At 40.0% G+C, this 70,684-nt stretch overlaps 4 protein-coding genes and 1 long non-coding RNA gene across 10 annotated transcripts in view; 3 read left to right on the forward strand and 2 right to left on the reverse strand.

Annotated features, from left to right (window-relative positions):
- Positions 1–6,708: 6,708 nt before the first annotated feature.
- On the reverse strand, positions 6,709–21,150 carry trim24 (tripartite motif containing 24). Of its 3 annotated transcripts, none has more exons than XM_086269002.1 (19): positions 20,418–21,150; positions 18,440–18,558; positions 18,166–18,313; positions 17,919–18,051; positions 17,611–17,727; positions 16,908–17,022; positions 16,665–16,811; positions 16,386–16,500; positions 14,214–14,353; positions 13,850–14,065; positions 13,570–13,692; positions 13,316–13,463; positions 13,136–13,193; positions 12,862–12,988; positions 10,948–11,240; positions 10,079–10,190; positions 8,390–8,464; positions 7,874–8,035; positions 6,709–7,767 (listed from the first exon to the last, which is right to left on the reverse strand). In XM_086269002.1, exons 1-19 carry the CDS (start codon positions 20,680–20,682, stop codon positions 7,219–7,221), a joined length of 3,162 nt encoding a protein of 1,053 aa, XP_086125128.1. In that variant the 5' UTR covers positions 20,683–21,150; the 3' UTR covers positions 6,709–7,218. The 3 variants fall into 3 exon arrangements, with proteins under 3 accessions (XP_086125128.1, XP_086125127.1, XP_086125126.1); XM_086269001.1 differs by having other exon boundaries at positions 12,871–12,988; positions 13,850–14,086; XM_086269000.1 differs by having other exon boundaries at positions 13,850–14,086.
- Positions 21,151–29,712: 8,562 nt separating this feature from the next.
- Positions 29,713–36,549, forward strand: LOC147310500 (aldo-keto reductase family 1 member D1-like). 2 transcript variants are annotated; one of them, XM_086269393.1, is made up of 9 exons: positions 29,713–29,863; positions 30,089–30,256; positions 31,709–31,825; positions 31,944–32,021; positions 32,287–32,409; positions 34,005–34,114; positions 34,198–34,363; positions 34,458–34,540; positions 34,622–36,547. In XM_086269393.1, the coding sequence occupies exons 1-9, from the start codon at positions 29,771–29,773 to the stop codon at positions 34,662–34,664; spliced, it is 981 nt and encodes a 326-aa protein (XP_086125519.1). In that variant the 5' UTR covers positions 29,713–29,770; the 3' UTR covers positions 34,665–36,547. The 2 variants fall into 2 exon arrangements, with proteins under 2 accessions (XP_086125519.1, XP_086125520.1); XM_086269394.1 differs by lacking the exon at positions 32,287–32,409 and having other exon boundaries at positions 34,622–36,549.
- A 6,683-nt stretch (positions 36,550–43,232) lies between these two features.
- Positions 43,233–46,729, forward strand: LOC147310501 (uncharacterized). Of its 2 annotated transcripts, XR_015125587.1 has the most exons (5): positions 43,233–43,450; positions 44,129–45,038; positions 45,307–45,403; positions 45,777–45,887; positions 46,405–46,729. It is a non-coding gene; the product is annotated as an uncharacterized LOC147310501 (long non-coding RNA). The 2 variants fall into 2 exon arrangements; XR_015125586.1 differs by lacking the exon at positions 46,405–46,729 and having other exon boundaries at positions 45,777–46,325.
- A 7,315-nt stretch (positions 46,730–54,044) lies between these two features.
- LOC147310502 (uncharacterized) lies at positions 54,045–59,128 on the reverse strand. The gene is made up of 12 exons (XM_086268191.1): positions 58,604–59,128; positions 58,423–58,455; positions 58,237–58,326; positions 57,754–57,825; positions 56,714–56,802; positions 56,499–56,601; positions 56,145–56,247; positions 56,013–56,065; positions 55,826–55,904; positions 55,132–55,604; positions 54,739–54,932; positions 54,045–54,630 (listed from the first exon to the last, which is right to left on the reverse strand). Exons 1-12 carry the CDS (start codon positions 58,814–58,816, stop codon positions 54,486–54,488), a joined length of 1,647 nt encoding a protein of 548 aa, XP_086124317.1. The 5' UTR covers positions 58,817–59,128; the 3' UTR covers positions 54,045–54,485.
- Positions 59,129–66,153: 7,025 nt separating this feature from the next.
- The window catches only part of LOC147310503 (aldo-keto reductase family 1 member D1-like), a 6,897-nt gene continuing 2,366 nt past the window's right edge, over positions 66,154–70,684 (forward strand). Inside the window, exons 1-6 of one of the 2 annotated variants that reach the window (XM_086269389.1) lie at positions 66,154–66,358; positions 66,582–66,749; positions 68,202–68,318; positions 68,437–68,514; positions 68,780–68,902; positions 70,503–70,612. In XM_086269389.1, coding sequence (XP_086125515.1) covers positions 66,266–66,358; positions 66,582–66,749; positions 68,202–68,318; positions 68,437–68,514; positions 68,780–68,902; positions 70,503–70,612 — 689 coding nt within the window. In that variant the 5' untranslated portion in view covers positions 66,154–66,265. The remainder of the gene's footprint in view (positions 66,359–66,581; positions 66,750–68,201; positions 68,319–68,436; positions 68,515–68,779; positions 68,903–70,502; positions 70,613–70,684) is intronic. The other variant, XM_086269390.1, reaches the window with a different exon arrangement.

Genomic DNA, 70,684 nt, shown 5'->3' on the forward strand with positions numbered 1-70,684 from the left:
TTTCACTGTAATGATTTGATTAAGCACTTAGCACTGAGAAAGACAGAAGTAAAAATAGAACTGATGAGAGCCATCAAGCTTCTGGAGACCAAGGTTATTTTAGTTAACTAAAAAAAGGTACAAACTAAAAATACATATGAAATAACATTTTAGTTGACTAAAATAAAACAAATAAAACATAGACTTAAATGTAAAACTAACTGCAATTATTTTGTTTTCTTGGAAAACTAACTAAATTTGTTTGTTTTTTTTAAATAGAGAGACCAAACTCTATTTACACTAGTCTAATTTTGTACCCATTATAACCTCCCTAAAATTGCTATAGGATGCAGCTGCATTCACATCTCAAATCCATTCACCAAAACCAACATTTGAAAAGTTCAAATGTCAATCCATTCAACCCAGATAGTTTATAGAACAGCTACTGCAACTGCAGCTGCAAAGCCGCAAAACAAGCCTTTGTGATTTCCATGTAGAGTGGCAAATTTTAGATTACAGATCCATTATGGTTCTCCCTTGTATTTCCACTGGCCTGGAACAGCACAGCAGTGGTGAAAAGCAGCTCGCTGCTGAGAAGAGTTGATTACGGATGGTAGGAAGCATCCACCTCAAGCAATTTGTCAGCCTTAAAATGAGGCAATGAAAGAAGCAAACATTCCCTTTATAGAATTCCCATTATTCATTTTTCAAGTGGAATAACTGGAAATATCCTCACAAACTGGAAATGCTGTGGCATGATCGGGGAATCTGAAGAGTTGAGTTACAGGAAAAACAGGACATCCTATCAGGGTTCAGCCATTCTAGAAACCTCAGTAATGTTAACTAGACAGCGGCTGGTTTAGTCTGCTGTGGCAGACGATCTAGCTCTCTCGGAAAAAGAAAAAACAAAAACATCAAGACAATCAACCACACACACAGTTTTTATTATTCACAGATGGTCGGGCATTTTTCCTGTACAAAACACAATCAGCGTTGTTAAATGAAACACTTTAATACCAAGTGAATCATGTCGTATTTGGTCTTCCAAGACAGAGAAAAATGCAAGGAGAAATGAAATGGCTCCTTGTGTCGAGCAGCAGTTTGTCACAGCGGCACTCACGACAGCAAACTGAGCTGAACCTAAACACAGCGCACAGTGGTTAAGGAAATTATGAATGTTTATTTGCACCCTGATGGTCTAATACCAGAGCCTGTTTCATTCCACTCTTGTAAAATCCATGTTTCAACACATCTGGCATAGCGCTAACAAAGGAGAAATTCATTTGTGGTGCGAACATTTTCAGCCATGCGTGAAGTGTGGCTCTGTGAAGACGTGCTTCAATTCAGACATTCGTGGACTCAACATTATGTAACCTTCTAATTTTCATCCCCCCGAGTGCTCTAATTTGTGGTTTTGAGTGAAAGGCTGCGGTTGAATAGTTATTTGCTGCTCTGAATGAATGAAAATCTCTGTTATGTGACATACATGAAAAAAAAGTAAAAGTATTTAGGATACTGTAGTGTTAACACAACACAAAATAGTTTCCTTAAGGCACTTGATATTGTAAGGTAAAGACAGCTACAGTAATACAGAGAGAAACCCCTCAGGTGACCCCCTATGAAAAAGCACTTGGCAGCAATGGGAAGGAAAAACTCCCTTTTAACCAGAAGCAGTCTCCAGCAGAACCAGGCTGTAGATGGAGCATGCCCATTCACGTTCTGTTAGACATCACCTCTGCTGACTGGGGTCACTCAAGTGGACTTCTCTAGCACATTTGTGGTGGTGGAGCCTTTTTTTAAAATCAGCTTCTGTAAAATTATATTGATTTCTGTGCAGTTTATTGTGTAAACACCTAATCCAAGAGGTACTTAGCATCTCTGGGTATCCTGTTATGAAATGATGATGTATAAAACCCTGCTTCTGGGTTCAAACTACACTGTGTTCATTAAGGCTGTTGTCTTTTTAATGTGTTTTAATGCTTTATATTCTTGAATTCAAGAATTGGTCAAAATCCGCCTGTACCGTACACTGGGATTCCCCATTCTTATCTATGGGTCGTAGACCTGGGTCATCCTCAAACACGACCTCAACAAACTTGAGGTCTTCCAAACGCACTGTTTGCATCAGATTCTCCGTGTGTCCCTCCGTGATAGTCTAAGCAATGCGTGATACGTAGTCAATGTCACCAGCAGGCCTCAATGGAAGAGCTGATTAGGAAGCGACGACTGCAATGGTTTGGCCACATCTGCCGCATGAGCAACCATCGCCTGCCATACCGCCTTTTGATGCAGCAGCATCAGAGTGAGAGTGATGAGAGACCTCCAAGAAGACTTGGATCAAGCAAATTGAAGATGATCTTAAACAACAACGTCTAACCCTCAAGCAAGCAAAGGTGAAGGCAAGAGACCACAAGACCTGTAAGTGCATCGTTGATCAAGATGGAAACCCTACGACACCCACAGCGACGTATTGGCTTCGTGGACAACCTCCCTGCCAACCGCCAGCTAGGGACAAAAGAAGAGGAAGAAGAAGACGAAAGAATGCTTTATATCTTATTCGATTTAATCTGAACAAGCCCCCTGTGGCTTGCTAACTAAGCTTGCTAGCATTAGCTGACAACATACTCCACCCTCTGCTCTAAGGACCCACTGCACACCTCATAATAACTCATGTTCAGAGACTGTAAAGTGTTAATTCAGTATGTTCTCAAGCCATTTGTAAGTATTTTCGAGGTTCAGTGGACCACATTTTCCTGTTGGGGAATGTTTTTGCAATGGAGGTGAATGCTTGGTACGCAACAGTGTTTAGGTGGTATGTGTCAAAAATGCCAGAACCCATTGCTTTAGTAAATTGCTAGCGCTTTTAATGTTGTGGTCAATGGCTTTATTTATTTATTTATTTATTTATTTATCTCAGCTCAGAAGCAGAATTCAGAGACGAAGGCATGGATGGTTTCAGAGTCACCTTCAACACAAAGTTCTTGGGACCAGTTATAAGATTCTGCTGGATTTCACCTGAGTGATTAGTGACAGATTTGAATTAGTAAGTTTTCAGTTTATATAGTATCTAAATGTAAAAATAGACCATAAATGCACAGTTGATTGAAAAAAAAAAAACCCCTATATATTATAGAGAACTGACTGCCATTTGTAACCATAACTGTCTTTCCTATACAATCGTGCTTGTTTGAAGTACTTCACCACATCGAAAGAGAAGTGGTCATCTGCTTCCAGGTTCTCAAAGAAACACCACTGGCACCTTGGTAAAGGTTAACCTCTAAAGCTGTCCTGAGTACAACTATTTGTAATGCAAAAAGAAGGTTTAAGGTTTTTAATAGACTAAAAAAGCAAACCACAATGTGCATTCAGTGTTTTACACACATTTTTACATTATGATATAGAAACTGTTCTGCAGATTGAGACAAATGTTATCTTTAGCAGAGTCATGATGCTTGCAAATAATTTCCTGGATTAAAGTTCCTACTTCTTTAATAATATGATACCAGACACCAGAGACACACACGGTTTCACACATAGATGAAATGTATTTTTGCTCTACTTTTCTTTACCCTCCAGTTCAGCACAGTCTCTGAAGGTTGGCAGAGAGATGAGGTTAAAAACACAGTTGGTGTCACATGGCTGGCAGGCCTTAGCACATCACAGCGACTGAGTGGCTGTGATACTGTCGGACCTAAGTGTGACAGAGAGGAGCCATCAGTAAGAGACAATATCCAAGGAAAAAGTGGGATCTGTAATGCAATCTGAGGGACATGTGTGACTGATACAGAATTCAAAAGTCATCATATAAAAAGACTTTAACTAAAGCCCCACAGCCGCCTTGAGCAAGAAGAACCTGGCAAAACCTGAATAGTCCCATAGACCTCTATGGTAAGCCGAGCAATGGGCGCCTTAAAAAGAGGCCAAACCCTGATTCCAAACCCTAGAATCAAGTGGGTGAGGGTTCCCCTAACGTGAAGACAGTGGTGCTTTTACAACACGACCTCAAAAACTGTAGAGGGAGCTGAGCCATGTAATTACAAGCAAGCAGGTGAGTCCAAGTTGTTCGCTCCGAAACGGGGCCAAGCCACAGAAATGATTGTGTGGTATTCCACACCACTGCAGTGCCACCAAGGAAAAACAGGCAGAGAAAAATTTAGAAGAGGGTATGTAAGAATGAATGTCATTTGTTGTGATCCAATGGCACATTCGCATTTCTGAGGAAGAAAAGGAAACCGACTCAAAATCAGCAACTGAATCAGCATTAAGGAATTAAGGCCACCACAAGCAGGTAATATTACTTTTTCCATGCAGAAAACTATATTTTCCATTTGTTTCCATTTTTGGAAATTGTTATATAATCCAAAGATATTGCAGAATTACACTGACATATATTTCATACCTTGGCACTTTCAATCAGCTTCACATGCACCAAACCTCGAAAACCAGCAGGAGGAAAGTGGAAGAGGGGAAAATTTGTCTGGTTGCATTTATTCAGCTGACCAATGCAGCTACTGGGCTTTTGGTATCAATTACAGCAAATTAAGTGATAGCCACCCAACACCAACACTAAAAGGATCATCCATCAAATGAGTTAAAATGCTGCTCTACCACTAATTGAGCCCACCATTTTGGCTGGGCCCCAGGTGCCTATAAATAAGAGCCACGCTTATTTTTCTTGCATTCCTCTAAGGCGAGGCCTCTTTGATCTTTTGGCCACTTGGAAGTGATCATCGGAAAAATTGGTTTCAGGGTTCAAAATGACCACAGCCGAGGAAGAATGAGTACTGAGAGGAATTAAAGCCAATGTGTATCTGTGTGCTTTAAATGTTGGAGAGCAAAAAGCGACTTTAATCTCGTAGCTTTAATTTCAAACACAAAGAGTCGGGTGTATAAATGTATTAAAAGGAAACTTTGTGTATGTGAGATGCCATCACTACTTTATGAATATACAAACAGTATTCACATGGTGAAGGGCAACTTAAAAGCCCCATCTAGTGGTCTATGGGGTCTCCTAATATTCTAAAAGACATGTAACAAGAAATCTCAGAACAAATATCAAGATTACAAATAATTTAAAAATCTGCTTTGCTTTCTCACTAAGAGTAGGGGGAAAATGGATATAATTCCAGTGTGTCCAAACTGTAACAAATACGCTTGCAATCCTCATAGATTTTTCAGTTAAATAACAAATTGTTGACTTATGGAGGGTTTATGTGACCGTTAGTTTTGGTCCTGTGTCTTTCTGGGGTTTTTTATGTTACAATTACCATGTTTTCTTTTGGTGCTTGCTTTTCTTTTGTCGGTTCGTTCTACTACCCGTCTTTCTACTTTTTTTGGGTGACTATCTGCCATGTTTTCCAAAGTAAACCACGAACGGGTGTATAGATAGCCCATCCTTTGTATAGACGGTCCAACCGAGTCTTAGTCTGTCCTATATACCAGCCTGTGCTATTTTGTGGAGCAACCTGAAGGACTGAAAAATTAAGCTAATCTGGAAGGGTCAAAAACTTTTCCTCGAATGGCCACTTAATGCTACAGTCGGGAAAATAGTGGTTGAAGATTGCACCATGACCAAAACTATTGACCCAGTGTATAATGAACTTACAATCTGGCTATGCCTTTGAAATGGTTACTTCGATGACTGTGACCAGATCTGCAACCACTCGTCAGTTGCTACTTTCAGAGCGACTTTGATGTAATAAGATGGGAATAACACAGAGTCAGTCTGCTTTTACTTTGTGATTGAATGGGTCAAGTTTGAAAATTACATACAAAGTTTCTGTTAAAGACTGGACGATCCTCTTCTTGCTTATAAATTCAGATAAAATTGACCCCACTGTACTCGGCCCTAAAAATCTTAGAAACATGGTGTCTAATCAGATGGACATGGGCAGCAACAACACTCAGGTAGGCTGTGTTTAAATGACAGAATGATTAACGGGGGATCCAAAATGTGCCAAGAAAATAATAATAATAAAAAATAACACACCATTAAACCACCATCACCAATCTAAACCAGTGATACAACAATTTTCTTAGCATGGAGATGGTGGTTTATAAAAGATTCGATTACAATCTACAACACGCGCATTTCAGAGTTGCACCCAGCATGGTCTTCTGCTGCTGCAGCCCATTTGTCCCTTTTGTAGATTTAGAGATGCTTTTCTGCATGTACTGCAGTAGACAAATGGCTCGTCGGTTCATAGCTCCAAAACATGAACTCTAAAATGACAACCAACAGATTATCACAGAGGGACGCAAGCACAAGCCAGATGTTCATGTAGCCCTGTTTATTACAAATACTGTAAATTCAGGTATTTTTATGCTCAACATTGTTAAGTTATTTACAGTATGCTTGATTAGTAATAAAGTAACAATATAGGCGAGAATATTAACGCTAATGATGTTGTGTCAGTTTTTGAGCCATTCTCATCTTGTAGAGCACAATTTGTAAAACATGACAATGACGACAGATTCTGACGTCTGAAATCTGAAGCATTTTTTTCTTGATACCAACAACAGAATACTGCTCTGTGGAAAGTGGAAACACAAGAGATGGTTTGACTGCAATCAATGTGGGACTTCCTTCTGTACAGAAACTACAGTACTTATTTGTTGCATACGTAGCGTTAATACCATACTAAAACAAAGCCTTTGCATTTTAACATTATTTGATCATGAAGGTAAAAGCCTAAACAGAAATGTTAGCATTAACACATTCTACATGCATTACCAATTTAAACTTTTATTTTTGGCTGCTTTCAAAATACATCATTATTTTGTACAGGTGACGAGCAACGTGACGACTGATAACCTGTACATATTGAACAAAGAATGTCATTTATGTGCTTTTCAGTGGCATCATCACTGAATATAATCTTTTACAAGATATCAAATGTCCATTCAGAGAAGAACACAGAGCTTTTTAGATCTTTGCTGTGGATCTAAAGCATAACTGCTACTAAAGCCCATTTAGTACAGCAGTTCTTTTCCTATTAAAATCCCAACTATAAATAATAGCTGAGCAATCTCTATAAACTATGCTAATCCGCACCATTCCCATCAAATAAAACATAAATAAAAATACAATCGTAAAAACAACATTCATACTACAAAACACAAACAAACAAAGGCATGATTGCAGCAAATGTAGGTCCCCACTGGGGCCCCTTCTGTGGAAGACTGGACTCATCCATCGTCATTATCAACAGTTCCTCTTCCTATCTGCTGTACATCCATCTATCGCTTCTCCTTGGCTGTGTCCACAGAAGCAGACGTCTCCTGCGGAGCTTCAGGTGGCTCTGTTGTTGTGTCCGTAGTAATCCGAGGTTTTACCTCTTTTGTGGAGCTGGAAGCTACTCCGTCTTTTGTGTCGCTCTGAGTTGCTGGAGAGCTTTCCGCCTGTTTTACAGCAGCAACATTTTCCTGCTTTACTTCGTCTGCAGGAGGTGCGTCTCCCTCTGTGGCAGCTATCGCTTTGCCCGTCATCTTCTCGCTCGTTTCAGCGTCCGACTTTTCCTTTGCTGCTGGTGTTGTTCTGTCTTCTAGAGGAGATGTGTCTTCCTCTACTGGGGGGATCCCCTTTTCTGCAGGGCTTTGTGGCTTATCTTTAACGTCAGCCGCACCGTCCTCCATCATCTCCTCTTCCTCGTCTATCTCGTCCTCTAAAGGGGGGATCATCTGTTCTTCCCTCCCACCGGGGAAGACCCTGTCTGGGTAAATGAGCTTCAGCTGCTCCTCGAAATAGTCCTCCAGGTACAAACCCGCACTGCCGACCTCTGAGGTTGGCTGGTAAAAAACAAAATTTCAGTTAAAGCAAAATAAAGGAAATATCAATTAAATAAAGCATGACTGGCATTTACAAAATAAAAAAAAATACATAAATCAGACCAACCTTGTAATACTTAGCACAGTTGAAAAATATGAGCCTGACATCTGCAACAAAGCCCTCAGGACTGACATAACTTTCACCGTCTTTTGCCTTTGACTCCAGCTTCCTCTTTACTATTGACAAATCCATCGGGGTCTTTATAAGTTCTTTGTACCGTCTCGTCTCCTACGTTTAGAAGAAGAACAATAAAAGTTGAGCACCTAATCCAAGTGTTGTGTGAAACTCTCTCAAAAGTTATGAATCACTTTCATATGAGAAGATAGTTACAACAGAATTTATATAAAGTTACTGAGAGTGGAATGAGTAAAATTAAAAAGTACACGAGAAAAAAGTAACACATTGGCAAAAGTGGGAATAAAAACCCCACTTATTATAGTAAATAAAAATTTATAGATTTTTTTTTGCCTCATTTTACTTGAAATAATAGCACCGTAAAATAACATATCTAAAATAAAATAACATAAATAACATATCAGAATGCTCTACAGAAGTTTTGACTGAACATTGAATGCATCTTACTGAAGGAGAAGCTGGCTGCTGGAAGTCGGTGCTGAAGTCGTTGCAGAAAAGACGAAGAAGCAGCCTCTCACATTTCTAGATTTAAAAAAATGTAAAACTTTGTGTAAAGTTTAAAAAACAAAACGGTGAAAATGTGTAAAAATGTAAATCTTACAATTTAATTGAAAAATGTACAAAGTACAAAGACAACACATCAAATATTGATTAAAGAAAAATTCTGCATCACATCACAGTTTAAATAAGGCTAAGTTCACACTGCAGGTCTTAATGCTCAATTCTGATTTTTTGTCTGCTTGTTCACACTACAAATAAAATGCGACAGCAAACGTGCTCTAGTGCATGCGCAAAAGAAGACGTCACACAAGAAGTCTCTCTGTTTAGAACCAGACCAAACAATATTGTTTGACTGATGGCCTTAATATAAAGACTTCGGACTTTACGTTTCCCAATTTTTGCTTTAAGTTATTTTTTTATTTACATAACAATGTAAATAACCTAATAATGATCCTTATTGCTGCTTTAGAGAGGAGCGGTGCTTCAAAGGATAGTTGCAGATTTCTGTCAGAATCTGCAGATTATACAGTACAAATAAAATGTTCACGTTTCTCCAACGTTGTCTTCCCAACAGTTTCACTAACATCTACGCTGGATGGCCAGGATGGATGGCTTTTTATTTTATGTTCACACTTTGGTCAGTGCTAGATGTTTTTTTAAGGCAATGTTGACAGTGATACCCATTTAGGTTGGCTGTGTTTGGAGATGTTTGCCTGATAAAGTTGTTCAGCTTTCACGTCTGTGATTTTAACCTGAGCCATTAGCACTAATATACCACAAAACCATTGCAGATATTAGCTGCTGCACCAACAGTGCACTGGCCTGTCCCCTCTCCTCTTTAGCCTCTATGGAATGCAGTTTCATTGATTTTAAATGATAGTGACCAGAGAGATCTTACATAACTTTGGGTTTAGAAGCAACATTGTTGCTGTCCCTATGAACAGCAACAATGTTGCTTCAGGGACATGAGAACATTATGAAATGCTATTCTGAAGTCATTTAACCATTTTCCCCCCACAGAGCAGGAAATCTATCTCCAATGAGACTTTTAACAGGCTCAGACTTCTTTGATGCTCTTTTTAAATCCAACCTGACCTGCTGCTGTTAAATAACCAAATTATAGTTGTAAGACAGCGGTCCCCAACCCCCGGGTCACGGACTGGTACCGGTCCGTGCGTCGTTCGGTACTGGGCCGCAAGAATTTAGGCTTGGGTGTGAAATTTATGGTTTTCAGGGTTTTAATCTTTATTTTTTTTAATAATTTTTATCATTAACTCAATTTCCCTGGGTCTTTTCCCGTGTGTTATGAATTCATCTTCTGTTTTTTTGGTACCGGTACTGGTTTTATTTCATTTTATTTATCCGCGACACCTTAAAGGCTGGTCCGTGAAAATATTGTCGGACATAAACCAGTCCGTGGTGCAAAAAAGGTTGGAGACCGCTGTTGTAAGACATGTTTTTCATGGCAAGTCAGACCTTTCGTTTTTCCATTATGTACTAAAAAGAAAAGAAACTATGATACAATGCACTAGAAACTCAAACTAAAATCTTTTCAGTTGTAAAACAGAGGGTGCAGGCTGAAGGACTGAAACTAATTCGTGGACATAAATGTAAATGGCAGCTTGATTAGCATACCCTTCTGTCAACAGGTGGAAACTTTTCAGAGATGGGGGCATCCTTGCTGTCACAGTCGTACTCCATCTCGGGAGAGACAAGGTCTCGGCAGAATGAACAGAACCACTCGCCGCTGAGGAAAGATGTACGGTGAAGAAAAGCAGTTAGGAAACGCCCAATGATTGGACACCTGTTGCTGAATAAGATTAACATTTTATCTGCATAGAGCAGCCTGCACAGACTAACAAGCTAACTATGGGCAAGAATAATAACCATGCGCTCAACAGAGAGATTTTAGACTTCATCAATGCCAAACGGAGAAGGGATTTAAGACCAATTTCTACATTTATTCTATAAAGATAAAAAGGTGGAAGGTACAGAATTTTTTTTTTATTTCAGAATGGTTGAAGAAAAAAAATCTGTATTTTATTATGATGTTGATGGTCCAATATGCTTTATATACAACAACTATTACAGGCAATAACCATTTCAACTACACATGGCCTGTGGCCATCTCCCTGTACAACGCATCCACTTAACACACTGTTTGCTGCTACAACTACACATGTTTCTTTTCCAACTATTTATTTATGAGTGACTTATGTATGTATGTATGTATATATATATATGTATATATTGTACTATTCTTAGTTAGTGTATTGTCTGTCTTGTCTTAATGTTGGTTTAAAATGGAGCACTGTAACAAAAAATAATTTCCCCCAGGGATCAATAAAGTATTCTGATTCTGATTCTGATTCTGACAATGTTCAGACCAGCTAAAATAGTCTAACAGAGGTTTTAGGGATGAAATGCACTCCTCCTCATGCACCCTGTCCACCTCTTGTTTATTCATGTGTGTCTATGCATGATCCCAAAAAGGCATCTCTCACCTGGGGGATTCATTCAGAGTGGGAATGTGACAGGCCAGATGAAAAACTTTGGGACACTTGTCGCAGCAGAGCAGTTCTCCTCCGTTCTGACAGACAGCGCACCAGTCCTCATTAGGATCTTCTTCGGGCTCGGCTCTCTTTTCAGACTCTGGCTGCGATTGGGGCTGAGGACGCCTGTCTTTGGAGTCTGATCCAGGGGGTGGTGCTGGTGGGGAGACCTTCTGCAGCTGCCGGGGCTTAGACTGTGCTCCAGTGCTGCTATCTGGCAGGCTAGAGCCGACGCTGGACTGCACCTGTAGGTGGGAGAGAGTAAAAAGGAGCAATGATTTTGAGGCTGAACTAATGTAAAATAGCAGCGGAAGCCAGTGGTATCCCTCAGCCTCCTAGCAGATGCAATAATCCTATGTCGCCTTTTTCTCAAGTTCTGGCATTCACAAACTTGGATGCTCAGTCTTTTACAGATAAGGGTTAAAAATGAAAACATTTTAAATTTGATGCAAGCAACATGCTGCCAAAATCACCACTACTACTGTACTAATACTGCATCCCTGCTCCTTTGTGTTTGGGAAGTGAGACCACCAGCTGTGTTTTTGAGAGCAGTAATGTTTTCTCATAGTTATTTGATAAATGCTCAATAAGTTCAGGCCACTTTTGCCAAAGATTTTCCAATGGATGATAGGTCTGGACTGCTGATAGGCCAGTTTAACGCCTCCAACGTTTACTTTGGAGCCATGCTGTTGTAATATGAGCAGAATGTGTTTTAGGATTGTCTTGCTAAAATTAGGAAGTCCTAAAAAAAAAAAAAAAAAAAAAACACATTGGTGCATTCACATGTCTGAGCATTATGCTTCTCTATACTGTCACACATTCTGGAATTTGAACTTTTCTCCAATGGTGAGCTGAATGCTTTCTCTATTCAGGACAGAAGACTCCTGGAAATGAATTTCAATTCTTGATCTTTTAAAACATGACAAGTTTCCCAGCAGGGATGTGTGCATAAACTGGTAGCTTAAACGCTGCTGCTGTATATCAGTTTTGTCAGAATAAGCTGGCATCAAGGAGATCGAGGTTACTGCTCAGTTGAGTTGGGTGTTGCACATACCAAAGTAACAAGTTATTGTAATCACTTTACATTTTCAGTAATGCAATAATGTACTAGATTCAGTAATTATGCAAAATTTACAATTATTTTCTTACTGGCATTGCAAAAGGTTCTCCAGTTATCTGCACTCTAGGCAAATAAAAAGCTTTTTCCTTCCTGCCCATTTGCGCTAAAGTCAGATGAAGTGCAACGGTCTACAGCGGATATATGGGCATTACTTTTATTTTTACTGTATGAAAGGTGAAATGCAAGCTGCATGCAGAACAGATACAACTGTTTAATACTGCTAACAAAACTCAGTCTCTACAAGCAGCTCCACAAATGGCATGCTAACACAAAGCTTTGTTAAATCTGATTATATGCTGAACCCAGCCCGGCAGCCAGAGCCTGAACTTCAAAAGGTAAAAGCAGTGTTGAGCAGTTAGGCTTGAGTTATTATAGCCTGACTGCTATATTATTTACTTACATTTTCTTTGCATGCAAGACTTACCCTTTGCATTGTCTGGATACCAACAATAGTTTTCAGTGAGTTGTCAATCAGATGCAGTGATTTTCACCACAGATTTTCCTGTTTGTATACTGTATAACTATACACTGTATTTATAATACTGTGTAGTCACAAGCATTCTGTGTTGATTCTCAACTTTGTCTCTTATCCACAGACGGTTTATATTTCAAAAAGAATAACCACCTTTTTTGAAAATGGGCCGGTAATATGTCAAAGATCGATTTTTAATACGTTTTAGGAATGATACATTTGGATCAAAATGGCAAATCTGTAAATATCCTAAGTTTATAAATGCCACTCTTACGAAACGGACTTCGTCGTCGTCCTCAGGTTCGTCCTTTATGACAATAACAGGACCCGGAGAGGTTCTCCTTCGTCGCTTTAATGCAGGAGCTGATGGTGTCTCGGCAGTCTGCTTCCAAGAAGTCGTCCTTCAATACAGATTCCCACAGAGCAGTGTTTGATTTTTTTTTTTAAAGAAAAAAAAAGTCTGCTATACATTCACAGTTAATCCATGATCACAATAATAAACTACAGGATTAAGTAGCACTGTGACAGATGCTCTGCTCACTTCTTACCCTGTGCTTCTGTCTGAAGATGATGGTTTTGCCATGGGGGAATTCTGCCTCCCTCGACCTTTAAAAGGAGGAAATTTTTTTATTTATTTGAAAACCAATCCCAAAATGGAGCTTTTAACTCAACTTCAGACCTTAAAAGCCATTTTTTGTAAATGAAAAGATCAATGTACAGATAATGACCTGCCATGTGATTAAGCATGGCTGTTTTGTCAGCAGTTGCTGAAGCTAGAATAGGAGGGAAATTGGGTTTGGGTACAGAGACAGTGATGGAGGGGACCGATCCACCAGGTTCACTCCTCTTGAGGAAAGATGACTCTGGTAGGCATCTCTAAAGGAAACAACGCCAAACAAAGTTCAGTTATCAGCAAATGCTTTCACTTTCTGGACTTATGTTGTGTCAGACTGAAAATCTTTATGATAACGGTCCTACAAACCTGGTGCAGTGACATCTGTGTAGCTGCTCCAGACATGAGAGGCTGTGGAAAGCGGGAAACACCCTGTGACCCATCTGTAGGTTTAGGGGGGAAGCTGGAGGTATGGATCAGATCTCTCAAAGACTATATGTAGAAAAGACAAGTTCAAAGAACACTTAAAAGACTTAAAGATTTAAAAAAGAAAGAAAAAATGCATCAATTTGTCCCACTGTTTCATTTAGTAAAGGAAAAACAAACACTGATGTACTTAAATTTAACAAAACCTCACAACCTGACGTACCTGAGCAGCTGGGAAGCTCATGTTGTTAAGCAGAGATGATGTGGGGCTTCGAGGGTTGGGGTGGGAACTTCCATACCTGCGTCCTTGCTGTACCATGTTGGGGACACCTTGAGAGGGAGAGGAACCTCCATGGATAGGTCTGGTTGGTGGTGGGGGGCCAGGTAGCCTGACGTTTTGGTGCCATGACCACGAGTTAGGAGGGGGCCCCCTGGGGTGCTGTTGGGAAAGCTTGTCAACCTTGATCAAAGGAGTATTCGGCAAGATTAAAAGGCTACAGTATGTAGAAAAGTCCACGATATTTAAGAATATCTATGACTACATTTCATTCTTAGGCAGCCAAGGACAGCTTGAAAGATCCCTTTACCTGCATCTGGAGCTGTGCGAGTGTGCTCTGTCGCTGCTGAGCTGAAAGTGAAAGAGCTCCAGTGGGTGCTTCTGCTCTGGGACCTGTCTGGTGGTTGGTGATCGGTGGCCTACTGGGGCCTCTTTCTACTACCAGGGAACCTGCCCCAAAAAAGACAAACTACTACATAAACCGAAGACGCAGAACTATTTTTTTTTCTTCATGCAGTTTATGCCACCATCCCCAATATATGGAACCTAAATAACCCAAAGAAGTCCACGAATATTAATCAGTAGGATACCAAATGACTCAATATGACAACAGTCTGAACATCAGACTAATGTCACCATTTCTCTGATTGGATGATGGAGTGACTGAGGCAGCTCTTATGTGCTGATGGTCAGGTAAACTGAAAACAGTGAAATAACTTTAACATTGCCATGGACTGAGAGGGTGATGACCAAGAAAGAAACCTCTCCTCCAAAATCGACACCTTCAGGCTCAACTGAAACTTGCAGCTGTCCATGTGGACAACTTGGACGCTTTCTGGGGAGAAGTTTTATGGTCAGACGAGACAAAGTTTTATCTAATTGGCCTCAAAAACAAGGCGTATGTTTGGACTAGTAAAGATAAGGCTTTCATAGCAATGAACACTGCAGCACTTGTCAAGCACGGTGGCTGCAGCATGATGTTCTGGGACTGTTTTGCTGTCAGTGTTACTGGTTTATTGTACAGATTGGTTAGAATACCAAAGGAGTAGGACTTTCCTACAAATTCATCAACTTCAACTCTGATCATCAGCTGGGTGCTCCAACAGGACAATCATCCCAAACAAGCCATTCCAAATCTGAAATGGATAAAGCAGGCTAGCCTTAAGCTTCCCAAAGCCTCAACTATACTGAAAATTTGTGTACTATGCTTAAAGGCCGGGCCCTGTGCCATGAAATGAACCAATTTAAACGACATATAACAATTTTGCCAAAAACAGTTGTCAAATATCCAGCCAGAATTACGCCAGAAACTTGTTCAAGCTTCTGGTTGAGGTGCAACTTCTTAAGGGACATTTAACCAGATGTTAGTGGGGGGTGTTTATATGTATTTAAGTCTGTATCTATGCCCAGTGTAGATTAGAGAAAATCCGGAATAAATTCAAACTTGTGCGCCCAGTTCTTTTTTTCCCTAAATCGTTAAAGACGGATGCTGTACGAATCATTGCATCCTGCAAAAAGAACAGTTCAAAGAAATCATCAAAACCAAAAATTACCAGTACAGTCATGCCCATAGTGAGTCATCATTAATCATCAATCATGTAAACTTCTGACTACAACTGATGTAGGTTCATGCACGTGCATCAGCAAGATAACAAATGACTCAATACAACAATGTTAATCTTATGCAACATTTACCCAACCTAAAAATTCTCCAGTTTTGAGTGTGGGGGTTGCAGGTTTGTGTTTTTGTCCTTATATGCTTAAGCTGTGCAGAGACTTTTATAAAATATATTTACAGCCACATCTCCACATTTATTTTTTAACCAGTTGTCTTGATGTATGCTCAATCATCCAGGTAAGTAAATCCTAAAATGTTGAATCTGTACACTAGTTGCTCTGTTGTTGTCAGGCAGCTGACAGTAATTAAATACGACATACTATAACTATCTTAATTTATTTGGCACGTTATCTGGATTTTAAAGAAAGGGAGCAAACGATTGTCAAGAATTAGGACCATTCATTCATGATCATCATCATCAAATATGAAAATAAATGTGAGATGAAGGCTCTATGACTACCATGTTTTAAACCATTTTAGACCATAGCTGTAAATGCATAAAATTTACAACAATCACTTTCAGCACTGATAAGCATAATTGAATTTGAACTTTTAAAAACATACAAAAAAAACATCAGTAAATTTGTTGAATAAATAACACTAATGAGCAAAGGTACACATAAAATTTGGAGTTATTTCTGTTATCAAATGCTTGACCATAGAACAACCCAGTCATAACCTTTCTACTGTAGGGTCTTTGCCTCATGTTATAAAGTGTGGAAATCGGGCACTATAAAAATGGATTTGAATTTTTAGGGCCCACATGATCCTTTCAAATGTGCTGTTCTGCAGCCAGTTAGCTTTTGTTCTTGCTACCATCAGTATACATTGCCTCTTATACATGAGAGCAGCTGACAGCCTTACCGAGGTCTACATTTGTAGCCCAGAAACCGGAGCGACACTGGAATCGAACTGAGCTCTGAGGGACGATGGAGGGACTGCAGTGTGCTCTCATCAGGTAATGGATCTGGTAAAGGAGCTAGGAGGAGGAGAAAAAGACAGGGACATTTTAAGGTCACTGAGATTACCAAGTTTTGCAGATAATATTACATATTAGAAAAATGACAAAAACAAGTAATAGCTACAATGTACTTTATAGTGTACAGTAATCCACATTGCTGTTTGATGCTAAAAGTTACACACCAGTCTCTTGCAGTAGAGCAGAGCTGTCCCGCTGTGGCTAGCTGTGGCCCATTTGGTGAAGCTAATGACGTGGTCTAGGTGCCTGCCTAGAGAGTTGACTTCTTCCTGCTGCTTTTTCAAACCCAACTCATGGTCCTTAGTTAAAGCCTGGGGGGAAATGTGTAAGTTTATTTAAAAAAATTAAAATTAAAATTAAAAGAAACCCAGACATCACTACACCTAAAGAAATCAGGTCACACGTACCTCAAGCTGGTTAACCAGAATCTTTCCCTTCCTGTTGATCTCCATTATCAAGTTACAGATGGACTTCTTTATTTCATTAGTTACAGCTTTCCGATTTTCCTCAACTTGCTGCAGTCTGTGAAGTGAAATTCATATAATGCTCACTTTAATCTGGATTTTATTTCAGTCTAATTTTTAAGGGACTTTATTATGCTTTTTCTTTTCCACATGTTAATTTTAAACGATCAGGTCATCGTGTATGCCAGAATTCCCTGTAGCCATAAGCTCCAGATTTAAACAGTGTTTTCTACTCTTGACTCTACGCAGGTGGATGTTGTTAATATGGCCATCTCAAGCACACAGAGCTGGCTGTGAGCACAGCGGCCCCACCCAACTGCTGTTTACAAAGCGCAGCCAATCAAAGGAAGGATGGTTTAAAGGGGAACTGCTAATTTTAGAAAGCGGATCAACTGAGAGTCCGCATTGAGGCCCAGGAAAAGTTAAATAAAGATGACTTGAAACAGCAAGTCACGTAAAGCTACTGGAGTGGAATCCAAGAATATAAATCAAGTGGAAATCCCTTTTAATTTAATTAAAACCAAAATCCTAAATTCATACAGCTCAATTTTCCACTTCAATATTTTTTATGGCAAAACGCTTTATATCTGCAGTGGAGCTAAAACAGGTTCTCTGATCAAGCTCCAGCTGTGCAGAGTAAATTTACCCGCCGTTGATGCAGTTGGATACTTCCTCGATGGCTTTTCTTTTCTCTTGCAGCTGCTGCGTCATGGTCTCGAGACACTGCCTGTGGTTTCTGTATGCATCCTCTAAAAACTGGTAGCTAAACACAAAGATGTTTAAGCATGAATAATCAGGTACAAATAGACACCTGTTATCAAACAACACAACATGGAAAAATTGTGTGTTTAAAAGCTGTGGCAGGCTTAACCACAATGCACTTAATTGTGCTGCAACACCATTGTCTTAAACAGCTATAAACCTACTGTGAATAGAGAAATACATTCTCCATACTTGTGATCTTTGTGCTTAAGGAGCTGACAGTCTCGGCAGGTAAGTCGGTCACAAGTCTCACAAAACAGCTTCAGCGGTTCCTGCTTGTGGATGTCACAAAAGACGGGTCTCTGTGTGGATAGGCTGACAGCATCTGGTGTATAAACAAGGAGGGAAGCGTAACGTCACAGATCAGGAATGTCACGGAGAAGAATCACCATGTTAACAATTACAGGAAAAACAGGTGGCTTTCCTGGAAAGAAAATACCTGGAGACATCTCCTCCTTCTGGCGTATGGTGTGGTCCCTGGTAAACTTAACCCTCTGGTGTGCCTCAATGCACGTGACACACAGAAACTCCACGCACTCCACACAGTAACCTGTTGCCTCTGTGTTGTCATCACAGCTCATGCACACCTTTAAAGACAAAAATCAATGGAAGGGTAAAAATAAAATCAGTTGTGTAGTTACAGGAATGTGGTATCACAATAAAATCAAAGCTCAGGGAAAGGAACAGCTCAGGTTATAAGCTCAACGACTAACCTGCGTGGTTTTCTCCACAGTGCTGCTTGGCACCTCAGCAGAATCCTTTACAAAGAAATTGTCCAGCACATCCATCTCCCAGCACTCTTGTCTGCATACTGGACATCGAATGCCCACCACTGGAGTGAACACAGACATTACTAAAGACATTAGCTCAAAAAACACCATACGAAACACGGCCGCTTAAAACAAAGCTCATCCCTCAGACTGCTCTAAACACTCCATTTCAGACAGTCTGGTTCTACTCTTGATTTTCTCCCTTTAAGGACTTTATTTACAGGATAATGCAGAACTGCATGAGATCTATATGATGTCTAAATAATACTGTAATGAAGACTCTTTTAAATCAACTGATTGTAAAGGTCGTATTATCAGCGCTAATTAAGCCTGTTTCAAAAACAGAAAGAACAGTTTGAAACTGCTGCAGAGAAATTGAGATGACACAGTGGACTTCTAAGGAGTCAGAAATAAATCAAGCATAACTAAAACGAATTTTTCTGCTCAGGAACGTAAGCAAATAGCTGTGATTTGGGATCTAAATCAAAAAATAATAATGCCTGTTTTTTGTAAAATTTTAAAATTCATCCATAACAAGAAAAATTATATTTCAGCAATAACAATATAATTTTGAGTAAAGAGCGTACGCATTCTGGTGGATTAACCATTACAGAAAGATAAAAAAATGATTTTGGTAATTATCACTACTGTTAATTTACGGCAGCTGTTACATAAACTTTACATTGGGTGATGGGCTAATAAATGAGTTAAGCACTCTCTCTCTCTCTCTCTCTCATATATATATATATATATATATATATATATATATATATATATATATATAAATTCGTTTTAGTTATGCTTGATTTATTTCTGACTCCTTAGAAGTCCACTGTGTCATCTCAATTTCTCTGCAGCAGTTTCAAACTGTTCTTTCTGTTTTTGAAACAGGCTTAATTAGCGCTGATAATACGACCTTTACAATCAGTTGATTTAAAAGAGTCTTCATTACAGTATTATTTAGACATCATATAGATCTCATGCAGTTCTGCATTATCCTGTAAATAAAGTCCTTAAAGGGAGAAAATCAAGAGTAGAACCAGACTGTCTGAAATGGAGTGTTTAGAGCATGTATGTGTGTGTTAAAAATTTAATAGTAATGATTGCATTTTTATCTTTTAAGGCTTGTAGAAAGAGCCATTTCAAATATAGGGGGCTGAATTTTAAAAATCAGATATGTTAAAACACATGAGGTGTATTTAAACCATGAAGTTTATTGTGATACTTCAAAAAAATAACAATTTCAATTAGACTTTTCTAAATAGACTTTGTCTCTAGTAGTAACATTTCAAAAAAATTGTGATAATGTTCTTCCCTACTTTCCTAAAATTAATTTTTAAAAATTCATATTTTTATATCACTTGTTTATTGTGTTTATTTATTAAAACTTGGAACTTTTTTGTTGCAATTTTCAAACTCTCATATCTTTAAGACATATTAAAGTGTGCAGCATAATGCTGGAGATTATCTATCAATCTGTAGTAGCTGTTATCCATTTCAGTGTATGTGTGTGTGCGCATGTTTGGGGGAGCGGGGACAGTTGTCAGTCCTAGAGATGACAGCAGGACCAACAAACCTTTCAACATCATTGGCCAAAGTCTAGAGGCTGGAGTGGAGAGACAGCAGGAGTTGAGTCAAAAACTCCTGCCGTGAGTCAATAAGGGACAAAAGGTCATAGAAAACTGCTCTCCTTTATGGACATGGACTGTTCCACTCCATACTGATGCCCGATTTAGACTAGACCCCTTTTAACTCCACGCAGTAACCTTCCACCTAACCCACTGTGCGCCTCCCGATAAATCTAACATTACATGACTACACAGTAATTTGGGGGAATTGATGTGGAATAGCCCACACATAATCAAAACGTCATGGTTTGCTTATCACAGACAAACTTTATCTGTGAGCCAATTTTCCTCACATGACTTGCTGTTGTCAACTTGGCCTTGGGTGTCGCGTCTTGGTTCGGCACTCATGAAGGGGGCAGGTAGGCACCTCTTGCAGAAGGAGTGGAGACACGGCAGGAGTTTGGGCTCCCTGTTGTGAAAGCTCAACTTGCAGACAGGACACGTATCCATGAGCCCGAATGTGGCTTGCTGTTTCAGTCTCTCTTCTTCCGCTGGTAAACTTTCTGCCTCGTTTTCCACGATGATGACAATGTCGTCGTTTTCAGCAGTTTCGTCCATTGTCTCAGTCGCTACAGCTACCCGAGCTTTTCAATCAGTTAATCAACACACTTAGCGTTACAGTCGAAAACAAAGAACAGCTTTTATTCCTCTGACTTAAAGAAGATAAATATTAAACGATTACTGCATTAAAACCAAGGTTCATTCATGCTTCACGCAGTATTGCTTAACTGTACAGCAGCTTTAGTTAACTAAAGTGCATTTCTGTCCTTTAGGGAAGCTACGTTAGCATCGTAGCCTAGTTTTACTGTGCATATGCTAAACGCGTAAAAAAACACTCCATGGTCTGTGGCGGGTCTTATCAAAACAACAGAAAGATAACCGCACACAGTAAATTATTGATTTAAACAAGGCTACACATACTGTGTTCTAAAGCTCACATATTAGCAGGGATTGTCGACTGTCTGTGTATTCGCAGCTAAAAACACATACCATATAATACCCACACGGCACCGCGTTATTTTAACGCGTTTACGGTGTCCTGGTGAGGACAAACTACACATGGAACGACTTGATATTTTGACGAGATATTATAAGATAAGATAAGATAACCTTTATTAGTCCCACACGTGGGAAATTTGTTTTGTCACAGCAGGAAGTGGACAGTGCAAAAGTTATGAGGCAAAAATTAGAATACAATAAGAATAAATACAGTACACAACTGTACAGAATAGAATAAAATAAAATACTATATACAGTAGAATAAAATAAAATAAATATACAATAAGATAAAAATAGAATACAAATACAAATACTATATACAACTGAGTAAAAATACAACGATGACAGAAAGGATTATTGCACTTAGTATTATTGCACATGTATGGATGTGTGTGCTTGATCAGTTAAAGTCTTTATTATGGAGTCTAACAGCAGTGGGGAGGAAAGACCTGCGAAATCTCTCCGTCCCACACCGTGGGTGCCGCAGTCTCCCACTGAAGGAGCTGCTCAGTGCTGTCACAGTCTGCTGCATGGGGTGGGAGATGTTGTCCATCAGGGATGACAGCTTAGCCGCCGTTCTCCTGTCACTCACCACCTCCACTGGGTCCAGAGGGCATCCTAGAACAGAGCTGGCCCTTCGGATCACCCTGTTCAGTCTCTTCCTGTCCCCAGCAGAGATGCTGCCGCCCCAGCAGACCACGCCATAAAAGATAGCAGAAGCCACAACAGAGTCATAGAATTTCTTCAGGAGTGGGCCCTCCACTCCAAACGACCTGAGTCTCCGCAGCAGGTACAGCCTGCTCTGCCCTTTCCTGTAGAGGGCGTCTGAGCTATGAGTCCAGTCCAGTCTATTGTTCAGATGAACACCAAGGTACCTGTAGCTGTCCACAGCCTCAATGTCCATACCTTGGATGTTCAGTGGTTGCAGTGGAGAATGCTTGTGCCTGCGGAAGTCTACCACCAGTTCCTTGGTTTTACTGGCGTTGATCTGGAGGTAGTTCAGCTGGCACCAGTCCACAAAGTCTTGGGTCAGACCTCTGTACTCCTTGTCGTCCCCATCAGTGATGAGGCCGACTATTGCAGAGTCATCAGAGAACTTCTGCAGGAAGCACTGGGTGGAATTGTGGGAGAAGTCTGCAGTGTAGATGGTGAAGAGGAACGGAGCCAGAACCGTTCCCTGTGGGGCCCCCGTACTGCAGACGACCCTGTCCGACACACAGCCCTGAGTCCTCACATACTGTGGTCGGTCGGTGAGGTAGTCCAGGATCCAGGTAGTGAGGTGATGGTCCACTCCAGAGTTCACCAGCTTGTCCTTTAGAACCGAGGGAAGAATAGTGTTGAAGGCACTGGAGAAATCAAAGAACATGATTCTCACAGTGCTTCCAGCGGTCTCCAGGTGAGCGAGGGAACGATGTAGGAGGTGAATGACGGCATCATCCGCTCCAATGCCAGGCTGGTAGGCAAACTGAAGTGGGTCCAGTGATGAGCTTATTAGGCGCCGAAGCTTATGTGGCTTATATTAACCCTCTACTGCATAGTTTTGCCCTGAGGCAACAAACCACATTTTCATGCCTTACACTGGCCCTTCAAACAAACAAAAAAAACTTTCTTTTTTTAAAATTTTTTCTCAAATAATGCTACCAGGCACATATCTTTCCAATAAAATGATGAGTTGAAGGTGGTGTGACTTTATTTTTGGGGCGGGGAGGACCCCTTTCTGCAAGCTGCACTCCATGAGAGGCATCTCCATTAGGAGGCAAGATAAAGATAACTATTTTACATGTTTATAGTGAAATAAATGTATATAAAAATACTTGTATGTGCATGAATATGTTAAGAAACATATTTGATTGTTTGTTCTACTTTTTAAAAATTATTTATACAGTAAAACTGTTAATTTTCATTTGTTGCCTCAAGGCAACACTGTGCAGTTAGCCTAATTTTTTTCAGGCAATATAATGCATTAGCATATGTGTGTAGAGATGTGTTTGTGTGCATTTATATGATCATAGTCAATGTGTTTTACTTTGCAATCTACTCATAATTACAGGACATTGACGTAAAAACCTTTTATGGAAGGAAACCAAGGGAATGTGCACTTTCTGTCCTCAGAAAGTGAGGACAGTGAGCTATCATAGAGTGACAGTGAAGTAGAGGAGTGGGTCCTTGAATCAGGTTTGACGGACACTTAGGAGCTCAGGGGTCAGTTGGTAAAGTAACTGTGTCTGTGTGTGTGTTAGTGTGTGTGTGTGGTCGTGTATTACTTATTGTTGTGGGGACACAAATTTGTTTACACACTCACATTGTGAGGTCTCGCCTACTTTATGGGGACAAATTGCAAGGTAAATCATTCAATTTCAATTCAATTGTCCCCAAAAGTGATGGAAACACAACGTGTGTGCGTGCATGTGCATGGGGTTAAGGTCAAATGTTGGATGTATTTTGGTGTTTCATTGTTCTGTGAAATGTTTACATTGTTTATTTGTTGCTTATTTATTTGTTCATCCTTGTTGTACTTATAAAACTTATTATAGAATAACTTGGTGTTTGACTACCCTTGTCGCACAGTGTTGTCTTGAAGCAACAAACCAATATCTGTTTGGAGGGGGGGGCAGGGTGTCAAATTTTATGATTTATATACTATTAGGCAGAGGTGTGGACTCGAGTCACATGACTTGGACTCGAGTCAGACTCGAGTCATTAATTTTATGACTTTAGACTTGACTTGAAAAAATGTTCTAAGACTTGTGACTTGACTTGGACTTTTACACCAATGACCTGAGACTTGAATTGGACTTGAACCGGTTTACTTGAAAAGACTTGATATTTTACCCCAAATATAAAATTTAACATGCATATTATATAGAGATTGAAAATGTGACGTCATTCACGGGTAGAACCGCAAAGGATTCTGGGAACTCGTGGCAAGCGGTACTAGCGCACGCAGGCTTTCAATTGAAATCAGTTATACAGCGATAAAAAGAAACAAAAATGTCAAGAAGCCGTTGTATTATTAACTGCAATAGCCGGTCGCATGACAGCCACGGGAAGCCGACGGGTAAAGAGATCGGTTGTTATCGGATTACGTCGTTGAAGAGAAATTGTTCAAGCCATGTTTCCGAAGTAACAAAGAGGCGACGGATGGCCTGGATTGCAGCCATTCAAAGATCAAATATAACGTCCCAGAACACTCCAGCTCACAGGTTAGTCTGCTCCAAGCATTTACACGAAGGTCAGTGTTTTTTAGTAGTTAATACGTCATTTTCATAACATAATTAGTGATATAGGTTACAAGCAAGTCTGGCGCTGAACAGAAATTGTCGCGCTATGCTCCTTTATTTATTGTGCATAAATAGTGAATTGTCCTGACACAATATTGCGTTTCGCTTCTGTTATTATGGTACATTGACAAAAACATATACTTTTATTCACAGGATAAAACAGGTTTTTTGTATCACTAATTGCCCAGTGCGATTACAGCATACAATATTATTGTCACTGCTACATTTCTGTGATGGGTACCAGAAATTATTTCCACTACTAATTAATTACCGTTGAGCTCAAAGGTCCTATTAATAAACGGTTAAGGAATGTGTATTTATGACGACGATTTGTGAGACTGGTAAACTTATGATACGTACGATGGTCTTTACTTTCTACACGGTGCATTTCAAGGTCCTGTACCCATCTGTCGGTAAACTGTACCTGGGCTTGTTGCAGTGACCTGAAGTTACTAAACTTCATGAGTGTATGCACTCACTCCAAGAACCGTATGATTATAAATATGCACATAAATATGCTAAGATGAGATAGCTGACTTCATCTAACTAGCAAATGTTGTCCAGGCTACGTTGGTGATACAGTTTTTTTTAATGTGCATGATATTTTTGTCATGCGATTTTAAAGCTGGTCCTACAACCGCATCCAAGAATAACATGCAGCTTATCTCAGAACTGTCGGTGAAAATTATTCTTGGAGCTAGGTTTAATTGAGCTGCATTTTAAAGAGGTGCAATTTCACAATTTGTGTATATTTTCTAAGTTCACTATTTTGTCATGTGTTGAGAAAAACACAGATTTTAAAATTACATGGTCTAATATTTACATTTAGCATAACTGCAACATTATTTTTTCATTTTTTTTTTTTAAAGACTCGAAAGGACTTGAAATTCAAAGTTTCAGACTTGTGACTTGACTCGGACTTTTACACCAGTGACTTGAGACTCGACTCTGACTTGCCTGACATTACTTGAGACTTGAGGATAAAGACTTGAGACTTACTTGAGACTTGCAAAACAATGACTTGGTCCCACCTCTGCTATTAGGGACCCTAAAGCTCCCCCAAAATAGGGAGAAATATTTTTTTCCCCAAAAATTAAAAAGTCATGCAGTAGAGGGCTAACATGGCAAGTTACATTCAAAGGTAATCTATTACAGATGTTTGAGGTTATCCTTGAAAGGCATAGATACAAGAGTGTGCACCTGGGAGTGCTTTTGTGGTCACAATGGCCTGCCATGCTGTGGTTATTTGATGATACTTGCTCTGTCCCATAGTTGTGAGTTTTCTGTTTGTTTGTTTTTTGTTTTTGTTTTTTTGTTTGTTTTGTTTTTTTCTTTCTTGCTTTGTGTGTTTGTTTGTTTGTTTTTTTTGTTTGTTTCTAATTTAAAAATGAAAATAAAGCTTAGGAAAAAAAAGGTATTCTATTAATGTTATTATTGTTTTTATTGGAAAAAAAAACATTAGTATAAGTATTAGTATAAATTAATATAATTTCCAGGTCAATCATAAATCAAAGACTTTTTTGTACAGTTGTCATTATAGTATTGTATAGTTAGTAATTAGTACCCTTTTATCCCTAAATTTAGCATATTATTTGTTGTAAATCCTAGTTTTATATCTCTTGGAGATATATCTTTTATATACTTATATAAATGCACCATAGGGGGCTTGGGGTGAAACAGCATTTCGGTACACTGTAAACTGTGTATACTCATGTATTGACAATAAAGATCTTGAATCTTGAAAGACTTTTCAATACTAGGCAGATGGGATGTACCACTATGAGGGTGGAGTGGAATAGTCCCATTGATAATACCCTTTAATTTCCCTCTCACCTTTTGGCTTTCAACACCGTGTCACCTGAAGAACTGGGCCCTATTTCAGGAAGCCGGTTTAGTGCAAACTCTGAGTAAGTAAACCCTGAGTTAACGAAAACTCTGGGTTTTCGGTTTCACAAAGCGAGTTTAGATTAATTCTGAGTGAGTTACTATGACGACACACTCCGTGAAGCTAACCTGCCCCCTAGCAGGTTTACTTCAACTAATCCTGACTTTCTCCGCCTCTGTGTCGGAAACCTGACTGTAGGAAGTGTCAGACATGGCGTGCCCCTTCCTTGAAGAGCCAGTAGATGTTGAAGCCCAAATTCTCCGCAGAGCTCTCCGCCGGGAGAGAGTGATTAGAGCGCGTTTGGACATTTTATCATTTCCTGATGATTTCCTGTGTGAACGTTACCGTTTCTCAGCACAATCTATAATTCATTTGAATAACATCCTCAGGCTTAATATTACTCATGTGACACATCGCGGACATTCTCTCAGTTCTGTACATATTATTTGTATTGCACTTCGTTTTTGCAAACGGGAGCTTTCTGTATAATATTGGTGACGCTGAACACGTTTCCAAGGCTACCGTCTGTCGGGCAGTCAGGAATGTTACAGTTGCACTGAAACGTCTCCTGTACTCGTTTGTGGTGTTCCCCGGTCATAGACCCACACGATTTATCAAAGAGGGATTCCACAAAATTGCAGGTATCAGGATGAACAAAACTTAATTCATGATGTGGTGATACTTGAACTACTACTTAAATTTTACATTTATTCTCACGGTTCCCAGGCATCTGTATAGATGGCACTCACATTCCAATCATTGCTCCTTCAGTAAATGAAGGAGACTATGTGAACAGGAAGTCTTTCCACAGCATTAATGTACAGGTACATAGTTCCCTGTAGCATTTCAAACTAACAAATTATTTCATTATAGTAATGGATGCTAATTTGTGTTCTCTGCACTGTGAAGATCATATGTGATGCTGCCAACATTATCACAAATGTGGAAGCCAACTGCTCAGCCTCTGTGAGTGGTGGTGGTGGAGGACCCCCACCTGTTTTTCGGGCCTCCGCTTTTTTCTGTTGGCTATAACGGGTAGAGATGGACCGATCCGATATTACGTATCGGTATCGGTCCGATACTGACCTAAATTACTGGATCGGATATCGGAGAAAAATAAAAAATGTAATCCGATCCATTAAATATCACGAAAGCACCTCACAAAACTTGCAACACGCCTTAACTCACCTCAGAACGTTAGCACGTCAGAGCAGTATGCATCACGTGATAGAGCGGCTGTGGCATGGGGACCTGTGGTGGTCTGGATAGCATGTGGAGCTTCGCTAGCAACCCAGCATTTCATCTCTGACAAAGTTATCCCGAGAGAAGTAAAGCAAGTGTGTAAGTCCATCTCTGAATGTAAAGCATTCCTGCGTTAAGCTTAACAAGCGATATATGGAGCGACTGCCTCTCCTGCTGCTACTTCAATCATGAAACTGCTTAACGATCAGCTGATCGGCTTTTCTGTCGCGAGTCCGTCTCTCTAGTTTGTTTTTGGCCCACTTTGCACCAGAAAGAGGAAACCAGCGGCTGAACAACAGCAGCACGTTTAAGCTTGATCAGCTATTGTTAGAATGTATTTAATATTACTTTCTACTCCAGGATCTTTTTCTACGTAGCTGACGCTGGTAACTGTGCAGGGGCGGATCTAGCAAAGTTTAGCCAGGGGGGCCGATAGGGCATTAACAGGGAAAAGGGGGCACAAAGACATACTTTTCTTTCTTATTCTCATTTAAAATGTCTAGCTTTTAATAAATAATTATCTGACACCCAAAGTTTTAATTTGATGCAAAATGAATAGAAGTCCATTACTGTATATAGTAACTATTAAGTCTAATATATATACCCTAGTAAGCTATAGTACTTTTTCCCTTTGGGAAGGTACCATCTGTGCAGTCTGCAATTTTGTTGAAGAAAGATGTTGAATCTATTTAATATTTCTTGAAAAATAATTGATTTCTGTGCATTTTTTTTCACACTGCATCAAATTAAGGTTGATTACGTCGATTAAGCATCATGAGGTGGAGCGTGAGGGGTGGTTCCCTATTTTTTATTTTTTTATTTTTGTTGTTGCTGGGAGTTGGAACCCTATTAGTTAAGTTGCTTAATATTTATGCTAAGTACTCTTTAAAATACCAGAATAGGGAGGATGGTGTAGGTTTAAGTTTATTAGATTGATCAGTATTGCTGAACTATGAAATATTTTTTTTTGCATACAGGTATAACAGAATAGCTTTAGTGTAGTTGTTGTTTTAAACTTGAGTATGAACTTATACAAAATGCAGCAAGATATTTAAAAAACAGTTTTGTTGATTAAAAAACACTATATCGGATTCATATCGGTATCGGCAGATATCCAAATTTATGATATCGGTATCGGTATCGGACATAAAAAAGTGGTATCGTGCCATCTCTAATAACGGGTCACATTTGAGCACACAGAGTAAGCAAATATGTACTTGTAATGTGTTCAGATAATTTCAATAAGTGCTTACAGAGGGGAAATTAATGTAGCCTCTAACTGCAATTGATTTACATCGGACAAACAGACCAAGCACTATGGCTCATAATACAATTACACCTTACCTGTTTGGACTATATTTTTATATTTCATTTTTACTTGCTGCCAGGAACGTTTGGGGCCTGTTGGGTTGCACCTGCGCTCACATCACATCACAAAATAAAATGTGTAAAATAAAATATAATAAAATAACGTGTTAAATGGGTGGAAATCCCTAGATCAATGTTTAAATTAACACTCACGCATTGACTCTGTTGGCTATGTTTTGCCATGCATGCTCCCTTTCTTTGGCAGCTGAGGCTGTGTTACTTTTTTTCTGCAAAATTTGCATGTTATCGGCATATGCTGCCATCAGAATTTCGGCCTCAAGCGCTGTAAAATACATTGACCGCGCCTTCTTTCCCTCCGTCTCCATGGTGACTCGCTTAATCTGTGCTCCACTAATCAGGGCTTTATGTATCCTCGTGCGCGCGCTTAACTTGGGGTTAAAGCAACTCCGCGTTGATTGAACTAATTGTTATCAGCCTTTCTGAAACCGAATATTCCGAGTTGGACAGTTCGGGGTTACTCAACCCTGAGTATCGTTTTTCACTCTGAGTTTTCTAAACCGGCTTCCTGAAATAGGGCCCTGGGGGTAGATAAATTCAGCGTAATCCCATTGTCACTGCCAGCTTTTACCAGTATCTGAAAGCTTAATCCAACATATAATATAGCATATAGTATAGCATTTTAGTCTCATTCATGATGATCAGATAGCGTGTTCACTTCCATTTGTAAATGTTTGTCTTGGTGTCTGGTTGTTCATGTTTTCATGAGCAACAGTTGAGGCACTTTGCATTTGGGAGGAGTTTCTGGCTGAGTAAATAGCAGAGGAGCCAGCCTCCTAGACAGTATTCAAAAGTTCGAGTGAGTGCACAGTGTCAGACATCAAGATCTTTGTAACAAACATTTTTGTTAAACATGGAATTGACAGCAGAAAGTCACTCCATTCCCCTATCTGATGGAAACAGCATACCCTTGATAGGACTGGGAACTTATGCAGATCCCCACGAGGTAAGATTCATGATTTAATTGTATATTGTATATCGTTGTGCATGTGTCACGAAGCAAAAACTAAATGAATAAATAAAAAATAGTGGTAGGATTTTTTTGTTTGTTTGTTTTTCGCTGTGACTTTTGAGTGCTTATTATATTATTATTATGGTTGTTGTTATTTTATTTTATACTATATATTCCTTCCAGTACTACTTCTTCTTCTTCTTATTTTTTTTTTGACAGACTCCTAAAGGAACTGCATATGAATCTGTCAAAATTGCGATCGAGACGGGCTACAGACATATTGATGGAGCATTGATCTATTACAATGAACATGAAGTGGGGCAAGCAATAAGGGACAAAATAGCAGATGGAACTGTGAAAAGAGAGGACATCTTCTATTGTGGAAAGGTTTGCAAAGCATACTTGTTCGTGTGAGCCTCTCCTGTCCACCTTGACTGTTGAACTTTTTTTTTCTTTCTGTTTTTCTGTACACACATTCTGTACTTAAGTAGAAGTACATCTATTACTGTTCAAAACTACTCCAGTAAAAGATGAAGTACTGATTCAACTTCTTTACTCAAGTAAAAGTAAAAAAGTACAGGGTGTTTAGTAGCTGTTTGGAGGACATTTCTATTTCTGTGCAAAGCTAACTTAACCTTCGGCTATGTTAACACAATGATAAAATAATATTAGCAGATGGGAATACAAACTTCAGCCTAAGTTTTTTCCAATCTAAGTATACTCAGCTTGAATCTGAAGAAAAAGAAGTAAAATAAAAAATATATATATCAGTCAATAGATCTAAGAATCATCAGCTAAAATTCATATGAATCTCTGCTACACTTGATGTAGAACTCATGCAAACTCATGAAACCACAGTCACTGTGCACCGGTCACACACTCTTCTTTACTTTAAACCCATCACAGTACACCAAACTAATCTCCAGAGTATTTTCATGTAGTCTTTAAATAGCCTCAGTTTGATTTGCATGTATCATAATATGCAAAAACACAATGTTGGCTCATAGTGACAAAAATCCGTTAAAGCAAATCCGTTAAGGCAAAAGTAACGAGCCTGTTTTACTACTGAAGTGCAGTATAGAAAATTTTATAAAATTTTAACAAATATTTGTGCTTTGTTACTTCCCACCTCAAGAGTTCAGTGATGCATGAAGATCATCAAGACTTTTAGAAATCGAACAACAAGTTCCATTAATAACAAATCCACAAAATCCTCATGTAGGTTATTCAGGGTGAAGCAGGTTGTTTTTCATCTAATTCATTGAAACAAATCCAGCACTATGACGGCATGCACAGGTTTTGGTTGCACCATTCCTAGCATGCATGTTTCTAGATGAGCTTTAACATCTATATCGAGAATGCATGAAAAATGCGTTTAGCAGGATTTCTCTGGGTGTAATTGTTGATGCCAACAAAAAATTTAAAGTTTAAAAATGTGTTTTTTCCTGTCAAAAATGGTGGCCAAAGTGACAAAAAAGTACAACTCCTTTAGTTATTTTAAAGTAAATAACTAATAATGCAAATAAGAAAAAAAGCCAATCTGAATATTATACCAATATTATTTCCCTGAACCACAAAAAAATAAGGAAGATAAAGTAAGTACATTTTGGTTTGTACAACACCTTTCGAGACAAACATTACAAAGTCCCTCAAGGCAAAAGTTAACCAAAAACAAGTCTAAAATGCTTTTGGCCTGTGTGAAACTTAAAAGGTATGGATAACATACGAATCGATAACATATTCATTTTCATGACATACCTTTGAATCTTAAAAAAAACCAAATGCTGAGTTCTGTAGCTTTTTTCTACATTTGTTAACTTTTCTTCTTTTCTTTTGAAGTTGTGGAACACATTTCATCCACCCGAGCTAGTACGACCTACTTTAGAGAAAACCCTGACGACATTACAGCTGGATTATGTTGACCTCTATATTATAGGACAGCCCATGGCTTTCAAGGTATGCACACATGTGAAAACTTAATAACAAGTTTTTAATTTTTACATTTGAATTTCATGAGGTTTTACTGCACCAAATGAAATACTATACTATACTGAAACACTATAATTTTCTGAAGCCAGGAGATGAATTTTACCCCAACGATGAGAGTGGGAAGTGGCTTTATCATGAAACGGACCTCTGTGCCACATGGGAGGTGAGACTTGGTGGCCTGCTTATTCAAGAAAATTTAGTTTCAGTGATTTCCTAACATATGTGAAGACAACATAACTGCTACAGAACAACAGTATTGGGTACACGCGTCCTTTAACTTATAGTTAAATACAAAAAGATATGTGGTAAAAATCAATGACAGCTTCAACAGTGTCTCAGTTTTACTGTTTCTGTGAGCTTTTAAATTGTTTCAAAGTTCAACGTTGACTATATTGTTTTATTATTGTGCTTTCCTATGTCTCTCACAGGCTTTAGAAGCTTGTAAAGACGCTGGCCTTGTAAAATCTCTTGGGGTTTCAAACTTCAACAAGCGACAACTAGAGCTAATCCTTAACAAGCCGGGGCTGAAACACAAACCTGTGTCAAACCAGGTTAGTGGTACATTATTGAGCAAGCAGTTGTCTGGAAATAAGTTACTAAGTACTTGTTTTCAGAATACTAAGGTCAAAAAGCTTTGCTCTTTGAACTAACTAACTGAAAACGCTCGGTAAGTTTTTAACTGAGATTTAAATGAATAGATGGAATCAGAGGCGCGAATAGCAGCAGGAAGATTGTTCCAGGGGCTAGGGGCTGCCAGGGCAAAAGCACGGTCACCTCTGGTCTTTAGCCAGGATCTAGGCTGCACTAGGAGTAATTGTCTTGATTATCTTAGGGTTTTCCCCGGGGTATATGAACTAAGGAGTTCAGTGAGGTAGCACGGCGCAGTATTGACACAGTTCTTGTGTAATTTGGCACTATTCAGCCTTTTCTTCTTGCTTCTTTTCCTTAAGAGTGGCTTCTTGACAGCCACCCTTCCACAAAGACCATTTATGGTGAGTCTCAACAAACTGTTGATGGGTTAGTTGAAGGATGAGATACACCACTCAGGTCCCATATCAGATCTTTGATACAGTTTTTCTGTTTTCTTAAGGACATAGCTTTTAGATGCTGTTCATCTGCTCTAATGTTTTTTTTTCTTGTCCAGTTTCCTCACACCATACTGAAATATGCCAAGTTTCCAGCTAAAAGCTCTTTGCTCATCAAATCGTGTTATTCATGGCAGAGATTTAGATAAAAGACATGGGAAGAAATTTTCTTTTACTACAGGATGCTAATAAGTCCCTAAAGAAACTGGTTCTTTCCTAACTTTTCTGTAATGTGTAAACTCAATGAGTCATTCTTTGAATTAGCTGCCTTTTTGTGACACTGATAACACTGATTTCATAGATCAGTGTTAGGTGTTTTAATAATCATGATAAAAGAGTGAAAAAATAGCTAGTGCCCAAAGTAAAACTTTGTCTTCAGAAAGCCTGGAGAACTATTGCTCAGCACCACTTACAAGAAACTGTCCTATTAGAAATATAAATACTCGAGACTTGGGAAATGTACAGTACTATATTTACCGTAAGATCAGCAGATAAATGTGCAAACCATTCTTCATTTTAAAAAGTAGTGTTTCAAGAGTCAATGCTTTTGTTACTTTATTGTGCAGCGGCAATTTATTAAAGTCAGAAGAAAGAATCTGAGGCACAACCAGCTGAAGGCTTTAGTTTCAGTCTTTGAATATTTGCGCATACAGCTAATGAACAATACAACAGAAAGACTCAGATTTTAGACATATGCCCAATATGTTTTAACTAAATCACACACACAGCTGTGTTTTGATAGATATGTGAACATTGTGTGGATAGGACATGGATATGTTGCAGAGGTATAGGAACAAAATGCAGGCAATGTATACCGCCCAGAAATGTGGGGAAAACTTCAAATTTATTTAAAAAGTAAGTTTACTGCCTGAAATATTATCAGTATGAAAGGACTGAACTTTGAATCAATGAAAGCATAACAGAGATAGGAAGTTATTATTTAAGTAACATGAACAATCAAGATGCACTTGGAAGTGTTGGTTCATAACACTCGCAAGGAATAAGCCAAGCTGTCTTCATCAGAAACATGTGTGTATGTATACATATGTGCTCTATTACAGGTTGAATGCCACCCCTATTTCACCCAGCCAAAATTGCTTGAATACTGCCGGCAGAATGGTATCGTCATTGTTGGTTACAGCCCGCTGGGAACATCCAGAGATCCATCTTGGTATGGGTCACACTCATTTTATGAGTAGCTAGTCAAGTTCTCAGCCTCTTGATTGAAATTAAAATATCACTGTTTCAATAAAGGGTAAACCTAAAATGCCCCCCAATGCTGGAAGATGACCTGCTGGTATCGATTGCCAAAAAGTACAACAAGACCACGGCTCAGGTGTGTCTGCGGTTCAATGTACAGAGAGGCGTGGTGGTCATCCCAAAGAGCTTCAGCCCTGCTCGCATAAAGGAAAACTTTGAGGTTTGTTTATAATTTTAGGTATGTAGGTAGCAAAAAGTGCCTTCTGAAAACCAGACGCATGGAATATAATCAGACTTATTTGCCAACTTTCCAGATATTTGATTTCTCTCTCTCTGACGCTGATATGAAGGCAGTTGAAGGGTTGAACAAAAACATCCGCTTTGTGGAGCTTCTCATGTGAGTATAGTGCAGCTTGTGTGAAGTTTTGCTCCTTGAACAAACGGCTCCAATTAATATTTCTCTTTTCTGGCTCAACAGGTGGTCTGACCATCCAGAGTATCCATTTCATGATGACTTCTAAACACCACAAACAGCAACACATTGTTCGAGAGTGATTAAATTTGGCATCTTTACTTTGCTAAAATAATATTTAATTGCTATTAGCTAATTAAAAAAAAAAAAAAAAAAAACTTAATTTTACAGCACACAATATAATACACTTCCTCGGGTAAAGGGTTTCACTGCTGAGCCGTGCTGTGGGAAGAATAATGAAGGTCTGCTCTCACAGATGTCTTTAGTTTTGTAAAAGTCTTACAGATAAGTTTTGAGTGACAAAACAAACAAACTTGGGATAGTAAATGTTTGCAAACTACAAAATAAAGATAAGGTGTGGCTAAATCAAAACAAGACTGTTAAGTATAGAAAGCTTAAACTCTGGACAGATGGTGTTCTCATCCTGCCAACACTTTCATTGCTCAGACCAAATCTGAATTGCTCAACCTGAATAACAGCTTTTAAAACTGAATTTGAATTAAATTTAGCTCTTGAATGCTTTCAGTTTCACTTCTCACCATTCAGTTTTAGTTCTTAAATTCAGTTTTTGGGGTCATACATCCGGGTCCTTCGAGAAAACTGCACAATAATCCAGCACAAAGTTTGCCGTTTCAGTGATAGTCATATCATACCACTTCAGAGGTGATCCAGTAATACTGCACTAATGAATTACACCAGGGGTGTTGAACTCCAGGCCTCAAGGGCCGGTGTCCTGCAGGTTTCATATATCACCCTGGGTCAACACACCTGAATCAAATGATTAGTTTCTTTACCAGGCTTATGGAGAACTTCAAGATATGTTGAGGGGGTAATTTAACCATTTAAATCAGCTGTGTTGGATCAAGGGCACATCTAAAACCTGCAGGACACCAGCTCTCAAGGTCTGGAGTTCAACACCTGTGAATTAGACTGTTCGCTTTAGCTAAAGTTATTAAGTTAGCTAAGGAGTCAGGATACTATATAAGACAGAAATAAGCCAAAATTACAATGGTTTGGACACTCTTTTGTATGTTTCCCTACTGTAGCGGTCTCTCAAAGCATACAGGACTTTCAGGGGGTACAAGATGATAACTGTGGAATTCTAATGGGAACAGTCGATCATTAGGGTTGCCAACTCCCTGAAAAATAAATAAGGGACGCCTCGTGGCCAGGGCCGGGCAAAGTGTGGTAGCTCTTTTTTTTTGTGTGTGAAATTTTTTTTTAACCATTTGACTTGAATTTGATTTAAGCAGATGCATATTCTTTGTGATATGACCATATGGGAAACAAATGATAATTTAGCCATTTATTTTTAGCTCAAAATAACATTAACACAGTAAAACGGGTCTCTTTCTTAAACAGAAGCCTGTCATGCTTAACTTTTGAGAATATAAGTAAATCTTTCTTTAAAAGAACTCTGTCCTGCTTAACTTAAAATTATATAAATTAATAGAAAACAATAGAACAAAATCATTCTTGTAACAGTGCACATTTAGTGCATTTAGTACAATTGGCTTCAGTTGAGGTATTATTTCAGCTTTTCTAATGCTAATCAGCTGCTCCTGTTTGTAAACACACTTGTTCCCATGATTACGCATCATAACTCATCATCATTATTCATCTATGTATTACTTTTATGTATTAGTCATCTATTTGTTGTAATCATCTATCCTTGCAGTTGTTTATTACACAAAATAAATTATATTATCACACTTCTGGCCACATAGCGCTGATATTCACTGCACATGCCCATATTAACCTTAACCAGAGGGTTTAAAAAAAAAAAACCCAATGTTTACATACCATATCTGCTTCTGCCGTGGCCTGGTGGACAAGAAATTGGTTAAGGGTTCCCCGAGCTTTCACGCCCTTCATGTTCTCCGTGTGCCCACCATTGTGTGTGCATGCCTATGGAAAAAGTGCGCCGGCACACAGTGCAGTGCGCTTTATAGATGTTATCGTGCACTTTTCCAGCCAGGTGTTTTCCTTTTCCCATTCCTCCCTGTACTTTTACAGCCTATTTTTCTTTCTCTGAGGGGAACAAACATTGCTGCTCTAATGCTGGGCTTACACTGTACGATTTTTGGCCCATTTTGAGCCGATTTTTGAGTCATGCGACCGATTTGGTGATCGGCCCAATTTTGGCCTTCATCGTGCATCGTGTAGTATACGTGGGGTAACGAGAAGCGATTAACACCTCGAGCAGCTCCCGATCATCAATCGCTCGTAGGGCGTCACCGCAGCTGCTCACACTGCTCACGCGCAAACACGTAACCGTCGGCGAAAAAGACGGTGCAGCTTGGCTGTGCAGCGTGTGATCTGGACACAGGCGATGGAGGCACAACTTGTAGAACTTTGGAAAGCTCATCCGAGCCTTTTCGATGTGGCATCACAAAATTATCACGACCACAACAACCGTGAAAATAGTTGGATTTACATTGCTGCTCAATCACAGCTGCCTGATTAATGTTTTTCATTAGAAATTTAGCAAAGTTGATGGTGGTGGTGTGCGTGTCTGTGTGAGTGAAAGACAGAGAGGGAGAGCGAGCGACAGATTTTCTGTTATAACCTTCATTTTATGGAGGCCCAGTGTGAGCACTCAGGTTGCATCAGAGCATCTTATTTTTCTACTACGACATAAAATACAAAGTGCATACCTCATTGGCCGCATTAACTTGCAGGGGTTAATGAAAACGCATCTTGCAGTGTGCACTCCTTCCCACAGGTGGAAAACAGACTGAACATTGGTTCCATCCTGGAAGCATTTTGTAAAAAAGTTAAATGTGTAGTTTTAAACCAACAATGTATACATTAAATCTGATATATTAAAATAAAGTATGTTACGTTCCCCTGAGGGGTCTAGGCGGTGAGGGGAAGTAACAAAAAGTGTCCGGGTCAGAAAAAGGAGACAAGGCGGCATGAGGGTTAAATTAAAGAGTTTTATTAAAGTAGCTCAACTAAAAGAGACGGACAAGCCGCTATCACCATTTAAGAAAAACAAAACTCAGGCGTTGGTCAATAAAGTAAAACGTAAGCCAAAAAGAGAGAGCAGCTCACTAACTGTAACCACTCACATGGCACTCTGGCCCAGAACTCACCTTTCCCTGGGCTTAAATCTCTTTAATTACTAACGAGAGTCAGCTGCACAAAAGGGAAAGGTGGCACCTCAGGCAGAAGAGGTAGTGGGACATGCCCACACAGGCACCTTCAGGAGGAGGCCCTGCTAGGGCCGTAACACCCCCTCCCATAAATACAAACCTGTGGTTTGTCAAGTGATTATGATAAACTATCTACAAATCAAGTCTGTAACTGTCACATCAACAAATTGCAGGCTTTCCACCTACCAAACCCCATAGCATCGGTTAGGCATTGCTAGCGGAAGCTGCCAACCCCATCTCAATGGGTTCAAAATACTTACTGAAGGTGGCCGCAGACCCGCAAAACAATGTCTCATGTGATAGCCAGGGCTTTTTTGAGCCATCACATGTGGAGAACACAGCAGGCAGTCAGAAGACCTTACTGCAACACTTTGCAGATGATTCCTCAAGTCACCGGTACAGGCATGTTTGTTAGCCAGGGTTGCCGGTCTTACTGGTGGTTTTATACACAGTCTGTCCCCCTGCGGGTCATTTTGAGGACCTGGGAAATTGTCAACCAGCGGCAACTCAGGGTTAGTTGACCTCTTACCCCGACTACATGACACTACTGAGCAATTATGCTCCAAGTGTAGCCTTTTACTAGGCCGGGCAACCTTGTCTGTTTGAGAACCTGGACTGACTTTTCTCAAAGCAGGCCCTTTTTGCTTTGAGTGTGCTTTCTGTTTGAGTTTCAGCCTCAAACAGTTAGCAACAAGGTGTCCAGGTTTGTGGCAGAGAAACAAAGCTTCGTTTTGGGTCTCGAAACCACAACTTTTTCAGCCTTGTTAGCTGGCCCACTCTTACCTCGCCAAGATGTACTATGGCACAGAGGGGTATCACATTCTACAGCATTTGTTTTATGAGTTAGGGTAAACTCATCTGCCAGTATGGCAGCCTGCTGTAAAGTGGAAACCCTCTGTTCACTTAAATAACAAGCAACACACTCAGACATTGTGTTCTTAAAGTCCTCTAGAAGCACAAGCTCACGTAACGACCCCAAGTCATTAACCTGGCTTGCAGAGCACCACCTATCAAAAAGCTTCGCCTTGTCCCTATCGAAGTCAAGATAGGACTGACCCTGTGCCAACTCCAAACCTCGAAAATGCTGCTTATAGGCTTCAGGTATGAGTTCATGGGCTTGGAGGATGGCACTTTTAAGCTTTTCATAAACTAAGCAGTCCTCCATAGACAAACCAGAACAAACCTCCTGAGCCTTACCCGTCAATTTACATAGTAACATCACGCACCACATGTCTTGAGGCCATTGCAGTGCAGTCGCTATGCGTTCAAATGCAATAAAGAAGCTATGAACACTAGACTCACAGAAAACTGGAAACAGGTGGATGTTATTGCTCACAAACGAGCCTCTGGACACCTGTTCACCAACAGATGTAGGCCCAGTGCTCGTCAGCTCCAGCTGATTCAACTGGAACGCCATTTCAGCCTGAAGAAAACCACCACACACCTGTGCCAATTCTCTCACAGGCTAGCCAACAATTAATGGTAACCGAACAACTTCCTCTTCTTGACCAACTTACTTTTTGCTGCACACACATTAACAAATACAACGTACCCAGTTCCTAAGCACACCAAACTATACCTACCTATCTTCTGGAGCGTGCTGGGCTTGAGGCAACTTTAAAGGCAAAGCTTCAGCAACTGGAGCACTGAATTGCCTACCCCCAACAGGGAACTAATCCCCACCCAGGATTACTCCAAAAATAAGAAAGACAAAATAATAAAAGAGTGCCCGAAGGAAGAACTTAAAAAGCTCAGCTGAACACTCACCTAACTTAACTGGGAAGGTGTATTTCTACTCTTCTCAAAAAGCAACACAACCATCACACAAAAGCCAAAAAAACAAAAAAAAAACAAAAACCCAAACACCACCAATTTCAAACTCCCTTTTCAGATCCCGGACGAGCCCCCACTTGTTACGTTTCCCTGAGGGGTCTAGGCGGTGAGGGGGCAGTAACAAAAAGTGTCCGGGTCAGAAAAAGGAGACAAGAAGGCATGAGGGTTAAATTAAAGAGTTTTATTAAAGTAGCTCAACTAAAAGAGACGGACAAGCCGCTATCACCATTTAAGAAAAACAAAACTCAGGCGTTGGTCAATAAAGTAAAACGTAAGCCAAAAAGAGCAGCTCACTAACTGTAACCACTCACATGGCACTCTGGCCCAGAACTCACCTTTCCCTGGGCTTAAATCTCTTTAATTACTGACGAGAGTCAGCTGCACAAAAGGGAAAGGTGGCACCTCAGGCAGAAGAGGTAGTGGGACACGCCCACACAGGCACCTTCATTTATTATAACTTAAACAATAAAATTATTTTAATCTGCATAACTGCTGCTGACGGCAGTCACAGAGGTTTTCGGGCCTTTCAACAATCAGACCCCCTTTCCCAGGTGACCCAGGTAGGGTTGATCAAGCCCCAGCTATTTGAATTGTTACTATTATTATTATTACTGGGGGCTCTGAAATTTAGGGGGGTGGGGAACAACGCATAGGTCAAAAGAGAATGGACTGTATAGAGACCGATTGCGTCCAGAGGCGAAGCGGCGGTACTTGCAGAAAATAGCATGCATTGGAAATGTGGACCCGTATGAAATGCGGCCGCGGAGTAGAAACCCTGAAGACCAACCGCTATTGACGTAGCCTGATATATTTTCGTACCTTGTCTGTGGAGTCAGCACGTACAAGTCGTCATTCAAACAAAGGTAAGTCAGCTTGAGTACTGCGAGTGAAATGCGTTTGATTTCCCTCCGAACATTCAGATTAGTGTAGCATAACTTCATTCATCAGGGGGAAATTAGAGTGAGAACATGTGGAGGCTCTGTTAGAGGGATAACTTAGTGAGTTCATTGTGCTGAAGAATTTAGTTATTCTTTATGGTTAAATAAATTGCAATGATTTATTCATATTGTTCATAAATAATTCTAATTATACATCTTGCTTCCATGTTTGTATCCTGTGTCACTAAAAATACATTTTATTTTAGTTTTATACATTGATTAATGACCTGCAGAATCTCCTTATCATATTAAGTGATTCATAATTGTCACTTTATGCTTTCTCCATCTCAAAAGTGATGACATCCTTGCATTACATACTGTAGGTTCATTTTCTGCAGGCAGATTTAGAATATAACATGCAGCGTTCTATAAATGGATACATAAAAAAATGAAGAATTACATGTATGTGCTAACTTTCTAAACACTTTGTTACATTTATGATAAAGTAGATAATACACATTTATGTCGGCCTTGGCTCATTAGTTCTTGTCTTTAAATTAACTTTGTCCGTGTGTGTTTCAAGTACTGCACTCTCAAAGACTGAATGAACCAGCATTGCAGCCATGGGCCATGATGAGCATCACAGGGAAGGCTGAAGCCGCACACTGCATCTGTATGGCCGGAGTTGCGGAGACCTGCACCCATGTCGCTGCTCTTCTGTTTAATGTAGAAGCAACAGTGCAGATCCGTGGCACAAGGACTGTTACAGATGAACCTGCATACTGGGTTTTGCTGGGTAATATGGCCATAAGATAGACCTCTCCTATTCAGCTGCCCAAAAAAAGGCTCTTGATCAAAACATAAACAGACCATCCGTATTGAAAGGTAAAAGGAGCCGTCCTCAAAAAAGAAAAATCCCACCTGCTACTGTGGAGGAGTTGTCACTGCTATTGGATACTTTGCTGTAACACAGTAAAGCTGTGGGTTTTGGGAATGACCCAAAATGTTTTATCTAGGGGTCTACATTCATTCCTGTAGTGCACTGCCATGTAAATAATTTGCATTTACTGAATATGTACTGACTGAGTACCACTGTTCAAAAGTTGAATAAAGAAACAAACAAATTTTTGCCTCTTTTTTTTTTTAAATTAAAACCACTTTGTAGAACATCACATCAGTTACAATGTAGAATCCATGTCATTTATAGTTTACAAATGACAAAATGTTTACACAGAATCATGACAGTGTTTACATGATATCACCCACTACTAACATTACTTTAATTACTGTATCTTTTGAAAAAATACCACTATTTATACAGCACAAGACTTAAGAATATTTAACAGGAGCCAGTTTTATTTTTCCCTGGTTTTACTACCACACTGTTCACCAAACGCAGCAAACCTTCACCATCCAGAAGGGTCACCTCTTCACCCTCACATGGAAGATGTAATCTGATTGGCATGGTGGTATGTTTGAAGCAGGTCCCTTGTGTAGCGCTGGAACCCGGTCACGATGTGTTTCATCCATTTCATAGGCTGGTTTGCTGCAATAATACCAAATAATTAGCAACTCTATAAATAGAAGGTAGTTCTATTATTATTATTAAACACAATGTCCCGCAGAAGAGCTCGGATTAACTCAGACAGTGTCAGGAGACATGCCGTAGCAAATTATGTGAGGCCATTCCAGGACGAAATGCAAAACAGTTTTACACAGCTGCAGCAGGAGTTGAGTAATCTAGAATATGTCATTTATCATGTTGCAGATATCAACATTGATCACACAGGTGTGACAGTACATAATTATGGAAGTGATCACATCCATGAGCTAATGGACCTCACAATACATAATTATGGAAGTGGTAACGTTAATGTCATTAACGATTATAGGAATATTTCACACTTCAACAACCTTCGTTTCAATTTAGGTTTCGATTACAAACGAAAACGCAAAAAAACCCAAAAACTGCCAAGCGCAGAATTCCAATCGACAAAGGCCGCCGTGCCACCATGCAGGCTGTAGATAACAAAGAAAAATACAGATCTTTGGTGGAAAACTGTATGGCAGAACTCGTTAAGCAAGCTGTAAAAAAATCAGGCAAAGTCATCAGTCTGGAAAGAGTTTCAGACATCTACAACCAGCATACCAACAACATCTGGGCTAAAATCAAGGATGATATTGATAAAATCCCCTTAGAGAAGTTCAAAAACTTCCATGAGGTGATTTTCAAAGCCATGTGTAAAGAGTTTAAAAATGCAGGATTAGCTTTGCTAGCCTTGGAATTAAATCAGCCAGCAATTGAAAATATGATTGCTGAAATTTTCATAAAGGAGGCAGCCAAACTATCGAAGAAACCAAGTTGCATACATCAGTTTTTCTCATCTATAGGCCGACTGTTTTGTTTCACCAGGAAACAAAACAAAGCTGATGTAATGTAAAAGAAATCGTGATATGAAACATTTCTGGAAAACGAATTGGAAACTTCAAATTGGTTAGTTTTAAATGATATACTTAAGAAAACCCTTAGAACGGCCGCGGCCCCTCACTGAGCTTGGTTCTGCCGGAGGTTTCTCCCTCTTAAAAGGGAGTTTTTCCTCCCCACTGTCACCTATGCTTGCTCACAGGGTCTAAGTGTCACAGAAATGGCTTATGTATAAAGAAGTTTAATAGATGGTTCCAGCAGTTAAAATGTTCTTGCTTGTACGTTTCTGTGGTCAATATTGTAAGGGTGTGTTTATCTGGACGATCTGATTTCCTCGTGTCAGCATTGTTCCCACATCATCATAATTAATGTTGTTCCAGGTTCAACATTGCAAGTGACCAATCACCTTCTTGTGACGTCATTCCTTTGCGACTTCGAAATACCCGCCTTCGAGTATTTCGAAATACAAGTGAAGAAGCGAAAAACCGCCGCCTGTCCGCCGAATTTGAAGTCAATTTAGGATACTTTCCTTTAATAAACGGTAAGCATTATACATATGTTCCTCACTTGGCTTGCTGTTTGTTTGCTAGCGATAGGCTACTTGACGACAGCATTAGCTAACCAGTGTTCTCTAGACCAGCGTTCCCCAACTTTTTGGGTGTTTCGTGACCCGGGGGTTGGGTCAGGCAAAATTGCAGTAGCTTCCCTGATCATTTTACAAACATAAGTGAAGAGAATCTGGACTAAAAGGCCTAGACTTATGGTTGTGTGCTGAATCTATGAATCAAACTATCACCTGGAAACATAATTAACTGGTCCATAGCTGTGAAACTGGACATGAGTTCTTGATTCTATGGAGATTAACAGTAATCCAGAAATTTACAAATTTGTCCCAGGGACATCGCGTAGATGTTGTCCCTGGGACATCGCGTAAATGTTGTCCCTGAGACATCGCGTAAATGTTGTCCCTGGGACATCATGTAGAAGTTGCCCTGGGACATCGTGTAGATGTTGTCCCTGGGACATCATGTTAAAGTTGCCAGAGACATACCATATGAAAGTTTAGCTTCTTTTAGCCCCTGTTTGTTTTATATTATTTTATATATATATTTTTTTAATATTATATTTAATATTTACATTGTATTGCAAAAAACCCCACAACAAGTTAAAATGAATTAATGAATATTGACTAATTAAACCTTCGTTATTTTTCCACCAGAAATGGACGACATAATTAGAAGAAGTGTTCTGAATGACGAAAAAAAAAGAACTGGAAAAGACACACAACTTTGTGTGCATGTGTCACAATGCCAGGAGGACCCATTCAGTGTTGTGTTAGAAAAATTGAACTCATTAACCCTTCATGGACATTATAAATGTTTAAATGTTGCCTCAGGTAAAGACAGGAAAAGAGACTATTACAAATTCAACTGCATCAGAGCTGGGAAAAAAAGTCGAAACAGCTACAGAGCAGTGGGCTGTAAGGCCTATGTTTCATTTAAAGTACTCAAATGTTGGAAAGACCACACAGTCATCGTGCAGCGTACATATGATAAGCATGATGGGCATGATCCTTCGGACCCAAAAGACGCACATTTCAACAATATTTCCAGTGATTTGAGGAGGAAGATTGAGGAACTGCTTTCCCTTGGAACTAAGCCAGCCATCATACTAACCGAATGTCATAAATGGGCCAAAGAACATGGACACAGAGATCTTCACAACAGAGAGCATTTTGTCACACCACGTGACATTGACAGTGTTAGAACCTGCATGATGAGGAAGAAGCACTTTAACTGTGGAGACAGTCAAAGTGTACATACCTTACTTAATGGAAAACATCAAGAACATGTTCTCTTCTATCAACCATACACATCTGACCAAGAACTAATGATTGTTTTGCAGACACCTGTAATGAAATCAAACATGGAGAACTATGCAAAACAGTTAGTATTTGTTGACACCACGCACTGCGTTAACCAGTATTCATTTCCCTTATTCACACTTGTTGTAAGAGATGATCATGGGCATGGAGTCCCTGTGGCCTATGCTATTGTCAGCAACGAAAGTCAGAAAACCCTGGAAACTGTTCTTGGAATAGTTTGTGAGCATTTCCCAACTTCCCCGAGGTAAATAATACATTGACAGCTATTAATTTTGAAATAATTCCTTTTCAAAAAAGTTATAACATGCCAGAATCTAATGCTATAGCTGCAGCATGGGCTGCAAAAAACTTTCCTTTCCAGTTGTTAAAGTTATTCCTATAGGCTGTATGCAGTATTTTATATATCTACTTGTGAGTTGAAATGTTTAATTTGGCATTGAAGTGGTGCTTTGAGATAGCAAAAACATTTTCATACTGTTTAATCTCATTTAGTGTTTTCTTTTTTTCTGTAGAGCATTTATGGTTGACAAAGACTTTGCGGAAATAAATGCTTTGCAGAAGGTTTTTCCAGAGTCAGCTATCCTTCTATGCTGGTACCATGTCTTGCAGGTAAACCACATTGTTTTCTTTTCACGTTGTCTAAGATGCACCTGAAACACATTTTTACAACAGGGTCCTGTTGTTATGAATTGCCTCATTGTGATATTCACCTACTCAGGTTAATGAATATAAAGGGATAAAATGTTGAGTGACTATGTCCATCCATTTAAGACCACAGTGCACTCATCTTCTGGTGGCTGCTTCCCAAAGCTCTTTTTGACATTTAAAAATATGTTTGCCTGGTTGATTTCTGTAATGCACAGGTCCTCTTGTCCAGTGAGTGACAAAGTTATTTTTGGACGTCAGCTTTCTTTTATGCTTTTTGTACAGCTGCTCCTCTGTCTCTCTCTCCAGATTAACTTTTTTTCTCTTACATTCACAGGCTGTTAATCGATGGCTTTCAAAATCAGAGTCCGGGGTCCATGGGCTTTCTAACACCCAAAAGAGAAATGAAATCATTTCTTTCTTTTGTAAGCTGAAAGCTTGCACATCTGTAAGTGTAATTTGTCTATTTCACATTTTGATTTCTTGATTACACTAAGAGCATAATAACTTTCAGTTGCTAAAAAAAGTTACAGAGAGATACAAAATAGATTTTTGAAACAATTTCTAAAACTGGCTTCTTATCTTGCTTATCAAAACAAGTACTTAAGCTGTGCAGAACATCATTGTGTCACCCACTGTGCAGTAGAACTTGTGAGTGGGATTCTTTCACAGACAGATGCTGAAACCAAATATGCTTATAGGTTTAGTGTTCCTTCTTAGCCATTGTAAGGGAAGAAATAATTGCTTCTTAATACAAAAACACGACATATTATTAATAACTTAAAATTCTTAATGTTATTCAATAAAAGGAAAAGGGCTTCAATACATAATATTAAAGATTTCAATAGGTCTGTTAAATGGATTGAAATATATTCTGTTGCATCCAATTCTCTTAGGAGGACAACTTTAAAGCCACATCAGCAGAGTTCTGCCAGACATTTAAGCAATACCCTTTGGTGTGCCAGTATTTTCAGAAGCACTGGGAAGGCATTGGCCACATGTGGTGTGACTACGGCCGTCGCTTCAGTCACGCTCGTTCTGAAACAAACAATGTGATTGAAAGGTATGATTTATTATTTTGACCTCATTCAATTGTATTGCTGAAAAAAAGATATTATGCTTTAATCCAAGAGGCTAAACTGAGTAGGTTCGTCATGTCATTGCCAGAACAGGTTTTAGGCAAATCCTTTAAATTCTAGCAGCGTTTTTTATGTTATCACAACAAAAAACAGAGTAGGTGGATTTGCCTAAATCAGCTAAACCGGCACAGAGCATTCCTTTATAAAAGACGTGTGCTGGCGTTGGTGCCTGGCGACTTCTCTTCGATGACGGCGTCTCGATTTTGGCCGGGGAAGATGCACTCTGGGCCTTATGCATTACTAAATCTTGAAAACAGCGGTCGATGTAATCTTGGAGAGCGTCTAAACTCTCCCCGTTGTCCTCCAGGGTGTTAGAGATGATAAAACAGATGTTGTTAGTTATATGACAATTGATTAGTATATTTGGTAATACTGAAGCTTGGAAAACCTTTGTTAAACTCTATGCTACCATTTGCTTTTTCTCCGCCAAAATCTCCGGCGTCTGACGTCACCTACAACATCACTTCCGTCACTCTGCTTATCTCAGTGTTCTCCTGACTGAAGTTTGGTACGTTTACAGCAGCGGTCCCCAACCTTTTTTGCGCCATATGTCTTGGTGTCCAGCTTCTGTCTCCTGAGGGGCACCAGACAGGGATGCCCACTCTCCCCTTCACTTTTTGCAATTTTTATCGAACCTCTAGCAGCAGCATTTAGACAGGCTACAACAATTAAGGGCATAAAATGTAAGAACATAGAACATAAAATCAGTCTCTATGCGGATGATGTGTTGCTTTTTCTGCAAAACACACAAACCAACCTCTCTGAGGTAATTACTTTAATAAACTGGTTTTCAAGAGTTTCAGATTATTCAATTAACTGGCCAAAATCTACAGTTCTCCCCATTAACTGCTCCTTCCATAATTCTTCCTCTGCCCCACTGCAATCCGGAAATATTAAATATTTAGGTATTAATGTCTCTCCTAAGCTTTCAGACTTAACTAAACTAAACCACATCCCACTTCTAAAGAAAGTAGAAGGCGATCTGACTAGATGGAAATCTTTACCCATATCACTCATGGGAAGGGTCGCCACTATAAAAATGATGATCTTGCCAAAAATAAATTACTTATTTTTGATGATCCCTAACAAACCATCACAAGATTGGTTCAGATCTCTGGATTCATATATTTCCAAATTCCTTTGGAAAGATAAACCCCCGCGTATTAGCTTAAAAACGCTACAAAGAACCAAGGATAGAGGAGGATTAGATCTGCCTAATTTTCACCAATACTTCTTAGCCAACAGGCTTCAGTTCATCTCAGAATGGTTAAAACATACCTTCTTAGTTGAGCCCTGGCTAGATGTTGAACAGGCACTATGCAAGGATCTAGAGATTTCAGACCTACCATTTATTAGCTCAAACATCAAAAGACATGAATGCTTTAAAAGTATCAACATCAGCTTTTCTCTGACAGCATGGTGGGAGTTTCTAAAAATAACGGAGTCTTCATTAATCCCATGCAAACGTACACCTATCTGGAATAACCCTGACATATTACAAAACAATAATATGATTAATTTCCCAGAATGGAGTTGTAAAGGAATTAAATACTTAGAACATATATTAGAGGGAACAGAATTTATTCCATTTGACAGACTAGTTGAACAATATGGGATCAACAAGACAAGGTTTTTAGAATATCAACAAATTAAATCCATAGTAAAAAAAAAATTTAACCTCAGTCAAGTTGAATTACAAACACCACTAAGTGCGGCACATTTTCTTACTCTTAAATCCCCCAAATTATTATCTAAAATATACAGAACACTTTCTAAATTAGATGAATCAATATCCCTTCCTACTGCAAAGTGGGAAGCAGATTTATCAGTCAACCTAGACCAAAACTTCTGGTCTCAGATTTGCTTAAAAACTTTTAAATTAATTAAAAATCCCAGTCTGCAATTAATACAATACAAAATACTTCATAGAGTGCACTATACAGGTCATCGGATGTTCAAGATGGGCTTTACATCTTCCAACAACTGCTCACACTGTCAAGGCAATACACCAGACAATTACATCCACGCTCTTTGGTTCTGTCCACCAGTGCAAAAGTTTTGGCGCGAGATATGTGAAGATTTATCAAAGTGTCTGAAATGTAACATTCCAACTTCCCCCTTAGTGTGTCTACTGGGCAGCTTAGATAATGTCACTTCAGAAAAGAATATAGCCCATATGATCTTCACTGCCCTATGCATAGCCAAGAAAACAGTCCTCATGAACTGGAAAAATAAAAATAATCTTAATTCTAACCAATATAGAAATTATCTATTAGATTACATTAGTCTTGACACAGCCTCTGCCACCACATTAGATCAATTGCTCTGGGCCCCTTTTATCAGCTCCATCACCTAGTGGGGGTGGGGGGTCATAGTTTGGTCCCGCCTTCACTGTTGTGATTGGTGAGGGGGTAGGGACAGGCTTAGGGCGTCAGGGGGTTCCCCGGAGGCATCTTCCTTGGGGGGCTCAACCCGGGGTAGCGGTCACGTCCGGTTGGGGGCTCTGTTGGCTCTCAGGTGACTGTTTCCTCGCGGCTGCGTGCAGCGGGGCTAGGGGAGGGTCTGTGCTGACGGACGTGGGTTACTGACCTGGCAACCTGGCTGCCCCTGGGTGGGTCCGGGATGGGCGTGAGGTTCTGGGGGCGCTCCGTCTCTGGGCTGGGGCCCGGGCCGGGCCTCGGGGGCTTGGGTCCTGGTTGGTGTGTTGCCGGGGTTTTGGGCGGGTGGGTGCATGGGGGCCCGGCCCTGGAGCAGGGTGCCGCCGGTGCGTCGAGCCGCCTGGGGGGCTCTTCAACTGGTGGGGGGGATGGTCACATCTTGCAGGAGCTTTCTTCTCTTCAGGAACTCTCTGCAGGAGGGGGAGATACAGGAGAGGTGGAGGAAGATCTCAGCCTGGGCGTTTACCGTCTTATGTAGTCTGGAAGATGTGTGGATGGTGGGGTGGGTGCAGTTTTCTCTGTGGTGGGGTTGGGTGGACTGTCCAGGGCTCTGTGGAGCCGGAGGGCGCTACTGCACTGGGCCCCGGTCTGATGGGCCTGGGCCCCCCTTCCCTGGCGGGTCGCGAAGGGTGGGAGTGCCTACTGGGGTCAGCGGGGGAGCTGGCCCCAGGGAGGGGTTACCTGCCCCTCCCTTCCTTCCCTCCCCATCTCCAGCTGCCTCCCTCTTCCCGCTCCTCCACAACCACCCACACATGCAGGGCCTTGGAGTGGGGGTATGTCACCAGGGTGCAGAGGAGGCTACCCCCCCCCCCTGTCCCCTTCTGGCTGCCTCTGCCTCAATTTTATCCCACAACTTAGACATTCACATTATTCACACTCTCATTACACATACATATAGGATCTTGGGGGTGGGCACAATCACGGAGTCCAAATTACCATCAGGGTGTATACCTCACCCCTGACGTCGTTGCCCACCTCTCAATTTTAAATACACTTAGTCATTGAGGGCTAGCAGGAGGGACTATGCGCTTACCTGCTGCTCCTTGGCAGGTAGCTCCATGCCCTCCTGGGTTTTAATTGCACCTTAGAACACATATGCATCAACACTACAATGAGCAGGTGGAGGGAGGTTTGGAGTCTTCTCCCACCCCCGTTCTCTGCGGCCTGCTGGAGCGGGGGGGCTAGTAGGAGGAGTTGGCCGTCCGACTGCGGTCTGGGGTGTGGGGCCTCCCTGCTGCTGCGGAGTCGGGGTGGTCTGCCTCTCCCCACCGCAGGGAAAAGGGTAACACCACCTGGGTCTGGGTGCAATTCCCCCCTCCAGGGGCAAGGGTACCTAGACCCGGTTTGTAGAGTACGCTTGGGGAGTGTGATTGTGTGTACAGCGTCTCTTTATGTCTGTCTCCACGTTGGTTGAGTGTGGAGTGAGTGCATATGAGAGCATGAGGGTGGGAATGGATGTTTGTGTCTGTGTGTGCCTGTATGTCTGTGTCTATATGTCAGGTTGGGTATCAGACGCCACCTCTCTGGGGACACCTCAGGCCCTCCAAGGTTTGGAGGCCTATCTCCACCCACCACCACTTCCCCTGCCGGTGGCGGACTCCCTCAGGTGTCGGTGTGTTGGTGGTTCTTTGTGTCTGGGGGTGGGCGTCCGGGTACACACCGGCTCACTCCTTGGCGGCCGCTTGTCGGGGCCTGGGGCCTGGGGCTCGCTCGGGCCCCTTTGGAGGTGGGGTGCCCCCGGCCTCTCGGCCTGGGGCTCGGTCACTCAGGCGCAGCTGGGGGCCGGCGGAGCTCACGGGCGCGTCACTGCAACTCCCCCTGACTTCTGCTCCGCGGCTGCTGGGCGAGCCCTCATCTGGGACTCTCCTCAGCTCTTACTGGAACAGTGGCGCGGCTGCCCCTCTGTTGGTCTTCCATGGTCTCTTGTGTTCTGGGGGCCTCTGGATGTCTGGAGTTTTGATCTCCTCCATACCCGCTTCACACCCTGGAGGACGGGGCTGTGGCCCCCCCACACTCCCTAGCAGATCATTACATGGAGAAACCTTTGGAATGCAAGCATGCTGATCCACACAGGTATGCACACATGGGTATTCACAGACGCGGACTAAAGCTTTTTTGGCTGCTGCCTCAAAGCACACTGTGCGCTGTCTATCTTGCGTGCTGCACAATATCGTTTATTATTTAGTAAATATTGATATCTATGACTAGCTAGTTTATTGTGATGGTGCTTTGTTTTCTCTATTATTATGTTACTCTTTGTTGTTTGCTGTCTCCTCTGTTTGTTTTTTTTGTTTGTTTTTTTTCTCCATACAGGTGACCCAGGAGTTCTTTTTTTTTTTTTTCTCTCTCTTCCCCCCCCTTCTCACCGTCTCTTCTCCCCTTTGGTTTTCTTTCTTTCTCTCCCCCTCTTTCTCTCATTCATTCCCCCTGTCCTATTTATTAAAAAAAAAAAAAAAAAAAAAAAAAAATGACAAAGGATGAACTGAAGCTCTGCCATCACGTAATGTCGCATACTGCTGTTTCTGATGTCATTTAGAAAAAAAAAAAAAAAAAAAAAAAATATAAAAGACGTGTGCAATAGGTATTCCAATTTTTAAAAAAATAATGCAGTCTTGATTAAAACTTTAAATTCCTTCAATTACAGTTACTAATCATTTCAAATAACTGTTTTTCAGATTTTTCCACCGCCTGAAATACCAGTTTTTATCTGGCTACAAGAATAGGCGTCTGGATGATCTGATTGAAGTGCTCCTAGGGAAGGCCGACGACTACTTGTCAGTCATAAAAACCCTGCAAGATGTGGGCCGCATGAAAAACAGGTTTGCTGACACCTTGTCTCAAGTTTCAGACTCTGCTTCAAGACTGATGGAAAGTGGTTGGGCTCTTAAAATTACAGTCAAGAACAGCCATGGAGTTAATGCATATCAAGTCCCATCTGAGTCAAGAGAAGACATGGTGTATGATGTCTGCCCTGTTGAGTCCTACTGCAACTGTACATATGGCTTACGAGGACTTCTTTGCAAGCATCTAGTGTTACTTGCAAAATTAGCAGAGGCTGACAATGACATCTATCCAAACATGGAAACAGACATTTCTACCTTGGCAAGAATTGCAGTGAAAGAAAGGCATTACTTTGTACACTGTGAGGACTTGAAAGTGATAAAAATGCCAAGTTTGTTTGGAAATCTGTGTTTTTTTGCATCGGCTGAAACACTTCAGTGCACTTTTTGTACGTTCTCTCACTATAACACAAAAAATGCACAGAAGATGCAGTTGGAAAACTAAATGCTGTTTTAGACACAGTTAAACAGTGGGCATTCATTCCAGAGGGTATTACTCCAATGATAGATGAACTGCATACAAATGTCTTAAAAACAAAACAAGTAGGCAAAAGTATATGCCAGTACGAAATAAAGACGACAGATAATGCACGCAAAATTAGGCCATTGTATTCTAGCAAGAAACGTTCGGCCAGCATCGACATTCCAACAGTCTGTGAAAATGAATGTGAACAGTCGATAACCACTGAAAGAGAGACATCCTCTGGAGAAAATGAAAACCTTTTGGAATACAAAACAAAAAAGAGAAGAGTTAAAGCTAAGTATATGCACAAGTAGACTTTTGTGTGACATTTCAAAGGGACTGCATCCATTACTTCTGTTTATTGAAACCTAAAGCTGAATAGCTGTCTTAACTTTCTGCCAAGGAACAGTTGAAAAGAAATTGTTTGGTCTCTCAAGCAGTTGTTATTTATGTGTGTTATTCATTACTTTGGCTTGGTTGCTGTTTTTGATACAAATTCATCTGTGCCCATTGTAATATTTTCATATGTTACTATTTTTATATTGCTATGCATTATAAATAAAGGATTACTTATTACTATTAAAGGTCTGCATTTGTAATTGTTGGTATTATTTATAAAATATGCGCTCTTAAGTTTTTTGCTCCATAAAACGATACCTGTCACTTTTTGGACATAGAGTATCAGCTGTTGAGAATCCTGGCTCATACAAAATAGAAGTAAAAGGTTTCAACATCCAGCCTTTTTATGATTAAATACAAAGTGTAATAACAGAGTTATTGGGGTGTGATTTTGTTAATAGTTAGTCTTAAGTATAAGTTTAATAGTAATGAGTAAGAAAATATAGCCAGAATAATGGAATGAGACTAACACCTGACCTCACACTGAGATTTGGTATGAAGTGGCATGTTTGTGCTAATGCTGACATTGGGGCTCAGAGTTCCTCTGTGTGTATATATTTGTGAACGTTAACTTGGCTAATGTCCAAGGGTTTGACTGCTTTCCTGTTGGATTGTATCACAAAGAACAGGGATAAGAGCACCAGTGGCCGTGCACACCCTCATCTCTCTCCTTCACCCGATCATTAGTGTTGGAAACCGGCATTAGCTCAGAGTAGATTAGACTTCAGTATAGTGCAAGTGATTTGATTTTATGATTATTTGATTCAGTTTTTTCTGTGTTCAAGCTCAATTACTTTAATAAAATATGTTGAATTCAAACAAATAAATAAACAAATAAACTGTGGACATTACCCTTTTAAACCTTTCTGAAACAAGACAGGTAAAAACCAGTGTATAAAAGTTTACATAGGTATAAATAGCTCTAACACTTTACTCCAGCCTGGCGTCCACACATGTGGACATCACATTTTGGGTTATTTAGACCAAAATACTAAATCTTGATCAACAAGTGCCTGATATACAGTTATGAGGACATTATACTGCAACTGTTCTATCGAAATTTCAAATTAATGTCCTCATATGTGGCTCTCATTTTTCTCAGAAACAAAAATTAGGTAAAAAAAACAAAACCTGGTAATTCTTTCTTTTTACATTCATCGGGTTCCAATCGGCCCAAATATCAAAGAGAAATTAAAAATGCATGCCATGGAAGATTTCGGGTCTTAGGGGGTTAAAATGACCAGACCCCTCCGGCCTGTTTTCCAGGCCACTAAATTAAACCCAGTCAATTACCAATTGAACAGAATAAAAACCTACGAGGTCCACTAATAGTCCAAAAGTCCAAATCTTTAATAGAAAAGACAGGCAGAACTCAAACAAACAATAATCCAAACGAGGAGCATATATACACACTGGAAAGTAAATAATTATAAGTTATTAAATCAGACTAATTAAATACAGTAAAACTAATAAGGGAAGACGAACACACGGGAAATAAAAATAACAGTGTAAACATACCAAAACTCAAAATAAAACAGGAAAGCTACTACAAACCGAGTGTGACACAATTACATTCATATTGAAACATATGTGATAATTTTCTTTCTTTGTAGCATTTTTAAGATATGTGTTAGAACAGTCATTATGCTGTTTGGATTAGGAACCAATCATTTTTGCCAAATAGTTAACACAAACTTAGAACAACAATGAACAATTTTCAAGATTCTGATTTACAGAACAAACAAAAGTCACAAAAGGTTTCATTATTTAAGAAACAAGATCAAGTTTTTCACACAGGAATGAAATGACAGAATCCAGTGCAGCGGGGCCAAAGGTGTGTGTCAGCAAACTGAAGGTTGAGGAATCAGTCAGCTCATGTTTAAGATTGTGTTGGATTTTGAGAAGAGTCTGTCTGTTATTAGAAAGTAAGATTAACAATGTTACACCAATAACCCAAATACGGGGAAATGACAAATAATACCAAAAAAGATACAACTTTCATATTGTTTTACTAACTTACTTTGTCATATCAGCACTTGAATGGTCGATGCCTTTACAGACCATGTCTGTTGTGACATCGCAGGCCAATCTTCCGGCAAACCCGAGGGCTAGCTCCCCAGCCTCCTCTTCACTCAGAACACTAAACACTGTTACTTTAGTTTTGGCCTTCTTAGGCCTGTCAAGAATCATTGCGGGCAGTTTGGCTTTACGGCCCTAAAAAAGAAAAAGTGCAAACACCAAAAGAGCAGAGAGAGACACACACACGCGCACAAAGTTAAATGCTTTTGTTTACATGGTGTAATTGTGTATATGTTGCAGCAAATGCACAATTTCCAGCCACATTGTCACTTCATTGATACGAGTAACCCGGATTTATTTCAGGTGACATCAAAATCACGAAATGTATACCTACCCCAATCAAACCTCTGAAAACATGAACTGACATGTTCTCTGCGTTGATTCTGCGCTTGATCTCGTCTTCTGTTATTGTGTAGGTTTTCTTTTTTGAGCTTGGTACAGATAAGCGACCATGCACTCTGTAAACTGTACTAGTTCCTTCTGAATCAGTTTGAAATTCTGTATCTGCATCGATCCTGTCAACATCAGCAGCAGCAGCATTATCTGTACTCAGACTTGTGCCGTATACTTCTGTTTCTTTTTCTTTGTCTTCAGTCTGTGTACCTTCATCTCTGACTGTCAGTCTTCCTATCTCACTGTTACTTGTCGATTTGCTGCAGATGTTCTCTCCCTTAGGAACTTTTCCTTTGTCATTCGCTGCCTGATGCTTTCCCTGATGACATTCTTCACTGGCTACTTCTATTGCTCCTCCTGTATAGCCACCCACTATGCTGCACAACTCCTTTCCCTCTGCTGTGCTGCACTGTGCTGTTACATAAAGAAGAATGATATAAACAGCACTATATCAATTTAATTGTGAAGAGAAATCCCCACAATACGACACAGTTATGTCTAAAATAGTTTTGTGTAAAAACTGGATCTTGAAACGTCCACTTTAATTACACAGTCCTGGTGTGCAAAGGCAAAATTATGAAAAAAAAATTCACTTTAAACATTTTTGGACATTGTTTAGTTATATTGTGACTTACTCTCACAGAAGATACAGATGCCACAAACAGACTTTGAACAACGCATGTGCTTGTATGCACCACATTTCTGGCACTGCACCTGTGAATTAAAAAAAAAAAAAAGAAGAAGAAATAAACAAACAAAAAACAAATGAACAAAGTCCATTAAATAAACAATCTATATGGCTAAGGACATGTCATAGTGTACCCGGTCTTTGGCTGCAATCACACACCAGCACTGACTGCACTTCCTAGTTCGATCTGCAAAATATAATTTGTTTAAGTACAAGTTACATTTTCCAATGTTAGAGAAAAAGAAGGCAGCTAATTTTATCTTTACCTATTGAGGAAAATAAGTAGTGGCAAAGTCGGGACCTGAGCTTTGTGATTTCAGTGTTGTACTCCTCCACTTGTGTTTTACCGTCAATGAGAGATTGGGCAAACTAATAATTGACAAAAAAAAAAAAAAAAAAAGAACAAAAAGAATTAGATTAACAAAGAAATGTTTGTTTGTTTTTAACCCCCCCCCCCGAGAAAAAAAAAAACAGAGCAACCAAAGCAAAGCATTACTGCTGAAATGGTTCAATCTACAAAAAAAATTGAGATTTTACCATCCTGCCTCTAAGGCTTTAAAAACTGAATAGGCAAAAATGTAAACATTACTTATATAGGTTAAAGCTATAGTTTTCAGTACCATTATGACATGCACTCCACATGAGTTCCCATCCTGTTGATGTGGGTGGCTCACATGTGACAAGGTCCACTCTCCAGCGCAGCCTCTTGCTGAAGCAAATGAGCTGAGAGATCGCAGTTATTACAAATAAAAAGCATATAGAGAAATCAATAACCACGTTCGGTAATGATTTCAATTAAATTAAATATGTTATGTTAAATATGTTAATTAATTACCTCCAGTTTTTCAACACCGCACTTTTTCTGACCTCCGACTCGCCAAATGAATTCATATAGACTATGGTCCTCTTGGGTATGTCACAAAACTGTTTTGTAAAAAGATGGATATGGTATTTAGTATTTAGTATTTAGTATTTATTTATTTATTGTCATTGTCAAGAACAATGAAATTGCGTTTGGGGCTTCCATACAACCCAAAAAAAAGAAGAAAATAATAAATACCCCTTAAAACCCAAGTGTACATATTTAACCCAGTGTGACTCCAATGCAATAAGACAATCCTTAGCAATAATGTTCGTAGAAATTCAGACAAAGACCTGAGAAACATGACAAAATACAACAATGCAACCCATTCAATATTATTGTACTGTGAGATATGATATCAGATATGATAGTTATCTATTTAAGAAAGAGGGGGGGGGGGGGCAGGAGGGGGAAGAGAATAAAGATATGATGCACCAATGCAGACCAGTTCATTGCTATTAAGAAGTTGGATATGGTTATTGTCCGTGAGAGGGGGGCAGAGAGTTCAGGAGCCTCACAGCCTGTGGATACAGGCTGTTGGCCAGTCTGGATGTTCTGGCCTGTATAGACCTGTACCTTCTCCCTGAGGGCAGCAGATGGAAAAGGTGGCGCGCAGGGTGATGTTGGTCCCGCAGGATACTGTGCACCCTCCTCAGACAGCGAGTGGGGAAGATATTACTGATCTCTGGCAGACTTGTTCCAATAATTCTGCCAGCTTCTTTCACCACCCGCTGGAGTGCTTGCTGATCGGCCTTGGTGCAGCTGGGGAACCACACTAGAAATCCATACGTCAGAACGCTGCTGATGGCACAGTTGTAGAAGTTCAACATCAGAGATCTGGGAATGTGTGCGCTCCGCAGTCTCCTCAGGTAGTAGAGGCGCTGTTGGGCCTTCCGTACAACTGAGGTGATATGGTTGCCCCAGGACAGGTAGGCTTGGGCCTTGAGAATTCCTAATGAGGGACACTGAAAAGTATCATGCACTAGAGAGAGTGCAAAATCTGTGCAACTTACAAACAAGGTCCAGTGGCTGCCGTTTTCCAGACAGGCTCCAATCAATTTCTCATACATCTGAAAGATGTTTTTCTGGAAATAAAAATAATGTGACAAGTATGTTTTTCTGTCAAGAATGACACTGCAAAACTGCAAAAGCTTGTCAGGTGAGACTTGTAATTAATTCTGCAGATACACAAACATATAGAAAGTGTCATTTTTGGTTTACATTAATTAATTTCTATAGTGTGTACAAAACAAATCAAGACCACAGACTCAACACGCACCACTAAATTTTTGGTGTTCTTTATCAGTTGGCCAAGACAGAAATGTTTTAATCTGTGTGCATTGCTTTTGAACAAGTCTTTACACAGAAAAGGTTTCAGAAAGGTATTTTTCAGGTTCTTCTGACAAGGCTTCAATTTTGGAAAATGCTGTTTGTTTATAGTGGCAACTTATAAACCCTTTGTGATAAGAACATAGTTACCACAGTCCAAGTCATACCTTCAAAAAGTATGCACTTTGTGCTCTTGTGGACCCATCCAAAATTTTTCCAGTGATTTGGCTTGGTATTGGATAAATGTGAGGGAAATTCTATAAAAATAACATAAATACACCTTTTTTTTCAAATACATTACAAAAAACGTAAACATGCTATGTCATTATGATCAAACAAGCTTTTCAACATACCTCACACTGCAAATAGATTAGGCCATCTATTACCTTATAAAACAAATAAATAAATACATATAAATAAAAACAGAACTAAGGAACACGATTCATTAAGTAAATTGTACAATAAAGTGTATTTAAAGCAGAATTTAACATTAGTTTTATGACAACATAAAAGGATTTTTATGTCAAGAGGTACCTCATCTGAAATGTTATTCTGGTCAAACAGGGATTTCAAACTTGAAATACCAATAGAGTTTGGTCCAGCTACTCCCACAAGGTAATCTGTGAGAAAGCATATGCTGTAGTCAACAGATATCATTTTCTTTTTGCATGCTGCAACCATCATCCATTTCAGTCTTCTAGGAGCTTTGTCTGGTTGTAGTTCTTTTTTCTCCTCCTCTCCCCTCATCTATTAATTAAATTGTTTTCTGACCTTCCTAACTGTTTCCGACCTGTCTTCCCAATGTGATGTTTAAGCAATATATGTATGGTCAGAAGGGGGTGAAATTTTCATTGCAGTTGTACGTGTAACATTGCATGTGATAATAAAAGGCTTGATTGGTTGATTATTCAACATGAGTTGACATTTACCTGACATTGTGAAGGAGTCACAGTTTCTGTAAGGGTGTAAGAACATAACATGTGGATTTGTTACACTTCTTTTTCACAAGTTAATAACAATCAATAATTTTCATTCCATTATTTACAAGCTATCACACGATGTCCCTGGGACAACATTTACACGATGTCCCAGGGACAACATCTACACCAGGGGTGCTCACACTTTTTCCGCATGTGAGCTACTTATAAAATGACCAAGTCAAAATGATCTACCCACTACAAAAATCCAAAACATATACTTATTTATAAATATATTGAGGATTCTTTATATCTACAATGTATATACATGCATAACCGCAATATCCAATATTTCACAACACAATTAACTATGTAAATTTTTTGTCATTACCTGAGTTTACTCTGATGACTTGCACTGAATTGAATCAGCCAGGGATGCATAGTCCGGACAGTAGCTGCTGACGGCCAGGTTTAAGAGAAAAAACCGAGAGCTAAAAATTGGAGTTAACTCGCTGACTAGCTTGTCAGTTTTACTACACTTCGCGCCGCTGTTTGCGCATGCGCAGCGACCTAAGCGTCAGAAAAAATCTGCTGTCATCTGACTGGCTTCCCTGTATCAATCAAGTGACGGGATGGATGATAGGCTGGCATCTATTTTTTTTAATGCCATGCGATCTACCAATATTACCTTTGCGATCGACGTATTGAGCACTCCTGATCTACACAATGTCCCAGGGACAACATTTACGCGATGTCCCTGGGACAACATTTACGCGATGTACCAGGACAAATTTGTAAATTTCTGGATTACTGTTAATCTCCATAGAATCAAGAACTCATGTCCAGTTTCACAGCTATGGACCAGTTAATTATGTTTCCAGGTGATAGTTTGATTCATAGATTCAGCACACAACCATAAGTCTAGGCCTTTTAGTCCAGATTCTCTTCACTTATGTTTGTAAAATGATCAGGGAAGCTACTGCAATTTTGCCTGACCCAACCCCCGGGCCACGAAACACCCAAAAAGTTGGGGAACACTGGTTAGCTAATGCTGTCGTCAAGTAGCCTATCGCTAGCAAACAAACAGCAAGCCAAGTGAGGAACATATGTATAATGCTTACCGTTTATTAAAGGAAAGTATCCTAAATTGACTTCAAATTCGGCGGACAGGCGAATTGACTTCAAATTCGGCGGACAGGCGGCGGTTTTTCGCTTCTTCACTTGTATTTCGAAATAATCGAAGGCGGGTATTTCGAAGTCGCAAAGGAATGACGTCACAAGAAGGTGATTGGTCACTTGCAATGTTGAACCTGGAACAACATTAATTATGATGATGTGGGAACAATGCTGACACGAGGAAATCAGATCGTCCGTGTTTATCTTGTCACAAAGAACAAGTTTTGTTACACCGCTATTATCGCGAGGTTTGGGCGTGATAGTATAGGCTGTGAGCCCACGTTTAATAATCAGGCTAAGGAGTTCAGCGAGCTATCTGCAAAGGCCTGGTTAGTCTACCAGCGGTACAAGGTATTTGTCATTTGCCATAACTGTATTGTAATATTGTGAAAATATGTAATGTATGGTGTTCTAATTATTTTATGTTTTAATTTAGAATGCACAAGACTGTAAAGCTATTCTTCTAGGACCTCCGAAGTGGCAGGCGGCCACGAGGTAATTTTTGTTGTTAAAGCACAAGTGTTACTTTTGATAGACTGAAGCGCTTAAAGCCTTTGTGTTTTATGTTTGTAGTTTTCACGGCGTTCAATAAGTGCAGCGAAGCGCCCGTCTTGAAGAAGCCGTGCCAGTATGGCAAGCCATTAGTGCCAAAATTCGCCACTTTCCTAACCCGTTTGGTTAAGAAATGGCGTAAAAAACGCCGTTTAATTATTCAAAACACCGAAAAAAACGGCGTTCTGTTCCGACAAATGCCGCTTTTTCCGCCACTCGGATGGCGCCCTGAACACACCATCCGAGTGGCGGAAAAAGCGGCGTTTGTCGGAACAGAACGCCGTTTTTTTCGGCATTTTGAATAATTAAACGGCGTTTTTTACGCCATTTCTTAACCAAACGGGTTAGGAAAGTGGCGAATTTTGGCACTAATGGCTTGCCATATGCCTGTGTTGTCATTTCGGAGTTACAGTGAAAACGCGCCCTAGCCAGTGCCGGTGAGAAGCTAATTACGAAGACGGCAGCTGCAGAGAGTGACGGTGAAGTGGAGCGACACAAGAGGGCGCCATTGCATAAGCTCACCGTTCTCAAGCAGCCAGGCACAGCGGCAATAACGTTGTACAACTGGAGTAAGGTGGAAATTAATAAAAGACAGCATTAAAGGTAGAATAATAGTGGTTTAAGTCAAGGTTAAAGAGCCACAATAAGTTTCTATAACACATTTGTCAAAGTTTATTTAATTTCTACTGTACTTCAAGGTGATGCTTTGTAGTTTGGTGAATAGTTCTGTGTGCTTCCTTAAGGTCAAAGTTTGAGTGAAGTTTACAAGGTCCTTTAAGAAAAGGAGCACTTAAAGTATACAGTATTTGAAATCTGAACACAGTGCGCTCAATGACATTTAACTAGACTCCCGAGATGGTTGACAAAGATCTCGAAGAGCACCATGCTGTACCACTTACCGAAGTGGAAGAAAATGATGATGAACAAATTACAGAACTACAGACTGTTCGTAAAAGTGAAAGAGTAAGAACACTAACAGAAAAGGGTAAAGAGCTTCAAGAGAAGAAACTCAAAGGCCTCCAACACAGATATGCTGTTGTTTTTGAAAAATGGAGATATGAAGCAAGATTGAGTAAAGTAATATTAAGGAATGAAGTTTCCGAGAGTGAATTGAATGTGCTCATCAACAATGTAAATGTTGCCTGCAAAGATGTACAAACCATTTATGAACAAATACGGCAAATACAAACTCCCGATGCAGATGAAAGACGCAAAGTGGATGCATGTACATCACTTTCCTCGTTCATTGTCAGAAGAGCTGAAAAACACTTACAAGGAGACCTTGCAGATGGTGATGAAGAGCCATGGCCAGATGTTGGATCATGCTTAGGATCTGAAAGTACTAAATCAAGGTCAAAATCACAAAGGTCGAAAAGTGGTTCAAGCCAGTCATACTCACAAACAATTAAAAGAATAGAAGCAGAGGCTGAGGCAGCTGCGTGTCAGGAAATATTAGCAGTAATGGAGGATCAAGAAAGGGAAGCAGCTGAACTAAAAAAGTTGGAACTTGAAAACTTGGAAAGGCAACAAACAATGGAGGAGCAGCGCAGAAAGATTGAACGCTTGGAAGAGGTTAAAAAATTTAATGCTGCAAGAGCTAAAGTAAAGGTTTATGCAGAAGCTGAAAGTATTTCAGAAAGTCGTAGTTTAGTGCGCAGTATCAAAACTGAGAGCGAAACCTCAGCAATCCCTGCTCCACCACAAGTTCCCTCTCAAGCTCCAAATACAACCCAAGCCCATAATGCCACAAGCCCTGCATTTGTTCCACATACTCTCACAGTCATAAACCAAGCCCAACAAAACCCTGGTGTGCAACCTAAGAGCACCACAGGCCAAGCAGTAAACGCATCAAGTCCGCCATTTATCCCTAAAGCAACACAAGCTGCCGCTTCAGCAACTCATCCACAGCCAAACTTGGATCTAGTCGGCATACTAGCAGACGCAATAAGTGCTAATCGTCTTCCAACTCCGGAACCTGCACTGTTCACTGGTGACCCTTTAAAGTTCAAGGACTGGCAGTTGTCATTTGAGACCTTGATTGAAAGAAAAAACATTCCAAAGAACGAAAGACTCTATTATCTCAGGAAGTACCTTGGTGGACCCGCAAAGAGAGTGGTTGAAGGATTTCTCCTAGTGGGCACAGATGAAGCGTATGATGCAGCTTGGGAAGTGCTGGAAAGGCGCTTTGGAGATCTGTTCACTATAGGAAAATGCTTCAGAGACAAACTTCACAGTTGGCCTAAAATAAGCTCCAAGGATGGAAGTGAGTTGAGAGAGTTTGCCGACTTCCTTAGAAGTTGTGAAGCTGCGATGCCACACATAAAGACATTAGAGGTTCTCAATGACTGTATGGAAATTCAGAAACTCTTGCTGAAACTTCCAGACTGGTTGACAACAAGATGGAATCGCGCAGCGATGAAAATAAGAAAAACCCTTAATGGAGAGTATCCATCATTTCACATGTTTACAGACTTTGTATCCACTGAAGCAGACCTAGCATGTGACCCCATAGCTTCAATGCAAGCACTCAAGGGTTTGGAAATCAGTAAACCCAAACACTCACGCAGCCAAGTCGTTCAAGCTAAAACATTAACCACAACTTCAAGTCACTTAACCAACTCAAGTCACATAAATCCCATGATCTGCCTTTACTGCAAAAGAAATGGTCACACACTGGATAAATGCTTCAAATTCATGGAAAAATCAGTCCAGGATCGTATCAAGTTTGTACAAGCAGAAAGGCTGTGTTTTGGATGTATAAAGGGGGGGACATCATTCTAAGAAGTGTGATAAAAGGAATACGTGTGAGAAATGCCAGAAGAAGCATCCCACGTGTCTGCATGATGACAAGTTTGTAGAGCGTAAAAGGATAATGCCTGCAACGAATGATAACTCTCAAGACAAGGACGAAGGAGATGAACCAGCAACCGCAATCTCTAATAGAGTAACTCAAGTAACTTCGAGCACACTGACATCCTCCATTCTACCTGTCTGGGTTTCGTCAAAAAATCACCCAGACAGAGAAGTTCTAGTGTATGCCCTCCTCGATTCTCAGAGCGATACATCCTTTATCTTGGATGAAGTAGCCCAGGATCTCGACACAGATAAGAGTAAGGCTCATCTAAGACTATCGACCATGTCCGCCAAGTCGACAGTCATACCATGTGAGAAACTGGTAAATCTTCAAGTTAGAGGCTACAAGCAGGAAAAGAGAATTACATTGCCACCGGTCTATACAAGAGAATTCATCCCTGTGAACAGATCACACATCCCGACGTCTGAAACTGCTTTGAATTGGCCTCACCTCAAAAGGCTGGCAGATAGGTTACCTCCAATGCTTGAATGCGAAGTTGGTCTGCTTCTCGGCTATAACTGTCAGCAAGCCCTTCTTCCACGGGAAGTCATTGCAGGTGAGGAGAATCAGCCTTACGCACAGCTAACTGATCTCGGCTGGAGCATAGTTGGTTGTACGTCTCAAGTTCAAAATCACAATGATGATATTGGCATAAGCCACAGAATCATTGTTCGAGAAGTTACTCCTGCAGTACAACAAGCAGTTGAACTCAGGCAAGAAGTGCATTTTGTATGCAGAACTCAAGTGAAGGAAGTGGGTCCGGCTGATGTAATAAAGGTTTTGGGATCTGATTTCTCTGAGCATGCAACAGATGACAATCCAGTCTCTCAGGAAGACATTTTGTTCATGTCAAAGGTGACTAAAGGCATAAGGCAAAAGGAAAACGGTCACTATGAACTCCCATTGCCACTCAAAACCGACGACCCGAATCTTCCAAACAACAAACAATGTGCTGAGCATAGACTGTCGTCGTTGGAACGTCGGCTCAGAAGAGATAAGAAATACTATGAGGATTACGTCAAGTTCATGGACGACATCATAGCCCGTGGAGACGCAGAGAAGGTCCCAGAGCAAGAACTGGATAAGGAGGCAGGATGGTATATACCACACCATGGGGTATACCACCCCCACAAACCTGAGAAGATACGTGTGGTTTTTGATTGTTCGGCCCGTTTCCGGGGGACATCTCTTAACGATCACCTTCTGACTGGACCAGATCTTACCAACGCACTGATTGGAGTGTTATGTCGATTCAGAAAGGGCCCCATCGCCATCATGTGTGATGTGGAGAGGATGTTCCACCAATTCCACGTCATCAAGGAGCATCAAGACTATTTGAGGTTTCTTTGGTGGGACAAAGGCGATTTAAACTCTGAGCCTTCAGTGTACAGGATGAGAGTGCATCTTTTCGGAGCAGCTTCATCTCCCGGATGCTGCAATTTCGGACTCAAACATATTGCTTCTCAAGGTAGAAACAGATTCAGCGAAGAGACTATTGAGTTCATCCAAAGAGGATTTTACGTCGATGACGGACTCGCTAGTGTGAGATCAACAGTCGAAGCCATAGAGTTGGTAAACGAGTCAAGGGCACTTTGTAAAACAGGCAACCTACATCTGCATAAGTTTGTGTCAAACGACAAAGAAGTGCTTGCAGCTATTCCCCAAGAGGAACAAGCTAAAGCCAAAGACCAGGACATGGCTCTTGGAGAACTCCACATTGAACGTGCACTTGGAGTGCAATGGTGCATAGAGGCAGATGAATTCCAATTCAGAGTCCAAGTTAAAGACAACCCATTGACAAGGAGAGGGGTGCTCTCGATTGTTGCTTCAGTCTTTGACCCCCTTGGGTTCGTTGCCCCATTCATATTAATTGGAAAGCAAATACTCCAAACGTTGTGCAAGGACAAAGTTAATTGGGACAAGGATCTCCCACATCACATTCTACCACAATGGGAAGCATGGTTGAGAGACCTGCCCAAGTTGGCAGCTCTGAAGATCCCACGAAGCTACTCGCAAGATGCGGACATTGTGCAGTACGAATTGCACAGTTTCTCGGATGCAAGCCTCAGTGGTTATGGCGCATGTTCATATCTCAGAGCAAAAGGTAGAGAAGGACAGGTCAGTTGTGCACTCTTGGAGATATATCTTTTATAAATGCACCATAGGGGGCTTGGGGTGAAACAGCATTTCGGTACACTGTAAACTGTGTATACTCATGTATTGACAATAAAGCTCTTGAATCTTCTGAATCAATACTAGGCAGATGGGATGTACCACTATGAGGGTGGAGTGGAATAGTCCCATTGATAATACCCTTTAATTTCCCTCTCACCTTTTGGCTTTCAACACTGTGTCACCTGAAGAACTGGGGGTAGATAAATTCAGCGTAATCCCATTGTCACTGCCAGCTTTCACCAGTATCTGAAAGCTTAATCCAACATATAATATAGCATATAGTATAGCATTTTAGTCTCATTCATGATGATCAGATAGCGTGTTCACTTCCATTTGTAAATGTTTGTCTTGGTGTCCGGTTGTTCATGTTTTCATGAGCAACAGTTGAGGCACTTTGCATTTGGGAGGAGTTTCTGGCCGAGTAGAGAGCAGAGGAGCCAGCCTCCTAGACAGTATTCAAAAGTTCGAGTGAGTGCACAGTGTCAGACATCAAGATCTTTGTAACAAACATTTTTGTTAAACATGGAATTGACAGCAGAAAGTCACTCCATTCCCCTATCTGATGGAAACAGCATACCCTTGATAGGACTGGGAACTTATGCAGATCCCCACGAGGTAAGATTCATGATTTAATTGTATATTGTATATCGTTGTGCATGTGTCACGAAGCAAAAACTAAATGAATAAATTAAAAATAGTGGTAGGATTTTTTGTTTGTTTGTTTTTCGCTGTGACTTTTGAGTGCTTATTATATTATTATTATGGTTGTTGTTATTTTATTTTATACTATATATTCCTTCCAGTACTACTTCTTCTTCTTCTTTTTTTTTTTTGACAGACTCCTAAAGGAACTGCATATGAATCTGTCAAAATTGCGATCGAGACGGGCTACAGACATATTGATGGAGCATTGATCTATTACAATGAACATGAAGTGGGGCAAGCAATAAGGGACAAAATAGCAGATGGAACTGTGAAAAGAGAGGACATCTTCTATTGTGGAAAGGTTTGCAAAGCATACTTGTTCGTGTGAGCCTCTCCTGTGCACCTTGACTGTTGAACTTTTTTTTTCTTTCTGTTTTTCTGTACACACATTCTGTACTTAAGTAGAAGTACATCTATTACTGTTCAAAACTACTCCAGTAAAAGATGAAGTACTGATTCAACTTCTTTACTCAAGTAAAAGTAAAAAAGTACAGGCTGTTTAGTAGCTGTTTGGAGGACATTTCTATTTCTGTGCAAAGCTAACTTAACCTTCGGCTATGTTAACACAATGATAAAATAATATTAGCAGATGGGAATACAAACTTCAGCCTAGGTTTTTTCCAATCTAAGTATACTCAGCTTGAATCTGAAGAAAAAGAAGTAAAATAAAAAATATATATATCAGTCAATAGATCTAAGAATCATCAGCTAAAATTCATATGAATCTCTGCTACACTTGATGTAGAACTCATGCAAACTCATGAAACCACAGTCACTGTGCACCGGTCACACACTCTTCTTTACTTTAAACCCATCACAGTACACCAAACTAATCTCCAGAGTATTTTCATGTAGTCTTTAAATAGCCTCAGTTTGATTTGCATGTATCATAATATGCAAAAACACAATGTTGGCTCATAGTGACAAAAATCCGTTAAAGCAAATCCGTTAAGGCAAAAGTAACGAGCCTGTTTTACTACTGAAGTGCAGTATAGAAAATTTTATAAAATTTTAACAAATATTTGTGCTTTGTTACTTCCCACCTCAAGAGTTCAGTGATGCATGAAGATCATCAAGACTTTTAGAAATCGAACAACAAGTTCCATTAATAACAAATCCACAAAATCCTCATGTAGGTTATTCAGGGTGAAGCAGGTTGTTTTTCATCTAATTCATTGAAACAAATCCAGCACTATGACGGCATGCACAGGTTTTGGTTGCACCATTCCTAGCATGCATGTTTCTAGATGAGCTTTAACATCTATATCGAGAATGCATGAAAAATGCGTTTAGCAGGATTTCTCTGGGTGTAATTGTTGATGTCAACAAAAAATTTAAAGTTTAAAAATGTGTTTTTTCCTGTCAAAAATGGTGGCCAAAGTGACAAAAAAGTACAACTCCTTTAGTTATTTTAAAGTAAATAACTAATAATGCAAATAAGAAAAAAAGCCAATCTGAATATTATACCAATATTATTTCCCTGAACCACAAAAAAATAAGGAAGATAAAGTAAGTACATTTTGGTTTGTACAACACCTTTCGAGACAAACATTACAAAGTCCCTCAAGGCAAAAGTTAACCAAAAACTAGTCTAAAATGCTTTTGGCCTGTGTGAAACTTAAAAGGTATGGATAACATACGAATCGATAACATATTCATTTTCATGACTTACCTTTGAATCTTAAAAAAAACCAAATGCTGAGTTCTGTAGCTTTTTTCTACATTTGTTAACTTTTCTTCTTTTCTTTTGAAGTTGTGGAACACATTTCATCCACCCGAGCTAGTACGACCTACTTTAGAGAAAACCCTGACGACATTACAGCTGGATTATGTTGACCTCTATATTATAGAACTGCCCATGGCTTTCAAGGTATGCACACATGTGAAAACTTAATAACAAGTTTTTAATTTTTACATTTGAATTTCATGAGGTTTTACTGCACCAAATGAAATACTATACTATACTGAAACACTATAATTTTCTGAAGCCAGGAGATGAATTTAACCCCAAAGATGAGAGTGGGAAGTGGCTTTATCATGAAACGGACCTCTGTGCCACATGGGAGGTGAGACTTGGTGGCCTGCTTATTCAAGAAAATTTAGTTTCAGTTATTTCCTAACATATGTGAAGACAACATAACTGCTACAGAACAACAGTATTGGGTACACGCGTCCTTTAACTTATAGTTAAATACAAAAAGATATGTGGTAAAAATCAATGACAGCTTCAACAGTGTCTCAGTTTTACTGTTTCTGTGAGCTTTTAAATTGTTTCAAAGTTCAACGTTGACTATATTGTTTTATTATTGTGCTTTCCTATGTCTCTCACAGGCTTTAGAAGCTTGTAAAGACGCTGGCCTTGTAAAATCTCTTGGGGTTTCAAACTTCAACAAGCGACAACTAGAGCTAATCCTTAACAAGCCGGGGCTGAAACACAAACCTGTGTCAAACCAGGTTAGTGGTACATTATTGAGCAAGCAGTTGTCTGGAAATAAGTTACTAAGTACTTGTTTTCAGAATACTAAGGTCAAAAAGCTTTGCTCTTTGAACTAACTAACTGAAAACGCTCGGTAAGTTTTTAACTGAGATTTAAATGAATAGATGGAATCAGAGGCGCGAATAGCAGCAGGAAGATTGTTCCAGGGGCTAGGGGCTGCCAGGGCAAAAGCACGGTCACCTCTGGTCTTTAGCCAGGATCTAGGCTGCACTAGGAGTAATTGTCTTGATTATCTTAGGGCTTTCCCAGGGGTATATGAACTAAGGAGTTCAGTGAGGTAGCACGGCGCAGTATTGACACAGTTCTTGTGTAATTTGGCACTATTCAGCCTTTTCTTCTTGCTTCTTTTCCTTAAGAGTGGCTTCTTGACAGCCACCCTTCCACAAAGACCATTTATGGTGAGTCTCAACAAACTGTTGATGGGTTAGTTGAAGGATGAGATACACCACTCAGGTCCCATATCAGATCTTTGATACAGTTTTTCTGTTTTCTTAAGGACATAGCTTTTAGATGCTGTTCATCTGCTCTAATGTTTTTTTTTCTTGTCCAGTTTCCTCACACCATACTGAAATATGCCAAGTTTCCAGCTAAAAGCTCTTTGCTCATCAAATCGTGTTATTCATGGCAGAGATTTAGATAAAAGACATGGGAAGAAATTTTCTTTTACTACAGGATGCTAATAAGTCCCTAAAGAAACTGGTTCTTTCCTAACTTTTCTGTAATGTGTAGACTCAATGAGTCATTCTTTGAATTAGCTGCCTTTTTGTGACACTGATAACACTGATTTCATAGATCAGTGTTAGGTGTTTTAATAATCATGATAAAAGAGTGAAAAAATAGCTAGTGCCCAAAGTAAAACTTTGTCTTCAGAAAGCCTGGAGAACTATTGCTCAGCACCACTTACAAGAAACTGTCCTATTAGAAATATAAATACTCGAGACTTGGGAAATGTACAGTACTATATTTACCGTAAGATCAGCAGATAAATGTGCAAACCATTCTTCATTTTAAAAAGTAGTGTTTCAAGAGTCAATGCTTTTGTTACTTTATTGTGCAGCGGCAATTTATTAAAGTCAGAAGAAAGAATCTGAGGCACAACCAGCTGAAGGCTTTAGTTTCAGTCTTTGAATATTTGCGCATACAGCTAATGAACAATACAACAGAAAGACTCAGATTTTAGACATATGCCCAATATGTTTTAACTAAATCACACACACAGCTGTGTTTTGATAGATATGTGATGTGAACATTGTGTGGATAGGACATGGATATGTTGCAGAGGTATAGGAACAAAATGCAGGCAATGTATACCGCCCAGAAATGTGGGGAAAACTTCAAATTTATTTAAAAAGTAAGTTTACTGCCTGAAATATTATCAGTATGAAAGGACTGAACTTTGAATCAATGAAAGCATAACAGAGATAGGAAGTTATTATTTAAGTAACATGAACAATCAAGATGCACTTGGAAGTGTTGGTTCATAACACTCGCAAGGAATAAGCCAAGCTGTCTTCATCAGAAACATGTGTGTATGTATACATATGTGCTCTATTACAGGTTGAATGCCACCCCTATTTCACCCAGCCAAAATTGCTTGAATACTGCCGGCAGAATGGTATCGTCATTGTTGGTTACAGCCCGCTGGGAACATCCAGAGATCCATCTTGGTATGGGTCACACTCATTTTATGAGTAGCTAGTCAAGTTCTCAGCCTCTTGATTGAAATTAAAATATCACTG

This window comes from Aulonocara sp. 'chitande type north' Nkhata Bay, linkage group LG17 (assembly GCF_057382095.1).
Source record: "Aulonocara sp. 'chitande type north' Nkhata Bay isolate Kocher_YH1m ecotype deep benthic linkage group LG17, A_spYH_male_GT1.1, whole genome shotgun sequence".
NCBI lineage: Eukaryota > Metazoa > Chordata > Actinopteri > Cichliformes > Cichlidae > Aulonocara > Aulonocara sp. 'chitande type north' Nkhata Bay.

Excerpts from the sequence above, each read along its gene's own strand:
- LOC147310502 (XM_086268191.1), bottom strand. The coding sequence starts at position 58,816 with ATGAGGGGAGAGGAGGAGAAAAAAGAACTACAACCAGACAAAGCTCCT. Across the intron at positions 58,456-58,603 it reads AGAATAACATTTCAGATGAG|GTAATAGATGGCCTAATCTA; the intron begins GTACCTCTTGAC and ends TTGTTTTATAAG. Across the intron at positions 56,248-56,498 it reads GTGGAGTGCATGTCATAATG|TTTGCCCAATCTCTCATTGA; the intron begins GTACTGAAAACT and ends GTCAATTATTAG.
- trim24 (XM_086269000.1), bottom strand. The coding sequence starts at position 20,682 with ATGGACGAAACTGCTGAAAACGACGACATTGTCATCATCGTGGAAAAC. Across the intron at positions 14,354-16,385 it reads GGCTACAAATGTAGACCTCG|GTTCCCTGGTAGTAGAAAGA; the intron begins GTAAGGCTGTCA and ends TTTTTGGGGCAG. Across the intron at positions 13,194-13,315 it reads CATGCTTAATCACATGGCAG|GTCGAGGGAGGCAGAATTCC; the intron begins GTCATTATCTGT and ends CTCCTTTTAAAG.
- LOC147310500 (XM_086269393.1), top strand. The coding sequence starts at position 29,771 with ATGGAATTGACAGCAGAAAGTCACTCCATTCCCCTATCTGATGGAAAC. Across the intron at positions 31,826-31,943 it reads GACAGCCCATGGCTTTCAAG|CCAGGAGATGAATTTTACCC; the intron begins GTATGCACACAT and ends AATTTTCTGAAG. Across the intron at positions 34,364-34,457 it reads GCATAAAGGAAAACTTTGAG|ATATTTGATTTCTCTCTCTC; the intron begins GTTTGTTTATAA and ends CCAACTTTCCAG.